The sequence below is a fragment of the Salvelinus namaycush genome, chromosome 32 (genome assembly GCF_016432855.1).
Source record: "Salvelinus namaycush isolate Seneca chromosome 32, SaNama_1.0, whole genome shotgun sequence".
Lineage (NCBI taxonomy): Eukaryota > Metazoa > Chordata > Actinopteri > Salmoniformes > Salmonidae > Salvelinus > Salvelinus namaycush.
In genome coordinates, this window is record NC_052338.1 from 24619979 (window position 1) to 24690843 (window position 70865).

The window sequence follows — 70865 nt, forward strand, 5'->3', positions numbered from 1 at the left end:
CATGGTTGGAGGCAGGTAGCACGGGAGGTTGCAGTATAACAGGGTTATAACATGGTTGGAGGCAGGTAGCAGGGGGTTGCAGTATAACAGGGTAATAACATGGTTGGCGGCAGGTAGCAGGGGGTTGCAGTGTAACAGGGTTATAACATGGTTGGAGGCAGGTAGCAGGGGGTTGCACTATAACAGGGTTATAACATGGTTGGAGGCAGGTAGCAGGGGGTTGCACTATAACAGGGTTATAACAGGGTTGGGTGGCAGGTAGCAGGGGGTTGCAGTATAACAGGGTTATAACATGGTTGGAGACAGGTAGCAGGGGGTTGCACTATAACAGGGTTATAACAGGGTTATAACAGGGTTGGAGGCAGGTAGCAGGGGGTTGCACTATAACAGGGTTATAACATGGTTGGAGGCAGGTAGCAGGGGGTTGCAGTATAACAGGGTTATAACATGGTTGGGTGGCAGGTAGCAGGGGGTTGCAGTATAACAGGGTTATAACATGGTTGGAGGCAGGTAGCAGGGGGTTGCAGTATAACAGGGTTATAACATGGTTGGAGGCAGGTAGCAGGGGGTTGCAGTATAACAGGGTTATAACAGGGTTGGAGGCAGGTAGCAGGGGGTTGCAGTATAACAGGGTTATAACATGGTTGGAGGCAGGTAGCAGGGGGTTGCAGTATAACAGGGTTATAACATGGTTGGGTGGCAGGTAGCAGGGGGTTGCAGTATAACAGGGTTATAACATGGTTGGAGGCAGGTAGCAGGGGGTTGCACTATAACAGGGTTATAACAGGGTTGGGTGGCAGGTAGCAGGGGGTTGCACTATAACAGGGTTATAACATGGTTGGAGGCAGGTAGCACGGGAGGTTGCAGTATAACAGGGTTATAACATGGTTGGAGGCAGGTAGCAGGGGGTTGCAGTATAACAGGGTTATAACAGGGTTGGGTGGCAGGTAGCAGGGGGTTGCACTATAACAGGGTTATAACAGGGTTGGAGGCAGGTAGCAGGGGGTTGCACTATAACAGGGTTATAACATGGTTGGAGGCAGGTAGCAGGGGGTTGCAGTATAACAGGGTTATAACATGGTTGGGTGGCAGGTAGAAGGGGGTTGCACTATAACAGGGTTATAACATGGTTGGAGGCAGGTAGCACGGGAGGTTGCAGTATAACAGGGTTATAACATGGTTGGTGGCAGGTAGCAGGGGGTTGCACTATAACAGGGTTATAACATGGTTGGAGGCAGGTAGCAGGGGGTTGCAGTATAACAGCCTTATAACATGGTTGGGTGGCAGGTAGCAGGGGGTTGCAGTATAACAGGGTTATAACATGGTTGGAGGCAGGTAGCAGGGGGTTGCAGTATAACAGGGTTATAACAGGGTTGGAGGCAGGTAGCAGGGGGTTGCACTATAACAGGGTTATAACATGGTTGGAGGCAGGTAGCAGGGGGTTGCAGTATAACAGGGTAATAACATGGTTGGAGGCAGGTAGCAGGGGGTTGCAGTATAACAGGGTTATAACATGGTTGGAGGCAGGTAGCACGGGAGGTTGCAGTATAACAGGGTAATAACATGGTTGGAGGCAGGTAGCAGGGGGTTGCAGTATAACAGGGTTATAACATGGTTGGAGGCAGGTAGCAGGGGGTTGCACTATAACAGGGTTATAACATGGTTGGAGGCAGGTAGCAGGGGGTTGCAGTATAACAGGGTTATAACAGGGTTATAACATGGTTGGAGGCAGGTAGCAGGGGGTTGCACTATAACAGGGTTATAACATGGTTGGAGGCAGGTAGCAGGGGGTTGCACTATAACAGGGTTATAACAGGGTTGGGTGGCAGGTAGCAGGGGGTTGCACTATAACAGGGTTATAACAGGGTTATAACATGGTTGGAGGCAGGTAGCAGGGGGTTGCACTATAACAGGGTTATAACATGGTTGGAGGCAGGTAGCAGGGGGTTGCACTATAACAGGGTTATAACAGGGTTGGAGGCAGGTAGCAGGGGGTTGCACTATAACAGGGTTATAACAGGGTTATAACATGGTTGGAGGCAGGTAGCAGGGGGTTGCACTATAACAGGGTTATAACAGGGTTGGGTGGCAGGTAGCAGGGGGTTGCAGTATAACAGGGTTATAACAGGGTTATAACAGGGTTATAACAGGGTTGGGTGGCAGGTAGCAGGGGGTTGCAGTATAACAGGGTTATAACAGGGTTGGGTGGCAGGTAGCAGGGGGTTGCACTATAACAGGGTTATAACAGGGTTATAACATGGTTGGCGGCAGGTAGCAGGGGGTTACAGTATAACAGGGTTATAACATGGTTGGGTGGCAGGTAGCAGGGGGTTGCACTATAACAGGGTTATAACAGGGTTATAACATGGTTGGCGGCAGGTAGCAGGGGGTTGCACTATAACAGGGTTATAACAGGGTTGGAGGCAGGTAGCAGGGGGTTGCAGTATAACAGGGTTATAACATGGTTGGAGGCAGGTAGCAGGGGGTTGCACTATAACAGGGTTATAACAGGGTTGGCGGCAGGTAGCAGGGGGTTGCAGTATAACAGGGTTATAACATGGTTGGCGGCAGGTAGCAGGGGGTTGCAGTATAACAGGGTTATAACAGGGTTGGGTGGCAGGTAGCAGGGGGTTGCACTATAACAGGGTTATAACATGGTTGGCGGCAGGTAGCAGGGGGTTGCAGTATAACAGGGTTATAACATGGTTGGAGGCAGGTAGCAGGGGGTTACAGTATAACAGGGTTATAACATGGTTGGAGGCAGGTAGCAGGGGGTTGCACTATAACAGGGTTATAACAGGGTTATAACAGGGTTGGCGGCAGGTAGCAGGGGGTTGCACTATAACAGGGTTATAACAGGGTTATAACAGGGTTGGCGGCAGGTAGCAGGGGGTTGCACTATAACAGGGTTATAACAGGGTTATAACAGGGTTGGGTGGCAGGTAGCAGGGGGTTGCAGTATAACAGCCTTATAACAGGGTTATAACAGGGTTATAACAGGGTTATAACAGGGTTTTTTGGCAGGTAGCAGGGGGTTGCACTATAACAGGGTTATAACAGGGTTGGGTGGCAGGTAGCAGGGGGTTGCACTATAACAGGGTTATAACAGGGTTGGGTGGCAGGTAGCAGGGGGTTGCACTATAACAGGGTTATAACAGGGTTATAACAGGGTTGGCGGCAGGTAAAAGGGGGTTGCAGTGTAACAGGGTTATAACAGGGTTATAACCGTGTTGGGCGGCAGATAGCAGGGAGTTGCAGTATAACAGGATTATAACAGGGTTATAACAGGGTTGTCTGCCGGTAGTAAGGGGATGCAGTATAACAGGTTGATAACAGTGTTGGGCGGCAGGTAGCAGAGGGTTGCAGTATAACGGTTATAACACGGTTATAACACGGTTATAACAGGGTTGGCGGCAGGCAGCAGGGGGTCAAACTATAACAGGGTTATAAAAGGGTTATAACAGGATTATAACAGGAATGGGCAACAGGTAGCAAAGGGTTGCAGTATAACAGGGTTTACATTTTGTGTACTAAATGACTAATGTACAATGAAAATGTAAACAGGCACCATATAGTTCATGTAGCTATACATATCCACAGGAGCATGATACATACAACTGCAAGGTAGAATGAATGGAGGGAGGCACTACTGTACTACAGTCCCACAATTAGACTGAAGAAGAGCAGTCTTCACCTGGCCTGCTATGGGGTTTCTCACCTGTGGAGCAGCGGCTCCAGCCAGCCCTCGTGACATTCACAGTGGCAGTCCAGGAAGGTCAGCACGTCACCCGTGGCAATGGAGGCCCCCAGGAGCCTGGCCCGCACCAGGCCCTCCCTCTTCCTGGCCCGGGTCAGACGCACCTTCTTCAAGCTGGAGATGTAGTTTTCCAACGGCTCCTTCAAATGAGCTGCGGTGGAACAAAAAGGGCTGTTGTTTACATTTCATGATTGATGGAAAGCAAGATTGTACATTTCCTCAACTGACAAAGAAATGTAGGTATGTGTTATGTTACCACAGAGTGGTTCAGCTAATAGGTGTGCCTGAACTTTGTGGTTAATTGGTAATTAATGAAATAATACAACCAACTGCTTGACAGAAATCTTATAAAATATTTCCAGTGAAATACATCGGTATTATGGCCAATACTACGTCATGAGAGGGTTAAATAGTGACCGATGAGCAAGGCTGCATGTTAACCAACTGGCATTCAAAATTATTGAAATGTATTCAATGGGATAGTTCACTCAAAAACTTAATTTTGTATTTTGTTTATTAGTCTACAGAAAACGTTGCATGTCAGAAGTCAAGTTTTCAAGAAAGAGCACTTTCTGTACAGAGCAAAAACTGTGCACTACACCTGTGACCTTAATTTAACATATTGAATGTCATATTCATCAGATATTGTCTCTCATTTGCTTTGGCAGGCAGAATGGCATATCATGTCTACTCTAGCCAAGCCTGTCTGTCCATCAGGGTCTCAGAGTAGGAGTGCTGATCTAGGATGTTGGCTTTTAAATCACAATTAACACAAATTGCATGGACAGGGGGGACCTGATCCTAGATCAGCACATGCAGGCCATGTATGTCTATGATTGTACCTCTGTCACTATAGTCGTCCACCAGCACCACCTCTCGTAGAAGTAAGTTAGGTGATGTCTCCAGGACACTGTGAACAGTGCGTAGCAGCGTGGACCACGCCTCGTTGTAGAAGGCGATCACCACTGAGGTAGATGGCAATGACCTGTAGTCATACTTCAGGTCCTTACAACTGGAGAAGAGAGAAACATATCACTTGTTATAGATCTGTAGCCTGATCCCAGACCCGTTTGTGCCATCATGCCACTCATTGGCACTTAATGGTTGAGAATGGCGCTGGAGGGGATGGCTGCCGTTTTACGGGCTCCCAACCAACTGTGCTATGGTAGTAACCCACCTCTACCATCCGTTCTACTGGCCAACTTGTAATCACTGGAAAATAAACTGGATTATCTCCGTTCGAGAATATCCTACCAACGGGGCATTAAAAACTGTTATATCTTATGTTTCACCGAATTGCGGCTGAACAACGACATGGATAATATACAGTTGGCTGGGTTTTCGTTAATCAGCAGGACAGAACAGCTACGTCTGGTAAGACGAGGCATGGGATATGTTTCTTTGTCAATAACAGCTGGTGCACGAAGTCTAATAGTAAGGAAGTCTCGAGGTATTGCTCGCCTAAGGTAGAGTACCTCATGATAAGCTGTAGACCACACTATCTACAAAGAGGGTGTTCATTTATATTTTTCGTAGCCGTCTATTTACCATCACAAACCAATGCTGGCACTAAGACCGCACTCAACAAGTTGTATAAGGCCATAAGCAAACAAGAAAATGCTCATCCAGAAGTGGCGCTTCTAGTGGCCGGGGACTTTAATACAGGCAAACTTAAATCCGTTTTACCTAATTTCTACCAGCATGCCACGTGCGCAACCAAAAGGGAAAAACTCTAGACCACCTTTACTCCACACACAGAGACACATACAAAGCTCGCCCTCCATTTAGCAAATCTGACCATAATTCTATCCTCCTGATTCCTGCTTACAAGTGGAAAAAAACTACTAAAGCAGGAAGTACCAGTGACTCGCTCAATACGGAAGTGGTCAGATGACGGAGATGCTACGCTACAGGACTGTTTTGCTAGCACAGACTGGAATATGTTCCAGGATTCATCCAATGGCATTGAGGAGTATACCACATCAGTCACTGGCTTTATCAATAAGAGCATCGATGACGTCGTCCCACAGTGACCGTACGTACATATCTCAACCAGAAGCCATGGATTACATGCAACATCCGCACCAAGCTAAAGGCTAGAGCTGCCGCTTTCAAGGAGTCGGACACTAATCCGGACGCTTACAAGAAATCCCGCTATGCCCTCAGACGAACCATCAAACAGGCAAAGCTTCAATACAGGACTAAGATTGAATCCTACAGATTACAGATTACCAGGACGTGTACTCAGAGCATGCGCGGACCAACTGGGAAGTGTCTTCAACCTCTCCCTGACCAAGTCTGTAATACCTACATGTTTCAAGCAGACCACCATAGTCCCTGTGCCCAAGAAAGCGAGTAACCTGCCTAAATGACTACCGCCCCGTTGCCCTCACATTGGTTGCCATGAAGTGCTTTGAAAGGCTGGTCATGGCTCACATCAACACCATCATGCTGGAAACCCTAGACCCACTCCAATTCACATACCGCCCCAACAGATCCACAGATGACGCAATCTCAATCGCACTCCACACTGCCCTTTCCCACCTGGACAAAAGGAACACCTATGTGAGAATGCTGTTCATTGACTACAGCTCAGTGTTCAACACCATAGTGCCCACAAAGCTCATCACTACGTTAAGGACCCTGGGACTAAACACCTCCCCCTGCAACTGGATCCTAGACTTCCTGACGGGCCACCCCAGGCACTAAGGGTAGGCAACAACACATCTGCAACGCTGATCCTCAACACGGGGGCCCCTCGGGGGTGCGTGCTTAGTCCCTTCCAGTTTTCCCTGTTCACCCACGACTGCGTGGCCAAGCACGACTCCAACACCATTATTAAGTTTGCTGATGACACAAAAGTGGTAGGCTTGATCACCGACAACGATGAGACAGCCTATAGGGAAAACGTCAGAGACCTGGCAGTGTGGTGCCAGGACAACAACCTTTCCCTCAACGTGAGCAAGACAAAGGAGCTGATCGTGGACTACAAGAAAAGGAGGGCCGAACAGCCCCCATTCACATCGACGAGGCTGTAGTGGAGTGGGTCGAAAGTTTCAAGTTCCTTGGTATCCACATAACTAACAAACTATCATGGTCCAAACACTCCAAGACAGTCGTGAAGAGGTCACGACAACATCTTTTCCCCCTCAGGAGACTGAAAAGATTTAGCATGGGTCCCCAGATCCTCAAAAAGTTATACAGCCTAACCATTGAGGGCATACTGACCGGTTGCATCACCGCCTGGTATGGCAACTGCGGCAACTGCTAGGCATCCGACCGTAAGGTGCTATAGAGGTTAGTGTGTACGGCTCAGTACAACACTGGGCCCAAGCTTCCTGCCATGCAGGACCTATATACTAGGCAGTGTCAGAGGAAGGCCCAAAGAATTGTCAAAGACACCAGTCACCCAAGTCATAGACTGTTCTCTCTGCTACCGCACGGCAAGCGGTACTGGAGCGCCAAGTCTAGGTCGCTGTTTATTATCTATGCATAGTCACTTTAGCCCTACCTACATGTACAAATTACCTAGACTAACCTGTACCCCCGCACATTGACTCTGTACCGGTACTCCTTGTATTCAGCCTCGTTATTGTTATTTTATTGTGTTACTTTTTATTAAATTATTTACTTTAATTTATTTAGTAAACATTCTCTTAACTCTATTTCTTGAACTGCATTGTTGGTTAAGGGCTCGTAAGTAAGCATTTCACAGTAAGGTCTACACCTGTTGTATTCGGCGCATGTGACAAATACAATTTGATTTGATTGTCATTGGCATGACAAGGAGTGGAATTAGAGCACAAACAGGGCTGGTACCAAAGTTAATAGATCTGGGCCAGTATTCAACGTGTTTAAGGCTGCATTTAGACAGGCAACTCAATTCTGATCTTTTCACACATTTTGTTACTTTACAGCCATATTCTAAAATGTATTAAATAGATTTTTTTCCTCAACAACCTACACACAATACCCGATAATGACAAAGCCAAAACAGGTTTTAACAAATTGTTGCAGATTTCTGTCAGGACCCAGTGTGAGAAACAGTCACTTAGTAAACTGAGTCACTAATAGTCGGCAGAACCCAGAAGATGAGGCAGACACAGCAGTACTTGAGACGGTGATTTAATAAAGAAAAAAGGAAAAGAACTTCAGGCAAAAATATAAATCCACAACGTCAAAAGTAAATCCAAGAGAAAAAATGTATATCCTCCAAGACACAAGGAAAATCCAAAAAGTGGTAAGAGCAGCAGGGAAAAAACAAACCTCAAAAGAATAAACAAAAAATAAACAAGAACAAAACCAGAGTACCTCAAGAAAATCCAACTGGAGAAACAAATGTTCACAGCATGGCTGGGGCAGGGTGCTAACATACAAACACAGAGCAAAGAACTGAGGAACACTAAGGGTTTAAATACATTCAAGGGAAATGAGGCACAGGTGCAAATAATAACTAGAACAAGGGAAAAACAAAAGGGTCAAAAAAGCATAATGGGGGCATCTAGTGACCAAAATCTGAACAATCCTGGCCAAATCCTGACAATTTAAAAATTTCTTTAAACTGAAATATCACATTTACATAATTATTCAGACCATTTACTCAGTACTTTGTTAAAGCACCTTAGGCAGCGATTACAGCTTCGAGTCTTCTTGGGTATGACGCTACAAGCTTGGCACACCTGTATTTGGGGAGTTTCTCCCATTCTTCTCTGCAAATACTCTCAAGCTCAGTCAGGTTGGATGGGGAGCGTCGCTGCACAGCTATTTCCGGGTCTCTGCAGAGATGTTTGATTGGGTTCAAGTTCGGGCTCTGGCTGGGCCACTCAAGGACATTCAGACTTGTCCCGAAGCCACTCCTGCATTGTCTTGGCGGTGTGCTTAGGGTCGTTGTCCTATTGGAAGGTGAACCTTCGCTCCAGTCTGAGGTTCTGAGTGCTCTGGAGCAGGCTTTCATCAAGGCTCTCTCTGTACTTTGCTCCGTTCATCTCTCCCTCGATCCTGACTAATCTCCCAGTCTGCCACTGATAAATATCCCCACTTCATGATGCTGCCACCACCATGCTTCACCGTAGGGATGGTGCCAGGTTTCCTCCAGACGTGACGCTTGGCATTCAGGCCAAAGAGTTTAATCTTGGACTCATCAGACGAGAGAATCTTGTTTCTCATGGTCTGAGAGTCTTTAGGTGCCTTTTGGCAACTCCATGAGGGCTGTCATATGCCTTTTACTGAGGAGTGGCTTCAGTCTGGCCACTCTACCATAAAGGCCTGATTGGTGGAGTGCTTCAGAGGTCGTTGTCCTTCTGGAAGGTTCTCCCATCTCCACAGAAGAACTCTGGATCTCTGTCAGTGACCATCGGGTTCTTGGTCACCTCCCTGACTAAGTCCCTTCTCCCCCGATTGCTGAGTTTGGCCGGGCGACCAGCTCTAGACCTGTTTCCGCTTTGTCATTATGGGGTATTGTGTGTAAATTGACGAGGGGACATTTTTTTAAATCCATTTTAGAATAAGGCCGTAACATAACAAAATGTGGAACAAGTCAAGGGGTCTGAATACTTTCCGAATGCACTGTAGGCCCAGGTCCTTACAACTGGAGAAGAAGAAAGAAAATCAGTTATTTGTTGTTGGTTACTGTTGTTGGTTACTGTTGTTGGTTACCATTGTGCTTGGATGTCTCAGATATGGCGGCAGAACTTTATTGTTTGTGCATGGCTAAAATGGCACTAAGTCATTTGAGACTTAATTTCCTGCCCTATAGGATACTCAAAAGGAACAGCTTTACAAGCTTTGTTAGTGACTTTATCCAACATGACAAAATAAAGCTTTATCTTGTCTGATTTTGGCATTTAGAACTAGGCAAAGGGGCATAAAATCATCTTGAGCTGTTTCAATGTGGCATAAAATCAACAAATCATCTTGAGCTGAGGAGTGAAGCGTTAGCCACTATGGGTTAATGGAGTGTAGGCAGAGGCGTCATGCCCATAGGAGTCACATGCCCCCTCAGATTTGTCCAGTTAAAAAAAAATGTTGGGGGGGGGAGTTGGCTTTAGCTTGCCAAGATATTTTCCCAATCTCCCAACCTCCTAACTAGCTACCAGGAAGCCATTTCAGGCTATACATCTGTAATGGATACACTGGGAATCGGGAAGCAGGTGCAGAAGGTGAGTTTTATAATAAAACAAGGCAGATAAACAAAACAGGAGAAGCGTACTGCACATGGACACAAACCATCACTGCCTGATGACAGAGGGCTAAATAAAGGGAGAGCAATCAAGGTGATGAAAGGGCTGGGGGGTGCGGTACTGCTGCCAGACCCTGAGCTCACCTGAATTAATTGTTTGTTTCTAGTTATATCGTTCAATTTTGTTTTGTTTTGTCTAAATCCAAGTACGTCGCAAGTTTGAAAGTGGATTGTATGTACCATGTGTAACGACCTTAATCCTAATCGCTGTAATATGCAGAAAACTGTACAATCACTACCGGAGGTTGTATGGATTTAGTGAGTAAATCAACCACCATCACCTACTCCCGTGAGTTTCTGCTCTCTTTCTGAGATAAAGCTCACACTATCCAAAACAACATTGCCTTGCCTGATGGTTGTTCTACAAAGTCAAAAAGGGAAACTAAGAAGAAGCGAGGCTCAAGAGGTGGTGTCAGGAACAGACTACGGAAGCCGTCACCCGCAAATGTGCGGTCATTAAATAACAAACTGGGAGAGTTAATGGCAAGGGCTACATTTGAAGAGGACTTTATAGGAAAAGTAATTGAATCTGCTTTACAGAAATGTGGCTCAAGCAGGACAATGTTGATGTGAACATTGATGGATACACTGTCATTAGAGCAGATGGAAACAAAACAACGTCACATAAATCAATAGGCGGGGGGCTATGTATCTTTGTAGATAATACTTGGGCCACGCAGTGTAATGTGATTGAACAAGTGTTTACAAGAGACTATGAGATTCTCGTTGTATCATTCAGGCCATTCTATCTACCACACGAGTTTGGACAAATTACCATTATTCTGGTCTATGTGCCTGGACCTAACAATAAGGAAGCTGCTGACAGGATTACACACTGTTTCAATGCTGTGCTTTCACGATCAACTGACCAGCCAGTATTTGTGCTTGGGGATTTTAATACACTCTCCCTTTCGCACATCTCCCCACTCTGCAACAGTATGTCACCTGACCAACTCGCTCAACTCTCATCCTGGACCAGTGTTATGGCAACGTAGAGGACGCATACAAGGCAGTGTGCACAGTACCCATCGGGAAATCAGACCATAACGTTATCCATCTCCTACCGAGATACAGGCAGCAGGTGAAATGCAAAAAACCTGATAAGAAATCCATTCAGGTATGGACAGAGGAGAGTAGGGAGGAGATCAAGGATTGTGTTCTTTGACTCGTGCAGGGATCCCCTTGAGTTGACATACAGTATTACATCATGCATCCAGTTCTGTGAGGATACTGTCATTAACACAAAAACTGTCAGAGTATTTTCCAACAACAAGCACTGGGTTCTAAGGACTTGAAAATGTGCCTCAATGAAAGGAAGTTTGCATTCCTGAAAGGGGATACTGATGCTGTAAAGGAGAAAGAAAATGGATTCAGGTCAAAAATATGGAAACCAAAAAGGACTTCAAGGATAAAGTGGAGCAGAGGTTCTGTACAGGCAATCCAAGACAAGTATTAAAGACAAATGTAAACAAATATGTGAGAGCATCCCCAAATCCTCTCCTGTCCAGATAACAAAGAACGAGGGGGCCTATTGCTTGTCAAATATTAAGCCACACAAACACCGGGCCCAAGAGGACTACGGGGCAAAGTACTGAAGGTCTGCGCCGACCAACTCAAGGGAGTTTTCACACGACTGTTTCAACTCCTGCTGAGCACCTGGACAGTGTCAAACTCCTGGAAGGTGTCGACCATTGTACCAGTGCCTAAGAAGTCAGGGGCCAAATCACCAAATTACTTTTGACCTGTGGCCCTCACGCCCCTTTTGACCAAATGCATGGAAAGGGTTGTTAGTAAGCACCTTACCCTGTCCATAGCAGATCAACTGGTCCCATTACAGTTTGCCTCTAAGGCACAGAGGGGGACTGAGGACGCTACACTGACCTTGGTGAACATGGTGGCAAGTCACCTTCAACATGCAAAATCATATGCACACATTTTATTTATTTATTTTAGTTCAGCTTTAAAGACAATGCAAATACACACACTGCTGAAACGACTACTGGACCTGAATGTCAACGGAGGCCTTGCAGGTTGGATCAAGGACTTCATGAATGGGGCCCTCTCTGATGAACTGACCCTGAACACAGGGGCGCCCCAGGGGTGTGTCCTTTCACCGTTGTTGTTCGCTATCTACACTAATGAAATGAAGTTCCAAGGAAACAATGTGAGCCTTTTCAAGTACGCGGATGACATTGCTCTGGTAGGACTATTTTTTTAAGATGCTACGTCAGATGGGGACAGCTATTTTAAACAGACCAACAACCTTCAAGAATGGTGCCGGTCAAGTGCCCTCCACATCAATGTGAAAAAGACAAAGGAGCTGATCATCAATAGCAAGAACTTATCAATATCCCAACCACTCTCTCTGAACGACCAACCAGAGGAGGTGGTTGACTGTTTAAAATACATAGGGACACAAATTGATAACAAGCTGAGTTTACAGACTGTATTTTTTAAAAGCAAGCCAGCGCCTATTTTTTAATCAGGAAATAGAAGGGGTTTGGGGTCAGCCAGGATGTTCTGGAGAGGGTGTACAGCAGCTTGGTGGAGAGCATCCTCACGTTCAATATGACAGTCTGGTATGGTAATCTGAGCTGGTAGAGAGCATCCTCACTTTCAATGTGACAGTCTGGTATGGTAATCTGAGCTGGTAGAGAGCATCCTCACGTTCAATATGACAGTCTGGTATGGTAATCTGAGTGTGAGGAGCAAAAGCAAACTGACCAGAATAGTAAACACAGCCAGCAAAGTAATTGTTCGACCATAGGCACATTTGAGCATTCTATTCCACAAGGCAACCAAAAAGAAGGCACTGGCTGTCGTTGGCGACCCCTCCCACCCTCAGTTCGAGGCTTCCCTCTGGCCGGCGCTTCAGAATGTCCATGGTCAAGCAGAACGCGTTCAAACGTTCATTCGTTCCTTGTGCTGGTGGACTACTAAATGCAAAGTAAATTGTATCGGTATATGTACTTATCTATCCAGTGCAGTTGGGACAGTTGTGAGTGAATGTATTAATGTCCTCTGTTAGTGGATGCAACATGATGGACTGACTGGTTTAAATGTGTCTGATGTGAGAATGTATGTGTTTGTGATCCTTTTAATGGAATGTGATGCCAAAGAAACATTTCCACCCTGGATGGACAATAAAGTTGTATTCTATTGTATTTTATTCTATTCTATGATGAGGTCCAGTTGTGCGTAACGATGGGGAGCAGGTGTGCGTAATGATGATTGTCGGGGGGGCGGTGATTAGTAGACCGGCGACGTTGAGCACCGGAACGTTACATTACCTACAGCATGGTCAAGCAAGTTAATGTTTCCAACATTTTTGGACTACTAAACAACTATTGATTTAGAACCACGGAGAGTTACCGCAAGTCACAAAGAAAACAGAAGCTGCCTCCACTCTTCCAGCACCATTTCAACATCTAATCACCTATGCTTAGTCTAATACAATGACAACTAAAAGGTATTAAAAAAACAATTTAGTCCAATCAATGTAAACTAAATATGATGTGGCTGTCCATGGTTCTAATTTCTGTGTGTGCGCATGCGTACAACAGGAAGAAAAAACATGTTGACTCACACTACTAGTAGAGAAACGACAATGACATCCTCCTCTTTCATGTTGACGAAACAGTCTATGACTCTTGTCATACAGTACGCGCTTAAAAAAAATTTGTCCTAGGCTATCTGGCTAAAATGCTTGCTTGCTAGAATAACTTCCTTTCATGGACAACTTTAGTTAGTTAACATTAGCCTTCTACATCTAGCTAGATATTGAACTTCCATCCTCTCAGTCCAGGGGCACAATGTATGAATTTATGTTTGGATCAGAATCGCTGTTATTATCATTGGCCAGTACGGAGAACTAAGTAAAACTACAAGTCCAAATCCCTATCTCCATCCATGGCTAATTTAGGAAAAGGACGATTTTAGCTAACTAGCTAGCCAACGGAGGACATCAACACAACGAAATGCAACAATTCAAGTTGTTTCTGTCAATTATGTATTTATCTTGATGCGATGTGATAGGAGTGAAGCCAAATCCAAACTGGCTTCCCTTTACACTTTTTTTTGGTGCGCCAAGACCATTCACAGATGAGCTCACTCAGTTTAGCTCAACGCTGATTAGCTATTATTAAATTATATTTTTTTACATGGGAGGCCAAATGTTTGCTGGCTTCCCTTGCATTCAATGCTATGAATTGAAGGAAAATTATGAAAAGACGAAAGATAAATAATTGTATATGTTTTTTTGGTGGGGGGGGCCTAGCTTCCCTTGGCATCCATGAATGCACGCCACTGACAGCTCAAAAGGTATGCTTAGATATGTTTCACATAGATTTAACGACAATGATTATGTCTCTAGATTGCTGAAAAAATCTGTTTCAGGTGTTTGATAAATGAAAATTCTAGCTTCCCTCCAGACCGCCCCCCTCAGATTTTTCCCCTCAGATTTTTGGGATGCATGTTGCCCCTGAGTGTAGGCCTGTACAACACTTATTTAGTCAGTCATATTTTTTGAAAAGCTTTAGAACACTCTTACATCACAAGACGAATGCAGGAAAATTATCATAAACAACACACTGAAACTCACTGTCAATTTACAGAGGATTCCATCTTTCAGGTAGGCTGCGGTGGAGAGATATCAGATCACTCACATAGGTATTAATCTGGTGCTTCTTAATACTTTCCTCTTCGTTTTTCTTCTCCTCTCCGACGAGGTTCAATTTGACAGCTCTGCCCAGTTCTCCTAAGGCATTTAAATCCAACGGCGGTTTGTCATAAACAGGCTTTTTAAGCAATTCATTTCCAATATCTTGCTCAGTGGGAACTTCTTTTATGCTTGTTCCACCTATGTCACCTGGATTATTATGCCTGATAAAAATATAATATCCCACTATAGAAGCCCCGAACAGGCAAACTATCAACTCTGACCGATTCCTTCCCCTGCAAAGTGCCATCGTGTCTCCCTTCCTCACGGGATGTTTTCATGCCCCGTGGGCTACAACAGCACAATGCAAGTGCATGACCAAACCAGGGGTGTAAATATTAGTCCACAAAAATGCGTTTTGCAACAAAAACGATAGTTTCTATTGGACAAATTAATGTTTGTCCCGCCCCTTTATGTTCCTTTTGCTTCCGTTTGTGAAACGTTTTGCAACACAATCGTCGTAATGAATATGCCACAGATCAACGAAACAAAAAATAATAAAACCACACAAAATGTGGTGCTGATAACTTTGCTCATTGTAAGAGTCCTCCTAATATTTTGATTGAATCAACTGTTTGTATCAAACACGCTAGGCTACTTAAAGTTGATCAACTGTGTTGACCGAATTTGAATAATCAAACAAGTGTCAAATTTCCCAACGCTCTTTTCCGTTATCCAGGGATCCAGCACTTGGCTTCCTTGGTCAAGGTTAGTTGAAACAACTCTTATCCATTAACCTACGTGATGTTAAAGAAGGATTTGCCCGATTAGATTAGCTATCTTGATGGATCAGCAGTAGCACCTAGAGAAAAAAATCCAGGTCAAATCAAAGAGCCTTATCCAGCGCCAGCAGCCTACTATTCCAAATCCACTTTGCGCTCCCTCCTCTATTCACACCAGTCGCATTAGACACACTGTTATCACATTGTTATAGCTTTACCTGCAACATCCACACACATCAGTGGAGGCTGGTGGCTATAGGAGGGTGGGCTCATTGTTCCTTTTAATTCCATTCCAGCCATTACAGAGTCAAACATGTGGTTTCCATATGTTTGATGGGTTTGATACTGTTACATTTATTCCATTCCAACCATTACAATGAGCCCGTCCTCCTATAGCTCATCCCACCAGCCTCCACTGACAACTGAGATTCCGATCAAGCTGCACACAATTATTCAAGTCGATATAGTCACTGTAATCTTTCTCAAGTGTCATGAGTTGTACAGAACTGCAAAATAAACTTTTTTTTCAGTGTAACAATCTTACAACAGTTTCGTTTCCCCTTACATAATTATACAAATGAAAGAAAAATCTGTTTGAAGTTGTAATGTTATGTGCACAAGTACAGTAAACCCAACAATGAGGTCATCAATATGTAGTACGAAAAACAACATCAGCTAGAACAAAATCATGAGAAAGAAGCTATATACAGGGTCAGTTCCAATAAGATATCTACAATGTGCGGATACTAGACTGATAGAGGTAGATATGTTTAGTTGTAAAGTGACTAGGCATCAGGATATATGATGAACAGAGTAGCAGCAGCATAAATTAAGATTTTATGTTTGTGTGTGTAGAGTCAGTATAAATGTGTGTGCGTGTTATTTTTGTGTTGGAGTGTCAGTGTGTAGAGTCCTGTGAGTGTGCATAGAAAGTGCAACAAAAAAATACAAGGGTCAACTCAGATTTTGTTAGCTATTTAGCAGTCTTATGGCTTGGGGATAGAAGCTGTTCAGGGGCCTGTTGGTGTCAGACTTGATACACCGGTACTGCTTGCCATGCAGAAGCAGAGAGAACAGTTTATGGCTTGGGCCTTCCTTTCACACCGCCTGATATAGAGGTCCTGGATGGCAGGGTGCTTGGCCCCAGTGATGTATGCGATTGAGGGCAGTGCTGTTGCCATACCAAGCAATGATGCAGCCAGTCAAGATGCTCTCAGTGGTGCAGCTGTATAACTTTTTGAGTATTTGAGGTCCCATGCCAAACTTTTTCAACCTTGTGAGGGGGAAGAGGCACAACTGTGAGTGTGAACCATTTTAAGTCTTTAGTGATTTGGACCCCAAGGAACTTGAAGCTCTTGACCCGCTCCACTAAAACTGTACAATATCACGTGCCTGTAGTTTATACCATGGCACGTAGTCTAGTGGTTAGAGCGTTGGGCCAGTAACCAAAATGTTGCTAGATCGAATCCCCGAGCTGACAAGGTAAAAATCTGTCTTTCTGCCCCTGAACAAGGCAGATAACCCACTGTTCCGAGACCGTCATTGTAAATAATAATTTGTTCTTAACTGACTTGCCTGGTTAAATAAAAAACTGTAGTTTTCAGGGACACTCTTTTCACACCACTTTCATACAAAGTATTTTTGTAGCAGGTTAGGAGAGCATTTTCACTAACCCTAACTCTAATCCTTTTCCTATCATTAACCTCAGTATCCTAACCTGCTACGAAAAAATTTACTTCCGTGTCAAGATGGTGTCTAAAGAGTTTCCTGTAGTTTTCATGCACTGATGTCAAAGAGACTATTGCTGTTCTGTGTTCTTGCATGAGTAGGGCTTGTGTTATTAAAAATAGTAACTTAACATTTACTTGTTGTCGTTCAACATTTACGGGTGCAACAAAGTTATCTTCATTATTGACAAATATTCTTACATTATTTCTCTTAGCACTGTCATATGTAAAACATTTCAAGTTTGAAGCAAACATCTTTAAGCAAATGAAAATGATTAATAATTGAGTTAACTGTTCAGAGTGAGAAGGTAATTTGAGTGCCATACTGTTTGATTGAATACTGTTATTGTGAAAACAACAAGGCAACTGGAGTGTTGTAATATACCACGGTACACTGACCTGTCTTTCTACTATCACTGGGAGAAAACATATATTAGGCCACATTTTATGCAAGAGGACATTTTCATACAAGACATAGTCAACACTCGTTGTAGCACAACAGGTAAATGTATTCTCTCTTCACCTATTAACTAAGAAAATATGTAAAACCGAGATACTGTTCATGCAAATTAAATTGTCCATACACTCTTTTCTCAGACGGTGGCTCGTGTGGCATTATTCTCAAACGGCCAATAAATATGTCACTGCATCAACCCACAGCTAATTGGCTTCATTTCCAAGGTGCTTATGATGCAATACCCCAGGATGCTGTCCAGAGTAATGCACATGCTACAGCATTTTACAAGTGTAATGTACATAATTTATGGAAAGCAAAATTATTTTAGGTTTACACTTCACTGAGCCTAGATTACACAGGCAGCCTAATTCTGATATTTTTTCCACCGTTTTTTTTTTTTCAGATCTGATTGATCAAGACTAATTAGTGAAAAAAATATCAGAATTGGGCTGCCTGTGTAAATGCAGCCAATTTCACAAAAAGTAATGGAGTAATTGACTGGAGTAGTGAACACTGGAGCCGTTGGTGTACCCATGTCATGTAATGAACTCAAGAATGTTTAAAATCCTGATTGTTTTATTACTTACGGTAAGGTAAAAAATAACACCTACCAATATTTATTGAACCACAAACAGCGTCAATTTCCCCATTTGACATTCAGGTTGGTTCCTTCCATGGCCACCAGATGGTGCTAAATCAGCATATTTGGAAATACCTATAGTGAAAAAAACAGTGAAGTAAATATTTATTACTTGCCAGTCAATCTTCAATGGAGTCTTGTGTCAGTGCTAAGCAAGAAGAAACACAAAATCAACACCTTTGGATTCTTGGTTTTAATAGTCATTGGTCAGTGAGTTAAAAAGGCATTGATTGATCTACAGCAGTCCTCAAACTCCAACTTTATTTAAACCCTTTCATGCTTCACTGGTACAAACAATCACCACCGTCTCTTATGCTTATTAATCAGTACAGTAGTTCAAATAAGCCCCATCCCATTCAGGTCCCTTTATACCAAAAAGTATAATTTACAAAGGAAATAAAAAAAGAGAATTCATAGAATCATATAAAATCTTTGAAAGATCAACCATTCAGTACAAATATTTGATTTAAAAAAGGCCCTAGTGCAAAGCACCACAAAAATACTCTGCATTAGGAAGAGCAGTCTTCGGCAGTACAGCTGATTTCAATAATAAGCACTTCAATGGCAACACACACGATTATTAATCTCCATTGGTCGTAGAATCCCAATCAAGTGAACCAGAAAAGTTATTTTAGGAAAAGTTTAGGTTGAGTAGAGTGAGCAGAGTGCTGGTGCTGTTGAAGTTTCAAGTACTGATACAAACGCTGCATTGATGTAAGTCTGGGGAAGGGAAAACTAGCTGTTATTGGCCGAGAGGTTTGGAACTCTTTGTTTTTGATCTATTAACTAATTTACCACCTGGTGATGTCACCAGGCAGTCAAAACTCCATCCATGCAAGACCTGCTGTTTAGAAAGTCCTGTGTAGATTTTATTTTCAATCAGCAACTATCAGGAACCAACACTGATCAAATTTTCTAGCTTTTACAGTGTTCGTTTCATCAGCAGTTGTACAATATGATACAAAACACAGGAAAAAAAAGAAGTTTGACTGCACTGGGCTTTTAAGAGAATCAAGCCCTTGAGAGATCAACAATTGCTGAAAGCTACAGTAAGCAATGCCATGCCATGTGCTAGCTGAAATGGTGAGGCTATGGAAGAGAGCAGACAACATGCTGCAGACAAACACCCATATGAGAATAATGCTACTATGAAAGTGAAATTAACATGTTTATGCTTTTATGTTAGGCACAGTAGATTTTAGTTTTTTAGGCACATTGTAGACACAGTAAATCAGCCTGTGTAAAGAATGTTTTTTGCACAGCACAGTGAAGACTACCAAACAACCATGTCAAATGTCCCACCACCCTCAGGCAATGGTGACATTGTACTTAGTGCACGCTTAACAGTGTTTCAACAGCCCAATCTGATCCTACCTTGAACACAGTCTTCAAACAGAGTCAGAAGCTGATGAGTAGAACACAAGTAGCCTACTAGTGTGACAGAGTCCACTTCATTCACTCACACAAGATGGGGCTTGTATAGTAAGTCTCATATGATACCAAGCTTTTTGACTTATTTAGCTATCTCAAAGTGTTAACTTTGAGTAACAAACCCCAGATTAACAACACCTAGGAAAGACTAATCCTTTAGACCCTTAAATTAATCATATTTGTTAAGCAAACATTTTAGTTTTTCATTTCAAACCCCAGAAAACACCCTTAGATGACTTGTGGTTAACCTGTAAAAAAAAAATAAAAAAAAAATAACACTAAAATATTTAAAAAACATTGTGCAACGCAAGAGTATTTGTTAGCATCTATGCTTATCCCACTGAATTAAAAAAAACGGAATTCTCATGACGACATTGTTCCTCTTTCAAATCAGTCTTTAAGAACTGACACCACATGTTCAAGCTTTCTTATTGTTTTTCAGCCCTCACAGTGAGAGGAGGTCAACTGTAAAGGAGGAATTTCAACAGAAATATTGTCACCTCAGGTGTGGACCCCATTTGGTTTGCAAAGGCACTTTAAATTAGGACATTTGTCAAGTCTTCAGTAGTGTGCAGAGAGAGTCTCTCCCTCTAAAGGTCACTTAGGGTGAGGTTAGTCCCTCCCATTCTCAAACTTCCAGCGCTGTTGCTTGTCCCCGGGCGTGCACATTTTCATCTGGACGTCCGTGCGTCCCTCGGCTGTGCGGTAGGTGGTGAGACACATGTCTGAGTGAGGGTGGTAGATCGTCCCGTCCTGAAGTGGTAAGAGACATCAGGTCATAGGCTGTGTGTGAGTTTCAAGCTAATTTTCACGATAAAAATGCACCTTTATAATAAACCATTCCATGCATCATCGTATTTGCAGACTTATGCAAGATATCCTACTATTCCTAACATGATGATTACATTGGAGAGTCATAATTTAGGCTAATAATAGAACTCAATCATTGTTCGCAAAAAAAGACGGCCTTTTATAATTACGACACTTTATATGACTGAAGACATCAGCAGAATCTTTTTGAATACGATAAAAACTCTGCTGACACTGACAAACAGATCAATCAAAACACTGTTGTCTGATCCATATAATACAACTACAAAAAAGGGGAGACAAATACAATATGACATGATCGTCCAAAAACAAATGTGGCACTGACCCAATGATAAAGAGTGAACAATATTCATAACATATATGCACACTCACCGGTAATATGGCCGATGCTCTCCGCTAGTGCCGATAAGATAGGCTATGACGTTCAATCAATTAAGTTGAGAACGAAAAGACAGATTATAGTATTTTCTATTGTTTTCTCTTTACAGCAATAGCCACTTGCTTTCCAAACTATGTTTTCTCGCAATTGTATTTTTGAATATTGCGATATGCTTGACTGGGCCTCTACTTGTCACTGGGTCGCAACTAAACAATGATCTATTTGGTATATGCCCCGCGTGCAGGCCTTTCTGACTGCAGGCAATGCGATTTAAAACAATCCACAGGTTATTATTCATTTTTTAAGCTCATGATCTTCTATGGCCAAACCATGATTTCTGTTGCAGTAGCCTATTTTGAATGATTGTATTTATGTCTGTATAGACTGGAGTAGGCTAATTACAGTATATAATTTTGGCAATTCAATTTACTTTAGGGGAAGCTTAGCTTCTCCTAGCCATATGCGCGCGCCACCAATGATCCAGGTATAAGGCATTATAGCAAACTGAAAACTAAATGTAGTATGAAGACCACTAATAATACATGGGACTTATATAGCGGTTTTCAAGGACCCAAAGTCGCTTTACAACTGTAGAAATGAAACCCAAAAAACTGTAATGTCTTTTCAAATTCGATCAGCCCAGTTGTCCATACTCAATACTATAAATGCTTTGTTTTTCTGTGAGTGAGTGTGTGTATGTACGAGCATTCCTCTGTTTACATGAATCTTTATGCTTGCGTCTGCATCACTCACCTCTCTGAACTCCCAGATGATGGTGGGGGGTGTAGGGGTTCTGTCGTGGGGGCAGTGTGTCATCCCAATGTAAATCTGTCCCTCGGGGACCTCGGCACACAGCTCCGTCGCAGAGTTATAGCGGATCTCCTTATGGGTCGTATACTCAAAGTACTGGGGGGAAGGAGAGAGAGGCATTTACATGCATGCTTTCTGAATTATAGTAAATCACTGTCATCCTGGGGAATGGATCAATGTGTCCTCGCTGTGCTTCTGCTTATCAAATCAGCAGCTCTGAACATTAGCGTTCCACAGCTATAAGAGATTTCACCATAATAATCTCTTCCCTTTGAGAGATTTAGGACTGGATTTAGGTCAAATTAATGTCTGTTGACCAAACATTTGTGTGCACCTCTCTCCCCGCTCTCTTTTTCTCCCCTCTCTCCCTCTGAGAAATGGCTGCTGGATGGATCTCCATTGAGCCAGATTTTAGTGTGTCAGTGGGGTTCATCATGCTAATAAGAAGGCTACCAACCATTTCAATCACCCAGATATAAACACTGAGTTTGTGTGCATCCCAAATGGCACCCTATTCCCTATATAGTGCACTACTTTTGACCACAACCCATAGGTCTCTGGTCAAAAGTAGTGCACTATTTACACAATAGAGTGCAATTTGGGACATAAACTAGGCTGATTCTCCACGGGTGTCATTTCCAAACCCAAGCCTCAGAGAGACAATCAGACAAAGCATCTTGGGTGCCCATTAAACAGACCGAGGGTAAATCAATCTTCAATGGTACGATCATTTGCTTCATTCTCCTCACATCCTATGTATCTTTCAGACGGGGTAAGTGTGATTTCTATTAAAAGAAAGAGTTCTCCCTCCTGTCTTGAAAAAACATATTTATCCAGTCTAGGCCACTGTCTGTGGCTGGGGGTCTCATGTATCTTTTAAATGGAACTATGGGGGACCTCTAAAGAGAAGGTAGAGGTTCCTGTTTGTTTCAGAGCAGGTTGTGGAAACAGATTTTCAGTCACACACATGTTGCTTTTAGAAGCGGTGTACACCTGATGCAATGCATCAATGAGTAATCAGAGATATATAGCTGGTGGAGATTGCCTGAATGCCTGAGGCCTCCACTACACCCTGTTAATGACTGGACATTAAATATACATCCATACAGCCCAGCAAGTCTTCTTGGCTATTAACTTTCTATAAACTAACTTGGCTAGAAAAGTTATACAACTTAGTTGAGTGTTTAAGATATCTGTAGATTTAGGATTAAAATATTATTTAGGACAATGTCTGGTAATACTAAAACAAAGTTTAAGATGTCTTCGTATCTCGCTTTGAATCTAGATGAGGTGGATATTCTCCCATGGTCACCGGATATCGTTGATATTCAGAAAAACCACTCCGTCTGTCCATCAGGGAGACAGACGTGGGTCAGGGAGGGTTGAGAGACAAAATATACAGACGTGAAATTTTAAAAATCACCTGGTTGCCGCCCTGCCCATGGCAACCGAAGAGGGAGACGTGCGCCCCCGTGGGACTGTGTTCCGGAGAGTTGTAGTCCAGGCACTCTGAATGGATCCCAGAGCTACGCAACTGTGATGAGGAGAATGATCTGGATTAGCATCATGAGATCTGCCATCCATGTCTCTGCATTGCTTTCTCTTTGGGGGTTTAGGCTGGGTTTCTGTAAAGCACTTTGTGACAACTGCTGATGTAAAAAGGTCTTTATAAAATACATTTGATTGATTGATTGAAACAATTGCCTGGGGTGAAGTCAACACCTCGAGTCCACACCTAGATACTGTTATTGATGCCACCTATATACACATTTGAAAGAACAAAGTGCTGGATTATGCTGCCTGTCTTTACATTTTTTCAAGTGGTACTCAAGATTTTCAATTGTATTTATTACATACGAGGGGGAAAATTTACTTGATTATGACATGGAGACAGAGACAAACTGACAGAAACAGACAGTGACAGACAGACAAACAGAGACTCACCGCCCCGTGCCAGCCCTCCCGGTCCTCTGGTACATGCAGGTCAGGGTAGATGTTGTTCAGGTACCAGTCAAAGCTGTTACACTTCAGTCTCTCTCGAAGGACCACCCTCTCTGAGATGTCCCCATATGTCTCCTGTGGAAAAATAACACACTTATTTAGCTAGCGCCAATTTCCACACACAATTCTAAAGCTACAGCAGAATAATAGGCTAAATCTCCCTGCAATGCTAAATGCAGCTCAGGTCAAAGTTGACAATCCTAGGAGTGGTTTGATATGACACACCATGTCATGACTGTACAAATACACTACATGGCCAAACGTATGTGGACACCTGCTCGTTGAACATCTGGTCCCCCTTTTGCTGCAATAACAGCCTTTGCGGTGGGGACTTGCTTCCATTCAGCCACAAGAGCATTAGTGAGGTCGGGCACTGATTTTGGGCGATTAGGCCTGGCTCGAAGTGGAAATTCCAATTCATCCCAACAGTGTTCGATGGGGTTGAGGTCAGAGCTCTGTGCAGGCCAGTCAAGCTCTTCCACACCGATCTTGACAAACCGTTTCTTTATGGACCTCGCTTTGTGCACGGGGGCATTTTCATGCTGAAACAGGAAAGGCCCTTCCGCAAACTGTTGCCAAAGTTGTAAGCACAGAATGGTCTAGAATATGCTGTAGCGTTAATATTCCCCTTAACTGGAATTAAGTGGCCTAGCCTGACGCATGAAAAACAGCCCCAGACCATTATTCCTCCTCCACCAAACTTAACAATTCAGGCAGGTAGCGTTCTCCTGACATCCGCCAAACCCAGATTTGTCCGTCAGACTGCCAGATGGTGAAGCGTGATTCTTCACTCCAGGAGAACGAGTTTCTACTGCTCCAGAGTCCAATGGCAGCAAGCTTTACACCACTCCAGCCGACGCTTGGCATTGCTTGTGTGCGGCTGCTCAGCCATGGAAACACATTACATGAAGCTCCCGACGAACAGTTATTGTGCTGACGTTGCTTCCAGAGGCAGTTTAGAACTCGGTAGTGAGTGTTGCAACTAAGGACAGATGATTTTTACGCGCTTGGCGGTCCGTTCTGTGAGCTTGTGTGGCCTACCACTTCGGAGCTGAGCCGTTGTTGCTCCTAGATGTTTCCACTTCACAATTACAGCACTTTCAGTTGACCGGTATAGCTCTAGCACTGACTTGTTGGAAAGGTGGCATCCAGTCACAGTGTCATGTTGAATGTCACTGTGCTCTTCAGTATGGGCCATTCTACTGCCAATGTTTGTCTATGGAGATTGCATGGCTGTGTGCTCAATGTTACACACCTGTCAGCAACGGGTGTGGCTGAAATAGCCTAATCCACTCATTTGAAGGCGTGTCCACATACTTTTGTCTATGTAGTGTACGTAGCTACATCCTGGGTCGTTATCTTGAATATGTTTGAATCCTGGTTGGGGAATTGCTGTTGTGTTCTTAAGAAAAGGATTTAACATATGATAGGTGTGAGAGATTGTTTAAGGAGGAAACGTTTGCCAAGGTGGCGAGTGATACCTGTTGTACTAATGGGAGCAGTGGAACTCCCCACCTTGAACAAACCAAAGGGAGGGAATTCAAACACACGTCAGATTGTGTGACACTAAAGTTGGATTATGTGGTCCCTGATCAACCAGGGGTGTATGCATTTGTTATTGGACAGATTCAGGTAGGTCGTACTCCCTCCCGGTTTTGGCCCATTTGCTTCCGATTGGTTCTTCAGTTTGATTGGACAAAAACTACTTTGGTGGTTTAAACCAAAACCACTGTGACCACATTTCTCTTCAAACAAACAACCTTGATAAAGGCCTATATGTAAATGACGCCCAAGTGAATTCAAACCTGCCAGTTCCCACTATCACCTGGTCTCCATCTCCCTTTGGTAAGGTAATGTTTTGTTTGATCAAAGATCCCTGGCATTAATAATGTAATTCATTTCAGAGTGGTGAAACCAAGAAACATGAAACCTTGATGTCAGCCAACACAAAAAAAAAAAAGAGGGACACACAGATGATTCCTCTCACACCCAGACAGCACCTCATCAACACTGCTGACACCTAGACAGGTGAAGCAACACCTCCAACCAAGTTAATCCATTACAATATATAGCCAAGTCTAAGGTGTTCCTTCCTTGGTATAGCCTAACCATCACAGCTTTAACTAGAGCATGCCTACTTCTTAACACCTGCTGGAATTATGCACTTTACAATAAGTTACTTTGTCGCTTTATTACAATACATCAAGTTTGTTTATTGCTTTATTACATTACAATAAGTTAGTTAATCACTTTACAATAAGTTAAGATAGCATTTTATTGTAAAGTGTACTACAGTACTTTACCCTTCTGGCCGGTGGGTTTCTGTTGTAGAAGTGCTGTTTATAGGTGTCCATCCACACCTCTGCAGCACGGACCGTGTTCTGGAGGAACTTGGGCCTGGCATAGGGTGCTTTCTTAGGGAAAACGTGTCCCACGTGGGAGCAGGGGTGGATCTCCAGAGAACCTCCACACTGCCACACCTGTGGAGCAGGAGAACCGATGATTAAAACATAGAAAATGACATGATATATCATTGTAGAGTATCCCTCCACCTAATTGTTCTGGCAAAAATCCAGACAAGATGCATGGGACTCAAACTTTCCCATAAGATTTGTGGAGAAGTTTTCCTTTCCACACAAGTCAAATTAGTGCCTCAAATGTTCTCCAGACTCTGGAAAAGGATCCAAATTGGGATGTAAGTGGTGTGATAATGCGGGCAGAAACCACGATGGACATTGTCTATGAATAATCAGCAACACTACCACTCTTCTTCTCTGTTCTCTCTCGGCTATTATACAAATGACAGAGTCAAAAAACTGTTTGTTGGGGAACATTTTTAAATTGTATCTATTTCCTGCAGAACATTTTATTTATAGTATGAACTTGCATCTTATAAATTGCTTGTTTTCCACTACGGCCAAGAAAACAGCTTGGGGGAAATGACACGTAGCTACGCTACCTCGCTATTTGCTAACTACATTTAGCGACGTCCTTGAGTTATGCCCCAATTACCAGACAGATTCTCTCAGTGTAATGGATACTTAGCTATACCTCGTAGAACCCTATTCATTCTCATCAAAACATTTAATTCCTGTGTAATATTTATTTCTTTGTAGTCCCAAAAAACTGTTCATCAACTGTTCAAACATCAATTATGAATGGGGATTCGCAGAGGCATTTTATTTCTACTTACATAAAACATCACTTAAGGTGATACCCCATCCACCTTTAGTTTAACACACAAAGAATATCAGCGTATATGCATTTTCCTTAAATAAAACGTTTAAACCTTTTTATGCACCATTTTATAGTTTCTTCTCCCCAATTGGTAGTTATGACCTTGTCTCATTTCTGCAACTCCCCAACGGGATCGGGAGAGGCAAAGGTCGAGACGTCCCCCGAAACATGACCCGCCAAGCCGCGCTGCTCACTAACCCGGAAGTCAGCCGTATCAATGTGTCGGAGGAAACCGTTAGACTGACGACCAGTCAGTTTGCAGGCGCCCGGTTCGCCCGCCCCTGCCACAAGGAGTCACTAGATGCGCGATAAGGCAAGGAACGCCCTCCGGCCAAACCCTCCCCTACACGGACGGCACTGGGCCAATTGTGCGCCTGGGATCGAACCTCAGGCTGTAGTGGCACCTCAGCATTGCGACGCAGTGCCTTAAGACAGCTGCGCCATTCGGGAGGCCGATAGACTTTTAGTAAACCTTTTTGCGAGCATAGATCAGAACGCAAGTAAGTGTCCATTCTATTTTTAACCAAGGACCTGAGAGGTAATAAACTCTGCAAAAAAAATAAACAATCTCACTGTCAAACTTAACATGTGCAAATATTTGTATGAACATAACAATATTCAACAACTGAAACATAAACTGAACAAGTTCCACAGACATGTAACTAACAGAAATGAAATAATGTGTCCCTGAACAAAGGGGGGGGGGGGGTGAAAATCAAAAGTAACAATCAGTATCTGGTGTGGCCACCAGCTGCATTAAGTACTGCAGTGCATCTCCTCCTCATGGACTGAACCAGTTTTGCCACTTCTTGCTGTGAGATGTTACCCCACTCTTCCACCAGCAATTTCCCAGACATTTCTGGGGGGGAATGGCCCTAGCCCTCACCCTCCGATCCAACAGGTCCCAGACGTGCGCAATGGGGTTGAGATCCGGGCTCTTCGCTGGCCATGGCAGAACACTGACATTCCTGACTTGCAGGAAATCACGCACAGAACGAGCAGTATGGCTGGTGGCATTGTCATGCTGGAGGGTCATGTCAGGATGAGCCTGCAGGAAGGGTACCACATGAGGGAGGAGGATGTCTTCCCTGTAACACACAGCGTTAAGATTGCATGCAATGACAACAAGCTCAGTCCGATGATGCTGTGACACACCGCCCCAGACCATGCCGGACCCTCCACCTCCAAATCGATCCTGCTCCAGAGTACAGGCCTCGGTGTAACGCTTATTCCTTTGAAGATAAACGCGAATCCGACCATCCCCCCCTGCTGAGACAAAACCGCGACTCGTGAGTGAAGAGCACTTTTTGCCAGTCCTGTCTGGTCCAGCTACGTTGGGTTTGTGCCCATAGGCGACGTTGTTGCCGGTGATGTCCAGCCTCTCTCAGCCTATTGCAGGCAGTCTGAGCACTGATGGAGGGATTGTGCATTCCTGGTGTAACTCGAGCAGTTGTTGTTGCCATCCTGTACCTGTCCCGCAGGTGTGATGTTCAGATGTACCGATTCTGTGCAGGTGTTAAACGTGGCCTGCCACTGTGAGGACGATCAGCTGTCCGTCCTGTCTCCCTGTAGCGCTGTCTTAAGCGTCTCACAGTATGAACATTGCAATTTATTGCCCTGGCCACATCTGCAGTCCAGATGTCCAGATCTGCAGTCTACACACAGATGAGCAGGACCCTGGGAATCTTTCTTTTGGTGATTTTCAGAGTCAGTAGAAAGGCCTCTTTAGTGTCCTACGTTTTCATAACTGTGACCTTAATTGCCTACCGTCTGTAAGCTGTTAGTGTCTTAACGACCGTGCCACACAGGTGCATGTTCATTAATTGTTTATGGTTCATTGAACAAGCATGGGAAACAGTGTTTAAACGCTTTACAATGAAGATCTGTGAAGTTATTTGGATTTTAACGAATTATCTTAGAAAGACAGGGTACTGAAAAAGGGCCATTTATTTTTTTGCTGAGTTTAGATGAACAGCAAACGCCACAGGCACTGAGAAGTTGATGCCATATTGAAAGACTGTGTCCAGGCACTGAGATGCTGATGCCATATTAAATAGACTGTGTCCAGCCACTGAGATACTGATGCCATATTAAATAGACTGTGTCCAGGCACTGAGAAGTTGATGCCATATTAAATAGACTGTGTCCAGGCACTGAGATGCTGATGCCATATTAAATAGACTGTGTCCAGGCACTGAGAAGTTGATGCCATATTAAATAGACTGTGTCCAGGCACTGAGAAGTTGATGCCATATTAAATAGACTGTGTCCAGGCACTGAGAAGTTGATGCCATATTAAATAGACTGTGTCCAGGCACTGAGAAGTTGATGCCATATTAAATAGACTGTGTCCAGGCACTGAGATGCTGATGCCATAGTGTCAGTGACAGTGTCCAGTACTCACCCTAAAGGACAGTTCTAGGTTCTCTCCTCCCCACACATCCATGCCCATGTCATATGTGCCCAGGTGCTCAAAGTACGCCTTGCTCACTGCAAACAGCCCACCAGCCATAGTAGGAGACCTGAGAGAGAGAGAGCATAGTGGAACATGGAGTTGAGCCCCATCAACAGTCACAGAGAGACTTGAAGACTTTTAAAATGACCTGTCACCTGGCCAAGAGGGCAGCTAAAGTAAAAGCAATGTTTTGGTCTAGTTGCATCACCAATCAAACTAGATGACTGATTAACTCAAGGATTGGAGGAGAGAAGGAAAGATGCATTTCAAAACATTTCAAACAAGGCCGGAGAGTATTTGAGTTGGGATTATAACTTTTAGTCAGAGCATTAGGGTCCTGGTCAAAAGTAGTGCACTATATAGGGAAAAGCTTGCCATTTTGGACACATACAGAGATTTAATATTGTAAACAAACTGATGACCAGACAGTACCGACCTGATAGGTTCGATGCGGGACTTGCGTTTCTTGCGTTCGACCTCAGGGATAGCGTGCCACTGGAAGGTCAGCCTCCAGTCGAAGCCTCCGATCATGGGCTCATCTGTCTGCATGTAGAACTCAAACGAGTTCCAGTCGATGGTGTCGATCACCGGACACACGATGGTGCTCTCATTCTCACCAATCCTGGAGAGAGGAGAAGATACACATAAAACTAACACACATGTAACTGTAATCACATTGTCAATATGGTGGCTATGTAACACACACACACACACCTCTCCAGCAGCGGCTCGATCCAGCCGGGGACACACTCGCAATGACAGTCCAGGAAGGTCAGTACGTCACCCGTGGCGTAGGTGGCGCCGATGAGCCTCGCCCTGACCAGCCCCTCCCTCTTGTTGGTGCGGATGAGGCGGACACGCTCCCAGTTACTGATGTAGTGCTCCAGCTGAGACTTCAGATAGACTGGGTTTCACACAGAGATAGATGGTCAAGGCTTCACTCTTTCTCCCTCCCCTTCCCTCGCTCACACACTACCCTGTTCTCTCTCCCTCTCACGCACTACCCTCTCTCTCACTCATGCACTACCCTCGCCCTCTCACGCACTACCCCCTTATGCCTTCCCTTTTCTTCCCCCCAAAATTCTTAAAATCAGGCAAAGCCAGTTTCATGCCCTGTCTCACCTCGGTCACTAAAGTCATCTATGAGGATGATCTCCCTCAGGAGGACAGCGGGTGTGCTCTCCAGAACACTGTGGATGGTCCTGAGCAGGGTGGACCAGGCCTCGTTGTAGAATGCGATGATCACTGACGTGGTCGGCAGACGACGGTAGTCAAACTTCTTAGCTCTGCATCTGTACTCAAATGAGAGTTGTTGTTAGGAAAATCAGGTTATAAACTGACTGCAAGACTGACCACACAATCAGTGGCTCATTGGAGTTGTTTGAGAGTTGCTTTGGTCAGTGCAGGAGGTGCATTTGGTGTCATTCCTGTCAGGAGCTGTGGAAACAGCAAGAGGCAGAAATGTGAAGGGAAAGAAATCCCACATGCCTGAGCAGTTCTCATGTAGAGACGAAAGAAAGAAAGAAAAGAAAAGCCAGTCAGGGAAGTAGGCTACTCTCTGTAAAGTAATGGACACAGACAGCTCGAATGCCTTAAAAAAAGATCTTGGCCTCACTCCAAGCTGACCGCAAGCCCAGACAGATTCAGTGTTTATTGGAAGCTGAAAGTGAGCCCAGACAGATTCAGTGTTTATTGGAAGCTGACAGTGAGCCCAGACAGATTCAGTGTTTATTGGAAGCTGACAGTGAGCCCAGACAGATTCAGTGTTTATTGGAAGCTGACAGTGAGCCCAGACAGATTCAGTGTTTATTGGAAGCTGACAGTGAGCCCAGACAGATTCAGTGTTTATTGGAAGCTGACAGTGAGCCCAGACAGATTCAGTGTTTATTGGAAGCTGACAGTGAGCCCAGACAGATTCAGTGTTTATTGGAAGCTGACAGTGAGCCCAGACAGATTCAGTGTTTATTGGAAGCTGACAGTGAGCCCAGACAGATTCAGTGTTTATTGGAAGCTGACTGTGAGCCCAGACAGATTCAGTGTTTATTGGAAGCTGACTGTATGCCAACAGTATGTTTCTGCAATCAGTACAATAACAGATGGTTACTGGTCCAGATGAATGACATTTTAGTAGACACTCTTATCAAAAGTTACAGGAGCAATTAGGGTTAATTGCCTTGATCAAGGACATCAGATTTGTCACCTAATCGGCTCGGGACTGAAACTAGCGCCCGTTCGGTTACTGGCCCAACTCTCTTAACCGCTAGGCTACCTGATTGTACTGCCGGGAGGGGCGGGGCTCTCTATGCCCTGTGTGGAGATGAAGATCATTTGGCTACTCACTCTTTCATCCTGCTGTCCTGGATGTGTCGGTGCAGGGAGATCTTATCACTGACAAAGATATTAATAGCGTATCTCTCCACGCTGTCCTCTTCCTGCTTCCTCTCCTCCGGGCTGAGGTTCAGGCTGGTGGCCTTGCCCCACTCCCCGTGCGCGTTGGCGTCCGCTGGCGCCTTCACGTACACGGGCCTGGCCAGCTGCTCACCTCCCTGCTCCTCCACGGGGGAGAAGTGCCTGACCAGCAGGTTGTGGCCCCCTCCGTCCTCCCCTCCATCGGCCCCTGTGGAGGAGGCGGTGGAGCGGGCTAGGAGCATGTAGCCCAGCCATAGCACCCACAGCAGGAAGAGGGTCTTTGCTAGGAAGCCCAGCTTCCGGGACCAACGCACCCTCATCGCCCCCCAGCAACCAGTCACGTGGAGTCTCACCAGCTGCCACTCAAGAGTGCCCAGGCCACACAGCTCTGTGGAAAACACAACAAACAGCAAGGAGGGCTGAGAAAAGGTTGAGGTTCAGTTTGAAGTTTGGCCTACGATGAAACTATTAGACACCTTGAGCTGAGTTATAAGTGGATCCATGACAGCCTTGAACCATGACAGTGAACCATTAGACATACACCACTTAAAACAGGCTGTAATAGGAACTACCAGGTGAACAAAAAGGAGAGCAGTCATAGTTAATTTTAAAAATCCATCCGGTTTATTACAAGTTGCAACAGGGAGACACCTCCAGCACAGAAGCAGAGAAATGTCTAACTGGCCTCTTGGAGACTGGACCTTTACATCCTATTAAGACCACACCAAATGCTGTGTAAACACTAGCCTGAGAGGCTTGTAGGAAGACAAAACTAAAAGGCAGTGATTTTGTCAGCTGCTACAGAATCAGCGTTCATAGAATGTCATCAATAGGACAGTGAATAATCAGCGTGTCCTCGGTCCATGTACCTCCAGTCTGGCGTCAACCACTATCAACAGATATGAAAATAATCCAGAACAAATCTGGCGACCATCAACCTGCACCTTGAGTGTTACAAATAGAACACTGGAAATGCTGTATTACAGAAAGTCCAACACTGTGTTGATTACTCTAAATGATCATCTTAAATATTTCCATTACAACAGCTGAAAAATACTGATTATAACAAGTTATGCATAACTGTGATAGAAATCATTATGACAGTGGAGGTTGGGGACAGGCCTATCTGTTGATTAAAAATATGTTGATTAATTAAAATTCTCACTCAGAGCATTCCACATGACAACAAGATTTGATTAAACACAAAACGCTTAAAGGCTAATGATTTGATGCTAATTTCATTCCACTCCGCGGCAGCGCTAATGCTCGACAGAGACGTCTGTTTACTGCTAAATGAGAAAACACTGCTAATGATGCCGCACAAATTGACTAAACTGAGGACAATCATCATCATCCAATATCAAGAATGACAAATTCAGGGCTAAATGGGAGCTGAAATTAAATAGAAATAGCAAAGATAGATCACTGGTGGAATTATAGGCTGCTACGCTGTGGTGTTGATGCTTCAACATGTAACTTTTTGGGCGACCTGACCAAATTCACATAGAAATGCGAGTTGTATCTGTAATTCTCATTGAAAGCAAGTCTAAGAAGACGTAGATCTGTTCTATTGCTATGCTTCCCGTTCTTCAGTTGTTTTTTCATTTTAGTTTTGTACACCAGCTTCAAACAGCTGTGAAATATATTTTCCATAACAAAAAAATATTGTATTTTCAGTGGTTTAGTTGGTACAATGATTCTCTACACTGTTTTGTCACAAACTGAAATGAGGCAAACAATTTGACTTTTAGCAACCAGGAAATGGCGGAGCGATTTCTGTACATTGCATCTTTAATCAAATCCAACATTTTATACAGGAGGCAACACATATTGTACACCCTAGAAAGTTTTGAAACAAATGGTTCCAAAAGGGTTCTTTGGCTGTCCCGATGTGAGAACCCTTTGCAGAACCCTTTCCACAGAGGGTTCTTCATGGAACCCAAAAAGGTTCTTCAAAGGGTTCTCCCATGGGGACAGCCAGAGAACCCTTTCGGAACCATTTTTTCAAAGCGTACTATATAGCCAAGGTTCTCTGAGGTGATAGGGTTAGGCAACAGTCTAAGCCTAATGTTATTTTAGTAGTGACAACATGTAGGCTTAGATAGTCAGATAGCTCACCTCAAAAGACAGGCAGACCAGAGGCAAATCAAAGAGGGCAGATACTGCTAAACCCATCTCCAGCATCACTGTCATTGAGTGTAATCACAGCATTAATATTTCAGCAGGGATACTCAGTACAGCAGCAGTGACAGACTGAGGCTTTAGACAGTAACTTCGACACGCTTTTATCCACTCTGTGCCTTTCCACTCCGAAAATAGCCTACATGTGATGTGTTCCATTCACACACACACACACACACTCCAGCTTCCTACTCTACCATTGAGATTTTTTCCATTATCAAGACTAGACTGCTTTACTATAACGTTGTACATTTAACTCTGGAAAATATTAAATCTTTGATCTTGACAGGGAAATTCTGATAGGATGGCAACGATGTTACCCCCTAAATATATTTTTATATGATAGGCCTAAGCCAAGACACCCTTAGAACATTGTCAGATTCAGTTCTTTCACAAACTGAGGAGAGTATTTGCTTGATGTGCGCTGCAGCATTGTTGAGTCACTAAGCATGAGTCTCCATTTCAGTTTTTCGAGGCGTTACCAGGCCCATGCCTCTTTCACACTCAAAGCTCTGGTCACTGGCCAAGGGACTCCGAGGCCTGGGGTTACAAAATAGAGAACGCCACTAAACAAAACCTCCTTTATATTAGCAGTCCATCACAACTTCCTTCCACTGAATCTGATATCCCTCCCTCCCCAGCCCCACCAAGGGCTTTGGACCAGCAGCCTAACAGAAGGCTTAGGGAGAATCTCTGCCTCCTCTTTGGAGTAAGACTGTGGGAGTTCTGCAGAATCCAAAACAAGTAGGACTAAGCCACCAGCTCCAGGAGGCTTTGGGTCCGCCATCGCTGGCTGGCTACACAGCCCCGTTGCTACACTAACAATAATCTAGATACCACCATCTAGCATCTTCTGTCAGAGGGGATTTTAAAAAGGGAGTCTGGACAGCCCTAGCTGTGTTTAATCTTATGAAGGTCTGACTGATCACAGCGCAGATGGATGGTTTGCTGCTGTTAAGAGTATAGGGACTATAGAGTTGAGTGTACAGTAGGCTATAGAGACTATAGAGTAGTGTACAGTAGGCTATAGAGACTATAGAGTAGTGTACAGTAGGCTATAGAGACGATAGTAAAGTGTACAGTAGGCTATAGAGACGATAGTAAAGTGTACAGTAGGCTATAGAGACGATAGTAAAGTGTACAGTAGGCTGTAGAGACGATAGTAAAGTGTACAGTAGGCTATAGAGTTGTGTACAGTAGGCTATAGAGTTGTGTACAGTAGGCTATAGAGACTATAGTAAAGTGTACAGTAGACTATAGTAAAGTGTACAGTAGGCTATAGAGACTATAGTAAGGTGTACAGTAGGCTATAGTAAAGTGTACAGTAGGCTATAGAGACTATAGTAAGGTGCACAGTAGGCTATAGAGACGATAGTAAAGTGTACAGTAGACTATGGTAAAGTGTACAGTAGGTTATACAGTTGTGTACAGTAGGCTATAGAGACTATAGTAAAGTGTACAGTAGGCTATACAGTTGTGTACAGTAGGCTATAGAGACTATAGTAAAGTGTACAGTAGACTATTGAGACTATAGTAAAGTGTACAGTAGGCTATAGAGACGATAGTAAAGTGTACAGTAGGCTATAGTAAAGTGTACAGTAGGTTATACAGTTGTGTACAGTAGGCTATAGAGACTATAGTAAAGTCTACAGTAGGCTATTGAGACTATAGTAAAGTGTACAGTAGGCTATAGAGACTATAGTAAAGTGTACAGTAGCCTATAGAGTTGTGTACAGTAGGCCATTGACTATAGAGTTGTGAACAGTAGACTAGAGACTATAGAGTAGTGTACAGTAGGCTATAGAGTAGTGTACAGTAGGCTGTAGAGTTTAGTGTACAGTAGGCTATAGAGACTATAGAGTTTAGTGTAGACTAAAGCCATCTGGAGAAGGACTTTCATCCAGCCATAATCCTGTATTCATTTGTGTGGTGGAATGAATTCTGCTGCTATGCACAAACCAGTTGGGCTAGAACCAGTTGGGCTAGCCTAGCCCTAGAATAATGTTCCAACATAATTATCATCAGCCTCTTCTTCTCTACTAGCACACCACTAGGAATGGATTTGGCATGCATTATTAAAGTTATGCTAGTATGGACATTGGAATGTAGCCAATGTCTTCATCTGCAACAGCTAAGGAGAAGAAACATCCCTCTGACATTGACAGAGAGCTAGAGTAATCTACAAGGATGTTAAAGTACAAGCACGGAACAGGGCTGCGCTTTTGCTGTGACACCCATCTCAGAGACCAGTCAAACAAGTTGCACTGACAACAGTAACTGCAAGTTAGAAAATAGGTGTCAGTACATTCCTACACACTACTGTGTGATTGTATCTGTGTCACTGAATGGTACAGTGATTGGATTGGTACACTGCAGATGAACAGCTAGACAACCTGAAACATGAGGGCCAATATGTGAGAGTTTACTCGCTGTTAACTTATTTCCACAATGGAAATAAGTCTGACTTGTTTGTGATATCCCTGTCACGTTTTTAAAATGTATATACTGTGTGTGTTTTTTCAACCAGCAAATAAAATCAATCAATCAACCTTCAGCACTGAAAAACCTCTGACAAAATAGGTACTAGTACATTCTGTATTTTACCATGATGTTATCAGTGTCACGGAATGGTCTAGGTTAAAGTTGCCCCCCCCAACGTTGATCTTGGGTCAGTTTTGCATTTACCCCCCTAATGGTTAGAATTGGGGGAGGGGATGCTGATCCTAGATGTGTACCTAGGACAGTGACACTCCGGGGGGGAGGTACACCAGAGAGGAACAGCTGGCCAGCTTCAACTACGAGTGTTGGCTTATGTGAGCATTTACTCAGTGTAAACATCCCTCAATGACACAAACGACTCCTCAATGATTACACTAGACCTAAACACTATAGTAAGACCGACGGCTGGCCGTATCAGTAGGTTGATAAGTGTTATATAAAATGTATTTCACAGACCTCCATCACACTGACGCAAATAGACTATAGCCTACAGGGAAAGCTTGTAGTTCAGCTTCAGCCTACTTTCCCTTTAATAGACGTGATGCATTTTGCATGCTGTTGACCCAAACTGTAAAATGATAACTGATGTCTTCTTGTATGTTGGCAGGTTAAGTTTAGTTATTGTTTTCCCAGATGTTTAGGTTGTGGTCTGAGTGCAGGGAGTGAGCAAAAGATCCATCTTCAGCAATCAGCATGACTACCTTTTGTACCAACAGACTACATAGCTAGTTCAAGGAACTTGACAGGCACCAATTATAGGCAATACAGAATCACTTATCACCGTAATGCAAATATGCTGAGAATGTTAAAACTGCAGAGAATCTAGATCCTCTTCAATTCAGATTAGACGAGGTTTACAGTGAGCTATAATAACTCGCTCAAAACTGGGACTGGGAAGGGTTTAAAAGCATTAATATGAACACCAGTATCCATGTGAAATCAGGGAATAGAAAGCACACTTGCTAAATCAATCCTGTTGTTACAAAGGGTTTGAGGGTTTTTACAAAATAGCATTAGTAAAAGTGATTTACATGGATATGGGTTAGGTTAGCCTAGTTCAGCAGTCAAGACAGAAGTGCCTACGTTAACAAAGTAGCTAAATTAACTAGCTATCAGATCTGAGAGATTAGTTATCTAAATCAAAGAAACTCAATGTTAGATAGCTTGTTATACACCTAACGTTCGCTAGCGTATTACTCACTTGGAGCTGGATGCCCAGTCAGTAATTTTCGAGAAGAAGAGACTTAAACATCAACTAACGTTAGCCACGTTTAGCAAAACGTCCTGTAGCAAAAGAGAAAGCTATCTGCTAGCCAGCTGACGGACCTCCTTGATAGTTAGCTCTGGTCCAGGGCGACCATTGGTGCTAGCTAAATTACCTTGCTAGATAGATTACACCTGATTAGCCAAGTGTGCAAGTTAATATAATTCTTACCTTGTCATTCCACTACATTCCGTGTTCTTGGAAACTGCTCAGCATTTTCTCTAGTTTGCATCTGTCTTCTAGCTCTGACTACAGCTGTCAGTCAGCACAAGGCACAACCACGTCCTCTCCACGTTGATGAGCGCTGGCTAGCTGGGGATGTCACTTTTACGTTCTGGAATTTAGGTAGCCAGCTCTTGTTTTCACTCGATTTCAATGGAAGCTTCTTCAAGCTGTGTAATCAATTAGATACCAGACTAAATGTAGGCGTACTGGAAAATATGTTTTACATTAAAACCGCTTGTTATTCCAGAAATTCAGGTTTGCTGACTGAGCAAGTGTAGTTGGTTGGTCACCAGGAAGTTAGAGCTAAACATAAAATGTTTTTAAAAAAACACGTGAGCATAGCATTGCGGGGGAAAATAATATTTGATAATTTTATAAAACGTGATGTCCACTTGTAACACTTTTTCTGTCGTAAATAATACAATAAATATATATACACACTACTGTTCAAAAGTTTGGGGTCACTTAGAAATGTCCTTGTTTTTAAATTAAAGCAAATTTAAGACTGGTGTTTGCAAGACTGGTGTTTTGCATGTACTATTTAATGAAGCTGCCAGTTGAGGACTTGTGAGGCGTCTGTTTCTCAAACTAGACACTAATGTTCTTGTCCTCTTGCTCAGTTGTGCACCGAGGCCTCCCACTCCTCTTTCTATTCTGGTTAGAGCCAGTTTGCCCTGTTCTGTGAAGGGAGTAGTACACAGCGTTGTACCGTCACTCTGAGTTGGACCGCAGAGTGAAGGAAAAGCAGCCAACAAGTAATCAGTGTAACAGTATAACTTTAAACCGTCCCCTCGCCCCGACACGGGCACGAACCAGGGACCCTCTGCACACATCAACAACTGACACCCACGAAGCGTCGTTACCCATCGCTCCACAAAAGCCACGGCCCTTGCAGAGCAAGGGGCAACACTACTTGTAGGTTTCAGAGCAAGTGACGTAACTGATTGAAACGCTAGTAGCGCATACCCGCTAACTAGCTAGCCATTTCACATCCGTTACACTCACCCCCCTTTCAACCTCCTCCTTTTCCGCAGCAACCAGTGATCCGGGTCAACAGCATCAATGTAACAGTATAACTTTAAACCGTCCCCTCGCCCCGACACGGGCGCGAACCAGGGACCCTCTGCACACATCAACAACTGACACCCACGAAGCGTCGTTACCCATCGCTCCACAAAAGCCACGGCCCTTGCAGAGCAAGGGGCAACACTACTTGTAGGTTTCAGAGCAAGTGACGTAACTGATTGAAACGCTAGTAGCGCGTACCCGCTAACTAGCTAGCCATTTCACATCCGTTACATCAGCATATGTCGGAACTCATTCAAGACTGTTGGAAAAGCATTCCAGTTGAAGCTGGTTGAAAGAATGCCAAGAGTGTGCAAAGCTATCATCAAGGCTGTCACGTCTACTCCTGCTCCTCCTCTCTGGTGCTCGTTCTCGCCAGGTTACTCATTACTGTCACGCCCTGGCCATAGAGGCTTTTATTCTCTATTTTGGTTAGGCCAGGGTGTGACTAGGGTGGGCATTCTAGTTTCTTTATTTCTATGTTTTCTATTTCTTTGTGTTTGGCCGGGTGTGGTTCTCAATCAGAGGCAGCTGTCTATCGTTGTCTCTGATTGAGAACCATACTTAGGTATCCCTTTTTTCCACCTGTCTTTGTGGGAGGGTGACTTTGTTTAGGGCACATAGCCTTTAGCGTCACAGTTTGTTTTTGTAGTGTTTATTGTTTTGTTCAGCGTCATTTTTATTAATAAAAGAAAATGTACGCTGACCACGCTGCACCGTGGTCCTCTTCTTTTAACAGCCGTGACAATTACGCACACCTGTCACCATTGTTACGTGCCTGCGCTTCATGAGACTCACCTGGACTCCATTGCCTTGCTGATTTCCTCCCCTATATCTGTCACTCCCTTTGGTTCTTTCCCCAGGTGTTATTGATTCTGTTCCAATGTTTTATGTCTGTACGCTACTCTTGTTTTGTTCCATTATTTATTAAATTCACTCCCTGTACTTGCTTCCCGATTCTTAGCGTACACGCTGCAAAAGTTGGCTACTTTAAAGAATATAAAATATATTTGGATTTGTTTAGAACTTTTTTGGTTACTACATGATTCCATTTGTGTTATTTCATAGTTTTACAATGTAGAAATAGTCAACATAAAGAAATACCTTAGAATGAGTAGGTGTGTCCAAATTGTTGACTGGTACTGTATATGTGTATATATATTCTATCCATGGTTGAGACTCAAATAGGTGTGGCTTACAGGTTAGAGCATGCATATATTAATGAGATGTTCATGTGCCCCAGTCTGAACTCTCAATATGTCTATGTAAGTGTGCATGCTTTTGAACATTAACATTATTTTTGACAACTTCTTAAAATTGACAAATAAAAAAACAATTGTTGAATACTTGTGGGAATAAACAAAAGGCACATATATGCATAAATGCGAAAGGATGTGAAACACCCCCTTAAATGTGCTTGGGAATGGAGGAGTTAACAGCATCAAACCTTTGGACCATAACTGTTTGGCTTTGACTTTCTTGTGGTCAGTATTTCACAACTGTTGGTTAAAGGAAGCCTTTCTTTCACGCCCTACAGACCATTGTTGTACCCAGCCTTTATTACCTGGTAAATATCTATCTACTGTCTACATCCCTGTGTTTCAAAGCCTGAAGTAGCCTAGATAAACTGGACTTCAACTCCACTGACTTTATTGCAAAGGGCAGCCCCGGTGTGGCATATTTCAACAGTATAAAATAGGTTAGGCCTACTCTGTGTAATTGACTACATTTGGCATTGCAATGTCAACAAATGTATGGCATGAGAACAAGTTTCTTTAACCAGAGAGCTGTCAGTCAGTTCAAGCTTATTTGCCAAATAAAAACTTTGGAAATGTGACCTTCAGTAAAAGGAGAGGAACTATATGAATGTGGCTTGAGAACACTTGTGGCCACGTGTCAGTTCAAGTCTATAGCTATTGCGGACTATCGAGGATGGATCACTCAAACACTGAAAAAAATGAAATTCCAATAGATAAAATTCACAGACAGCTATCAGGAAAAGTGTTCTGTGTGAATAATTTATTTGCCTTCTCATTTCACAGCGTCAAGACAATGTTGCTTATGTTAGATCAATACCAACACATGGTTTATGGTTTCATAACTTAAAACAGGGTTTAGGTTTGAATCTGATATCACAGGCTGTAGAACAAGTTATGGCTGAAGTTCAATACACAGACTGGCACTGATAAGAATATAAATGCAATACTGAAATATACATGAGGTTGGTGGCACCTTAATTGGGGAGGACGAGCTCGTGGCAATGGCTGGAGCAGAATGAGTGGAATGGTATCAAATACATCGAACACATGGTTTTGAAGTGTTTGATGCCATTTCATTTGATCCGTTCCAGACATTATTATGAGCCGTCCTCTTCTCAGCAGCCTCCACTGCTGGAATGTTGTCGATATTTGATGCAAATGCTAAGGATATTCAATGAACCCAGTTATGATTTTTGTAAATAACTCAAGTTCACAATCATTCTCACAAGACTGTGAATCGTGTGTCACACTGTAATAACATAATTTTAACAGGGAAAGAGTATAGGCTACACCTGTTATCTTTTACGGTAAATGAACAAATGACAGCTACAAATTACATTTACATGTACATTTTTTTTACATTTTAGTCATTTAGCAGACGCTCTTATCCAGAGCGACTTACAGTAGAGTGCATACATTTTATTACATTTTTTTTTTTTTACATACTGAGACAAGGATATCCCTACCGGCCAAACCCTCCCTAACCCGGACGACGCTATGCCAATTGTGCGTCGCCCCACGGACCTCCCGGTTGCGGCCGGCTGCGACAGAGCCTGGGCGCGAACCCAGAGACTCTGGTGGCGCAGCTAGCACTGCGATGCAGTGCCCTAGACCACTGCGCCACCCCCCCCCCAAAATTATTTATTAACTGTTTAGCATCCTGGCCTGTCGTGGTAAAGCTATGCATAGTTACACACAACTCCCTTCCCTCTCAACATGTTTTACTTTACTTATAATCCCCTATAAGGATTGGTTTGGTGTCTTTTCCTCTAGGGGTCCTGTTCATACCGGACCAGGCCTGGCTGGGCAGCAGTGTGCCAGGCTGCCAACCACCATTGTACTGGCCCATTGTTCGGCAGACACCTGTGACTATTGGTAGCCTGCCAGGGAACTTTTCTTTCATCTTCCATCTCTTTCTTTCTTCCTAATTTTCTCTTTCTCCTTCCCTCTCTTTCTCCTTCTCTCTTTCTCCTGTTGAAACCAATTGACACTTCTTTCTCTCCCAGGAGCCCCCAGGCGGAACCAGAGGGGTCCCGTTTCCCTGATATCATCTGAGATCTCAAGCGACTAAACAAGAGGGACTCTTGTATAGTCTTACGTTTCAACCTTTCCTGAATCCAAAAGCTTAATTAGTTGCAGCCTCTGAATTGTACAAGTTCGCTTACCCATGTGTTCCTAAAAAAATTTAAATGTTCATTCAATTCATTGTTTAGAATTAAACATTCTACTAAACATACAATGTGTTGACAGCTATGGTATCAATGTGAGATCACATGACATGACAGTGGTAGGCCTATATACAAAGACTAACAATTTGTGCTTGTTCTATGGACAGTGATAAAGGACCAATGAAGTTGACTCAGATCATAATCTGTCAAATATATTCCAATAATGAATTGTTTCTTAAACAACATTAAAGTTGTAAACTGTGTTTAAACAGGCCAGAAGGGCTTTTTTTCGGATTCTTAATCCCATAGATTAAGTCAATTAGAACATGGTCTGACTATAGCATCTTATTGTTCCCTGGAGGGTCGTTTCAGGTCAAACACAGTTCAAGTTGAACACGTTTCTCATCTTGGGACCTTATTAACCATACAGTTATGTTGAATGGATTTCGAGTGCTGAATATCAAGTAGTCATTAGAGAAGTTGAAATGCAATGCTCAGTGGGAAAACAATTATCAAAGTGTGCATCGACATCTAGTGGCTTTGTTAGATAGTACATCATATTACAGCTATTCCAGTGGCACAATAATCAGATCTGCCAGGACAGGTCACACAGTCGTGAACTCATCTGAAATGCTGATCAACTGCCTTCTTAATACTCTTCACCATCCTCAGACGTTTGGTGTGTGCCATAGATTCCACAGAGGAACTATACCGGAGCAGGCCAAGGACATCTAATCAAATCCCATCCATAAACATGTGAACTTCTTCCACCATATCTGCAGTCTGTAGAGCACTGTTCAAAGATATGCCATTTATGCAAAGGAGAGAGAGCTGATCGAAAACCGAACGTACGCCCCACAAACATGGAGTGTCCCTGTTGCATTTCCAACACCATCGCCAATATCTACATTTTCAAGTGTGATATAATTACTCCAGTGTCCCCACACACTGCAATTGTTTTTCATTTGGTTCGGCCATGCAATAAATCACAGTGAATAGAGGTCTATTGGAAGGTCCCGGCTCCTTAATTGAGATGGATTCTGGCCCACATTCCATGTCTGGGTTCAAATGCTATTTGAAATCTTTCAAATACTTTGAGCGTTTGCTTTCGCCTGCCTGTAGTGCCAGATGGGTTTGCTCATTTGCGACTATTCTATTGATTCCATTTAGCCAGGTGAGCTCAATCAAGTCAAACTAAAGTATGTGAAATGATTTGAAATAGTATTTAAACCCAGGTCTGCCGTATTCTGACTTCTGTCCTTATGAAGTTCAGCCATTAGAAAGGAATAGTAAGGGTGACCTTCAGCGAACAGGCCTGGCGAGGCTAGTCAATTAGTGAAAGCACTAATGGGGCTTTTGACCTTTTTATTACCTTGGTTGACCCAGTGAGTGACTCATAATTACCTCAGTCTACCCTCAGACCCTCGCTCTCCCAAATGGATGTGTCAGAGTATATTTCCATCAATTACAGATGATGTTCTACTACGCAACCGTGAGGGAGGGAGGGGGGAGGGAGGGAGTCAGTGAGTGAGGGACGGGGTGAGAGAGTGAGTGAGTGAGTGAGTGAGTGAGTGAGTGAATGAGTGAGTGAGTGAGTGAGTGAGTGAGTGAGTGAGTGAGTGAGTGAGTGAGTGAGTGAGTGAGTGAGTGAGTGAGTGAGTGAGTGAGTGAGTGAGTGAGTGAGTGAGTGAGTGAGTGAGTGAGTGAGTGAGTGAGTGAGTGAGTGAGTGAGTGAGTGAGGGAGGGAGGGAGGGAGGGAGGGAGTGAGGGAGGTAGGGAAATATAGACAATGACAGCGAGTGTTGTTTGAGTTTGCTGTGCTGTCATTGGGGGAGGTAGAGAGGTCACAATAAGGACGTGTCTCTCACCCTCCAGACTGACTCTGTGCCAGTGGCTGCTGCTACAGTGTGCTGTGGTGGTGAGTGACCGTGCCAAGGTTGCAAGAGGCAGGGTGCCATGAGCTGTTTATGCAGCCAAAGCAGACCTGAGCCAGAACCTGAATCCTCTAAGTGATACTGTGTGAGCGAGAAGGGATTATTCCCATTCTAGCCACGGGTCCGCTGGGAGCCTCTGTAAAACAAAGCTCCTCCATGGCATGCAAACACACCACCCCATATCCTTATACCTCCAAAACTCCCATCTCACACACACAAACTCTCCAAAAACTCCCTCCCCTCACCTGCACCAAACTCCCCAAGGCTCTCATCCCATTGTCCTGGCAACACATTGAAGTCTGTGAGCTGTTTGTGTCATTTATAAGAAACACAAAGGGGGTAGGAGGAGAGAAGGAGGTGTGAAGCTTGTGGGCAAGCTGTTTAGGAAGACTGTGCCTCAAAGAAAGTTGTACAGTAAGTAAGAATCCTTTGGAAGAAAGGCAGGCAAATGGCCAGCTGTTAACAGTGAAGAGGCGACTCCGGGATGCTGGCCTTCTAGGCAGAGTTCCTCTGTACAGTGTCTGTGTTCTTTTTCCCATCTTAATCTTTTCTTTTTATTGGCCAGTCTGAGATATGGCATTTTCTTTGCAACTCTGCCTGGAAGGCCAGCATCCTGGAGTCACCTCTTCACTGTTGACCTTGAGTCTGGTGTTTTGCAGGTACTATCTAATGAAGCTGCCAGTTGAGGACTACCCAGTTAAATAAAGGTGAAATTAAAAAATATATATATTTTTTTTTTCTTGAATCAATTATCAAGGTACGGACTTCGGTGTCCTTATATGTGGTTACGGCCCTGAGTACTAGAGGAACATTCGATCCGGAGTCAAGTGTCGTTTCTCTCCCCCGACCTAGCACACTGGGGAGCTCATCATCGTCAATGCCAACTGGATGAGTCACGGCCCGGTGGCGGTGACGCGGGAACAGGGAAGCGTGCGCCCTCTGATGTCTTACCCCTTTGGAGCCGGAGATTCTGACTCCTTCTGTTTGCACCTGAACACTGCTGGAAATGTTCCTACCGCTTCCATTCCTCGTCACATCTATCAAAACACAGGGACAATAAAATAGTTCAGAGCAAGCTCTCACTGAAATGCTTTAATTGCCTCATCCCACTAGCAAATATCAATCGGATGCGCTGCGAGTTTTACTCCCTCGAACAGGTAACTGAACTGTCTGCCAGTGCATGACTGAAACGCTTTTTTCATATTTCACTTTTCCAGTCTGATAATCCTAACCCAGTTGAAACAGCACAACCCACTGTAGAATAAGATTTGACAGTGGCCTACCTCTAAATGTTGCCAGTAGGCTATGAGTTATAATCGGTGGTGACCCGTCATTCAGGGCAGATTCTGAGCCCCACATTTTTAGCAAAAATAATAATAATAATATATATATATATTACAATTGAAGTCTGAAGTTTACATACACTTAGGTTGGAGTCATTAAAAACTCGTTTTTCAACCACTCCACACATTTCTTGTTAACAAACTATAGTTTTGGCAAGTCGGTTAGGACATCTACTTTGTGCATGACACAAGTCATGTTTCCAACAATTTTTTACAGACAGATTATTTCATTTATAATTCACTGTATCACAATTCCAGTGGGTCAGAAATTTACATACACTAAATTGATTGTGCCTTTAAACAACTTTGAAAATTCCAGAAAATGTAATTATGTAATGGCTTTAGAAGCTTCTGATAGGCTAATTGACATCATTTGAGTCAATTGGAGGTGTACCTGTGGATGTATTTCAAGGCCTACCTTCAAACTCGGTGCCTCTTTGCTTGACATCGTGGGAAAATCAAAAGAAATCAGCCAAGACCTCAGAAAAATAATTGTAGACTTCATCAAGTCTGATTCATCCTTGGGAGCAATTTCCAAACGCCTGAAGGTACCACGTTCATCTGTACAAACAATAGTACGCAAGTATAAACACCATGGGACCACGCAGCCGTCATAATGCTCAGGAAGGAGACGTGTTCCGTCTCCTAGAGATGAACGTACTTTGGTGTGAAAAGTGCAATCAATCTCAGAACAACAGCAAAGGACCTTGTGAAAATGCTGGAGGAAACAGGTACAAAAGTATCTATATCCACAGTAAAACAAGCGCTATATCGACATAACCTGAAAGGCTGCTCAGCAAGGAAGAAGCCACTGCTCCATAACCGTCATAAGAAACCCAGACTACGGTTTGCAACTGAACATGGGGACAAAGATCGTACATTTTGGAGAATTGTTCTCTGGTCTGATGAAACAAAAATATAACTGTTTGGCCATAATGACCATCATTATGTTTGGAGGAAAAAGGGGGAGGCTTGCAATCCGAAGAACACCATCCCAACTGTGAAGCACGGGGGTGGCAGCATCATGTTGTGGGGGTGCTTTGTGTGGATATATTGAAGCAACATCTGAAGACATCAGTCAGGAAATTAAAGCTTGGTCGCAAATGGGTCTTCCAAATGGACAATGACCCCAAGCCTACTTCCAAAGTTGTGGCAAAATGGCTTACGGACAACAAAGTCAAGGTATTGGAGTGGCCATCACAAAGCCCTAACCTCAATCCCATAGAAAATGTGTGGGCAGAACTGAAAAAGCGTGTGCGAGCAAGGAGGCATACAAACCTGACTCAGTTACACCACCTCTGTCAGGAGGAATGGGCCAAAATTCACCCAACTTATTGTGGGAAGCTTGTGGAAGGCTACCCAAAACGTTTGACATAAGTTAAACAATTTAAAGGCAATGCTACCAAAATACTAATTGAGTGTATGTAAACTTCTGACCCACTGGGAATGTGATGAAAGAAATAAAAGCTGAAATTAATCATTCTCTACTATTATTCTGACATTTCACATTCCTAAAATAAAGTGGTGATCCTAACTGACCTAATACAGGCAATTTTTACTTGGATTAAATGTCAGGAAATGTGAACAACTGAGTTTAAATGTATTTGGCTAAGTTGTATGTAAACTTCCGACTTCAACTGTATGTCACATTTCAGTTTGCAAACAATGTAAAATAAAAGTCTGTCATTGAGTTAATAATACTGCGTACAAACATTGTTTTCTTGAGTAAGGCACCTCCAAAATGCAGGTGTTTCATCCTAGCTCAGTGCTTTCTGTGGTGGTGGGGCAAGGCAGCAGAAAATAAGGAGCTTTGCGACGTGATTAGCTCAGTGTTCTGTCACTTATGAGGACACTACGTCACTGCCAAGTCTAAGAGGAGAGCTAGAAACTCTATGGGTGCTGCCATAGAGTTACATTAGATGTGCCCATCCAAGAAGGCTCAAGGTCATTGTCCACAGATAAAATGATGTCAAATCACGTTATATGTACAGTAGCTTTGATTGGACTGATCATGTCAAGATCATACTTTCAAAATCTTAGCTAGCAATCAACATCAGGAATCAAGTCGACAATCTACTGTGTGAGGGACATTTTCTGTTAAACCCTGCTAATGCTTGTGTACTAAAATATCCTTCTTTAACCCTATGCATTGGGCTTGAGATAGTTAAATTAACTAACTCATATAAGATAAGAAAAGTGTGTGTGTGCATTAAGAGAGGCCTGTTCTAACTGTTCTGTGTGTGTATAATGACCCATGATATCTGGGCACTCAGCTAAGAACATGACAGAAACTGACTGGTTCCTCTTGTTCCTAGACAGGGCAAAGTGTTAAATTCTGCACACCAGTGATAGAGCTATTGTTCTGTTTCTGGGCGAACGGTTCATGTTTTTGTGTGTGCGTGTGACCAGTACGACCATGCATCATATGGGCCGACAGTCAAAGGAACTTGGGTGAACCGTTGAGCTACTGTTAGAGGAAGTATGTCTGGAGTGACTTCCTGTCATTCTGGCGCCTGTTGTCCTCACTCAGTTGCGACAGACTGAGGCAACCTTTTCCCCCAGTTGTTCCCCCCTCACACACACACATACGCATACAATAGGGTGACGTGTTTTGCAGATGCTTGCATGGGGTAGCTTGACTATATAAATGCTCCTGTACTCTGTTTTTAGGCTCTCACTCCACTTCACATGCGGGGGTGGGGCGACAAGCCTCCTTATTATAATACGTTTTTAATAAAAGTAATACCTTGATTTATTATTGACTTTGCCTCTCCTCGTTATTAGTTAAAGGTAGAATTTCCACCACAACTGGCAAATCTTTTTGAATCCTTGTCATATGAAGAGAAATAGTGAAAGGAAATTATAGATAAAACGTATCGGTGCTCATCGGCCATTAGACATAAACATTACACAACAGTTGGAAATCCCAAATTCAAAAATGAGTAGTTTGAAAGGAATCAGTGACAGTGGCTAACGTTAACTTCATGCATTGCAAAGCAATCACTTGCCTACTATTCAGTGGAGTGGCTGTGTGGTCCCAAATCTGGGATTAACTTCTTATGGTTGGGGGCAGTATTTAGTAGCTTGGATGAATAAGGTGCCCAGAGGTGCCCAGAGTAAACGGCCTGCTACTCAGTCCCAGTTGCTAATATATGCATATTATTATTATATTTGGATAGAAAACACTCTGAAGTTTCTAAAACTGTTTGAATGATGTCTGTGAGTATAACATAACTCATATGGCAGGCAAAAACCTGAGAAAAAATCCAACCAGGAAGTGGGAAATCTGAGGTTGGTCGTTTTTTCAACTCATTCCCTATTGAAGATACAGTGGGATATTGGTCACGTTGCACTTCCTAAGGCTTCCACTAGATGTCAACATTCTTTAGAAACTTGTTTGAGGCTTCTACTGTAAAGGATGGGCTCATAAGGGCTCTTTGAGTCAGTGGTCTGGCAGAGTGCCACAGGCTCGTGGCGCTCGTTCACGTGAGAGGTAGCTCGCATTCCATTGCTTTTCTACAGAAAAAGGAATTGTCCGGTTGGAACATTATTGAAGATTTATGTTAAAAACATCCTAAAGATTGATTCTATACATCGTTTGACATGTTTCTACGGACTGTAACAGAACTTTTTGACATTTCGTCTGCTCCTAGTGAACGCGCTTCGTGACTTTGGATTTGTTTACAAAACGCGGTAACAAAAGTAGCTATTTGGACATAAATGATGGACATTATCGAACAAATTCCTGGGAGTGCATTCTGATGAAGATCATCAAAGGTAAGTGAATATTTATCATGTTATTCCTGACTTCTGTTGACTGCACAATATGGCGGATATCTTTTTGGCTGGTTTGGGCTCTGAGCGCTGTACTCAGATTATTGCATGGTTTGCTTTTTCCATAAAGCTTTTTTGAAATCTGACACAGCGGTTGCATTAAGGAGAAGTGGATCTAAAATTACATGTATAACACTTGTATCTTTGATCAACGTTTATTATGAGTATTTCTGGAAATTGATGTGGCTCTCTGCAAAATCACCGGATGTTTTTGGAACTACTGAACATAACGCGCCAATGTATACTGAGATTATTTTATATAAATATGAACTTTACCGAACAAAACATACATGTATTGTGTAACATGAAGTCCTATGAGTGTCATCTGATGAAGATTATCAAAGGTTAGTGATTCATTTTATCTCTATTTCTGCTTTTTGTGACTCCTGTCTTTGGCTGGAAAAATGGCTGTGTTTTTCTGTGACTTGGCGGTGACCTAACATAATCGTTTGTGGTGCTTTCACTGTAAAGTCTTTTTGAAATCGGACACTGTGGTGGGATTAACAACAAGATTACCTTTAAAATGGTATAAGATAATTGTATGTTTGAGGAATTTTAATTATGAGATTTCTGTTGTTTGAATTTGGCGCCCTGCACTTTCACTGGCCGTTAACGGGATCTCAGCCATAAGAAGTTTTAAGGGGCTCTTTTCCAAATTTTAAATGATAAACATTCAACATTGGCCGTGCTGTCAATGAAGCATGATTTGTGCCGCGCTCTAAAGAACTGTTAACTCGGAACTGGGACTTGACTTCAGTGAGTTCATGACAACTGGGAAGTCAGGAATAAACGAGCTCCGACTGGGAAAATACGTTTTGAACGGTCATCCAACTCGGAATTGTAAATCTGTCCTCTTTCTAGAACTACAACCTGAAGATCAATGACGTCATCATGATTCAACCTTGTTTTTTTTCAGAGTTCCCAGTTGTTTTGAAAGCACCATAAATCCAGAGAATGCCATACTTTGATGACAAAATTTGCCCAAGAAAGACTGCCGTGCCATCTTCCTGTTCAAGTGAGCACAGCACAACAAGGTGAGTCCAAAAATGTATTGAATGCTGCATAAATGATGTAATATGCCAGGGAGATATGTATACTGTAGCTAAGAAAGTAATATTAAGTGTATGTTGTGTAGTAAGATGTTAGTAGCCCATGTGCCTCACCCTAATAATTTGGTATATTTACCCCTCTTAATTTCGCCTACTGTTCTGAGTTGGTGGTGCACATGTAGCCTTTAACCTGTTTAATAAAAATGTAATCATTGAATATTGTAAGAGCTTTCATTGTCTGCTTATATGCCCCCTTTATTTATCCTACGTTTCTGACTTGGTGTACAGGGAGAACACTGTAAGAACGGCCCATGCTCTAAATTCTGTCGCTGTACATTTCAAAAGTGCTCAACAATTAGTTATATTGACTATGTCCATCCTTGCTCGCTCATAGAGTAGAAATTACAGATTGCCTCTTATCCACTTGTCTTCCCCTTATGCCATAGTTTGTACATCTCAATTGTCATTAGAAACCACATTTGTTTAAGCAAGTCAGCCATATCAGCTATGTTTTTTTTTTATGCAGTAAATGAGGCTGAATGAACTGTTTCGCTGCCAGACAAGGCTCAGCTGATAGCCAGGAGTAGCAGTGGTAAGATGTTGGGACTGCTGTTGGGACAGCTTTATGTAGGCCGTTTGTGGGCACCGTTTGTCAGGTTATAGTGCAATTAATGTATTGTTTAGTGTTGTTTTGTGCAGTGGCTTTGCTGGCATGCATCCCACTTCTTTTTTTCACCAAGATTTACATGCTAAAATCGCCACTGGTTATAATTTCCCCCTCATTTGTGAAGCAAGCTGTCAATCATTTGGTTACAGTTGGACAATACAAATCCTTGCTGCTGAATATTATGATCCTCTCATTTGGTTCCTGACAGATGGGCGCATGGCTTCATTGAAGAAACAATGCAAAACCAAACTGCCAGTATCTTGACAGTGTGTCTTAGTTTGTCTCTAAATATAGTATTTTTCCTCTCCACAAGAAAAACAACACATTCATTTCACAATTTACTGATGTAGTGACTTGACACCATTTTATCTTCCTCTTCATAGTGAAAGAAGCCTTACGGACAATAGCCTGCATTACCCTGGGCATTTGGCAACGTTAGTGTTTCAGGATCTTCTCCTCCCCTCCAGGCTGTCAGTCAACATTTCTGTGTTACCTGCCTGAAGGTCATGTCCAAAATTGCACCCTATTCCCTATGTAGTGTACTAGTTTTTTACCAGGGCTCATAGGGAATAAAGTGCCTTTTTGGGATGCTGCCAAAGATGAATAAACCATGAAAGTGAATATACCTGTCACAGTCAGCAGTACTGTCTGCAGTGTTGCAGAAGCAGCCATCACAAAGGGTCACCTTGTGTCTTAGCGATCTGTCCCCATAACTCAGCACTCAGCTCAAATCCTCCGTTGGAGGAGGGAGGCTGAGCTCAAGGAGGGAGGCTGAGGGGCCACTGTCATCCCCTCCCATACTTTCTCCCTTGGGCCCCTCCACCGGAAAAGTGGAAGTAATTGGAAGTGAAACCTTGTAGGAGATAGTGAGGGGCCACAGTATCCGCTGGGAGATGAGTAAGGACATTTATTTGGATTCTAGTGGTAGTGGTTTTCCTCTCTGTTAAGAGATTATGACAGTTGTTCAAACATTTTGTCTGTGCAATATCAAACATGTGTTGTATCCCCCTCAAAATACCAAAATAGGTTTGCTCTTTGCCCTATTGAAAACCAGTTTTATCATTCCACCTTGTGTTATCATTTTTCAAAGCATTTTGCATTTCATTATTACCTTTAATGATGTAAAATAGATTTGAGGTCTATCCTAAAGGTATATCACTGTACCTCATGATGGCAGGAGGTTTCATTCAAATCTTGGAGCATAATTTCCCCAAACTGCAGACATCAACTTCATGGAGTGTAGCACATGGTGACGTATACATGATCGAAGTCACATTCCTAAACTCCACGAAGATGGACTGTTTCCAGGGGGCGTGGCAGAACTGTCTGTCTGTCTGCTTGTTTCCAGACATGGCAGTTTCTCAGGAGCTCTGCGACTCTTTCACATCAACACCTTGCCTGCGTCCCAAATGGCATTATAAACGGGGTAGGGTGCCGTTTGGGATGCCAGCCTGTAGTCTTTCAAGGCCAGTCACATCCTAGTAGGTCCCTCATACATTTTATTCAATACTTTTCTACTTAATATTTGTAGGCATTTTTTCCCCCTATCGGAATAATCTGTCCAACCCCACACGGTTGGTCTTAAACACTGTGACAAGTCACAGCTGTCCCTGAAGCACATGCCTGCTTGAGCTCAATTTGAATAAAGCATCTCTTTAGACAGACAGCTGTCTCTCTTTCTCTCTCTGTCTCCTCTCTCCCTTTTCTCTTGTCTCTGAGAGTTTCTGTAACGTCTGGAGAGTGATGGGTGTGGAGTCAGACGCAGAGAGCAGAAGGTGGACGGGAAAAACGCTTTTAATGTCCTTTCGTCAAGTAACCAGTTACAAACACGGGTGAAGCCCAAAACACAGGTGCAACAAACCCAAAACCATAGTTACTAAAAATACCGGACAGCGAAAACCCAAAAGAACACAAACACCACATACGTCAAATAACAACAAGCCCGCACAAACACCAGCGGGCTAAACGAACTTAAATAACACCCATCCCAAAACCCCAACAAGGAACAGGTGAAAACAATTAGACAAAAATAAACGAAAAGGAAAAAGGGATCGGTGGCAGCTAGTAGACCGGTGACGACGACCGCCGAGCGCCACCCGAACAGGAAGGGGAGCCACCTTCGGTGGTATTTGTGACAGTTTCTCTAAAAGACCCACTCTCTCTGGGCACAGACATCATTTCAACGTCTAGTTTTGATTTTATCTTGGTTGAGTTGTCAACTAACGTGAATTCAACTTAAAATACAAATAGAAATGTCACCATGCCTTTGGATTTAGGGTAAAAGTTGGGTGAAAAAAATTAAGAAATGTCCTTACATTGATGACTTATTGCAAATCCAATCAGTTTTCCACAGTGATTCAAAATCATCACATACATTTTTGAAGTTGGAAATGACATGGAAACAATGTTTATTTAATTACTTCTTGCCCAGTGGGCTGTTTTCTCAGGAGAGAGTTGGGAAGTATCGATCCTGCATTTAAAAGCTGAGAGTTCTTGGATGGTGCCACTTTTCCTCTCTGGAGAGAGTTAAGGAGTATCGATCCTGCATTTAAACCCTGAGAGTTCTTGGATGGTGCCACTTTTCCTCTCGGGAGAGAGTTGAGGTATATTAAGGCTGCATTTAAAACCTGAGACTCCTTTAAATACATGAAACGAACACAGGCTTGAATGGCTGTAGACGTACTGTAGCTCACTCCAATCTGTAAGTGCACACTGCAGATGAAGGCAAGTGCACTGGCATGGAAAACTCGTAAAAGATTCAGCACTGTCAGGAGATGAGCAATCTGCCAGATCTGCCTTAGCAGCTCCATCTCCCAGATATCCTTGATGACTTTTCTTAAAGTGGAACTGCCTTAGGTTATTCAAGTCTAATTGTTATCATGTACACAGCGACAAAGGGAAATGACCTCAATTAATCACAGCATAGATTCACATGGGGTTGGTGAATGGGCAATTTTGTGTTCATTTTCTAAACATAGTAGGGGGGAGATAGATACCAGTGACCATAGTACCTAGGGATGCAATCACAATCTCTTTCTTCAGACAACAAACAAAAAAAATCAGCCCTATGAATACTGAGTGTTTTCAAGGATCTCATGACATGCCATAAAGTGTTTCTGAAAAGTCAACGTGGAAAACTGATTGGATTTGCAAAAAGTCATCAACGTAAGCCATTTCATTTTTTTTTTTACTAAACTTTTAACCTTACTCGAACGGCATGGGGAATTTTTTGGTTTATTTCACGTTGAATTCACATTAGTGGACATCTTAACCAAAATCGAAACTAGACGTTTAACTGACGTCTGAGCGCAGTGGAAATACTCTCCTAGCATCACTGGTGTTGAGAAAAAAACACACAGCTGCCAGAGACCAATATATAATAGTCATCCTGCTGCATTCACTGCACAGCCTCTTTACAATCCCTGCTTTGACACAACACAATTCAAAACCCTAGATTGAAAACAGCGATGAACCGCCCCCTGGATTTGCATTCCAATCAGGTGACACCCCTGTCAAAAAAATACTTTCTTCCTCAAGTTTAAATTATGCCCCCTTCTCCCCCATCATTCCGTGGTCATCAGACAAGGCTCAGTCAGGCACGGGGCAGAGTGAGAACATGAGCTGAATATTTACACCGGTGTGCCCCTCCCCACCCTCTCCTCTCTCTCTCCCCGCCCCTGTTTGCTGGGAGCAAAGGCAATATCGTGCCTCTTCCTCTTGTGCTGTTCATCTGTAACCTTGGGGGAGATAAAGGATCATTAACACCATCCCAGACAGCCAGGCACCGCATGCCAGGCAGCTCACCTCTCCCCAGAGGTGCATCATTTTTCATTTAACCTTTATTTAACTAGACAAGCCAGTAAAGAACCAATTCTTATTTACAATGACAGCCTAGGAACAGTGGGTTAACTGCCTTTCTCAGGGGCAGAACGACAGATTTTTACCTTGTCAGCTTTGGGGATTCAATCTAGCAACCTTTCGGTTACTGGCCCAACGCTCTAACCACTAGGCTACCTGCCGCCCCATTGTTGACCTTATTTAATTCTATTGCCTCCCAATCGTGTTTGCCTTATTGCTGGCAGAAAGAGAGAGAGAGCTGTTTCATCATCTGACTCTGAAGGTGCCCCCCAAATCATTAAAACTTCCTCCCTTCTCCCGTTTAAACAGCTCCCTCAAAAAAAAACATCAAAAGGGCTTTTACTTTAAAAGTCAATGTGACATATTGTTCAGCAGAGGCAATTTTTTTCACTCCCAAACCTGACACACATGGCTTATCTTAAAACTGACGGTATTGAACATACAAAACAAGAGAAAGGACCCGGTGTTGCTTGGTAACAACTCGTTGGAGAGAGGAGCGGAGAGAATACCAGAGGTGTCCATGGCTGACTTGATACATGGTCTCTTAGGCGTCTCTTCGTGGTGTTAAGCAGTGCAACTGTTCCACTGGCTGCAACACAAGACACGAGCAGGATTTGCAGCTAGCTCCCATGTCCTGTGTTGCAGCCCCTGGCCCAGCCACAGGTTACATGCCACAGGCCTTCAGATACACCCCTTCAACTGCTGCTACACTGGAGAGAAAAAAAGAGAGAGAGAGAGAGGTGGAATACATAGGGAAGGTAAGGAAAGGGAACGAGAAGGAGAGAGAATGTGGGAAAAGAGTGAGAGAAAAGAAGAAACACTGTTCATTCATCACCTTGCATTGAAAATAGCTTGTTTCTGCTCTTAGCCCTACCACATTCACACTCAGACAGACAGACAAAATAGTATGTGGCCCAAATTGTTCAACTATTACTGATGACTGACTGTGCTAGTTTTTCACAGAGAATAATAATTTAAAAAACATAATGAGTATCACGTCTGACATGTACCAAGGCAGAATTGAAGCGTATCATTGGGAATAAAAATTATTATCGTTCAATTATATTTATACTTTTCAGGAAATAACAACTCCTTTTTTCCAGCCTCGCAGGTTATCAAGGAGGAAATAAGCAGTGTTCTCTGAGAGAGAGAGAGAGAGAGAGAGAGAAAGAGAGAGAGAGAGACAGCCGTGTAGTGCATTTTAAAAGGTCACAGTAGTGTGAAAGATCTCTAAATGTCAGGCCTTCATTAAACAATACCAATTAAGCATCCGTTTACTGCAATATCTTCCAATTCTTACATCATATTCTGCTCCTTCTTTCAGAACAAAACAGTCCTCTAGTTCCACCACACCTTCCCCAGTGTAATCCTCCCACGTACAGCAAGGGAATTTCTCTCTCTCAGCTCCCCGTGTGGAAATGGGTCCAACCTAGTTTTGTGAGGCTGCAAGGATATGAGCTCACTGAGGACAGTGAGCCGACATACGAACAAGAAGTTTCAAGGAGAAAGTTTCAAGGAAATTCAATGTCCACCTTTCTATTGAGACAAAACGAGTCGAGACCAGACAAAATTTAAAAAAGAGGTAATGAGGAAATTAATGATTCAGAATTCTGAATGTGGCCAGAATTTGTTTGATTGGGTGCAGGTGAAAGGAACAACTGTCGCAGAGGATCAAACAGATATTTTGTCAGGAGATAGAGAGGTTCCAAAGGGTTTGAATGGTTCTGTGAAGTCTCTCGGCCAGCCTGGAATTGAAATGAGTTTCACACCCGAGATACACCACATGCAATCAATAAGACTGGTAATTCAAGTATTGATGTACATGAATAAGTACCACTTATTTCCCACAATCACCACAACAATAGCACAGAGTGGAAGGGATACCTGCCAAGCATATCTTTACTCAAAATGTTATCACATAACAACAAAAACGTTCCCTTTTTCACTGAATTAATATAAGAGACTTACAATGGTATATTGTGCATGGTATGACAATGGATTGGCTCGACTGGGAAGCATCTGTTACCAAAAGTGTTTCCAAAATGGCACCCTATTCCTTATATAGTGCACTACTTTGACCAGAGCCCTATGGGACCTGGTATAAAGTAGTGCACTACATAAGCAATAGGGTACCATTTGGCACACATCCCATGTCTAGGAAGAATGTAGACATTAGACAGCCTACCCATGGGGAGGTATGATAAGAAGACAACACAATATATAAACCAAGATACAAAGTGTGGCTTAAGGCTTATGACAGACATGTTATAAAGCCTGATTGTGCTAAGAACCCCACGTTTCTATTGTTGCACACTTAGAATCCGTTCCAAATTACACCATATTCCCTATATAGTGCACCCTGGTCAAAAGTAGTGCACTATAAATGGAATAGGGTGCCATTATGGAAACAGACTTAGTTCTGCCCAACACAGAACAATGACACTCCAGTATTCTAGGTTCCTATCCAGCCTGCTCCCTTCTTGCTTCAGTTCCAGCTCCTCCCATTTCCTCTCTATGGTACCAGGGTGTGGGCATCAATCCTACAGGATGCTGCTAGCGTCAATAACAAGATGTGTGTGTCAGTTATATCAGCCTAAACGGAGACACTTTGCCACAAAAAATGAGTTAGCTGTCGATGCTTTGACTTAAGGGAAGAGTCAACGCCTTAGTCTGTTTCCCAAATGACACCCTAAGCCCTATGTAGCACACTACTTTGGACCAGAGTTGTATCGGGAATAGGGAATATGGTGTCAATTGGGACACATCCTTAGCTGGGCTGGCAACCACCTCTGGTGTGAACCAATTCATCTGGACTAGTTGGTGGAGCTGCAAACAAACAACACATCTTTACAAAGGATGGTGATGACTTCAGCGGGGCTTGACAGCGTAGCAGACTTCATCTTTACAAAGGATAGTGATGACTTCAGCGGGGCTTGACAGCGTAGCAGACTTCATCTTTACAAAGGATGGTGATGACTTCAGCGGGGCTTGACAGCGTAGCACACTTCATCTTTACAAAGGATGGTGATGACTTCAGCGGGGCTTGACAGCGTAGCAGACTTCATCTTTACAAAGGATGGTGATGACTTCAGCGGGGCTTGACAGCATAGCACACTTCATCTTTACAAAGGATGGTGATGACTTCAGCGGGGCTTGACAGCATAGCACACTTCATCTTTAAAAAGGATGGTGATGACTTCAGCGGGGCTTGACAGCATAGCACACTTCATCTTTACAAAGGATGGTGATGACTTCAGTGGGGCTTGACAGCATAGCACACTTCATCTTTACAAAGGATGGTGATGACTTCAGCGGGGCTTGACAGCGTAGCACACTTCATCTTTACAAAGGATGGTGATGACTTCAGCGGGGCTTGACAGCGTAGCAGACTTCATCTTTACAAAGGATGGTGATGAATTCAGCGGGGCTTGACAGCGTAGCACACTTCATCTTTACAAAGGATGGTGATGACTTCAGCGGGGCTTGACAGCGTAGCACACTTCATCTTTACAAAGGATGGTGATGAATTCAGCGGGGCTTGACAGCGTAGCACACTTCATCTTTACAAAGGATGGTGATGACTTCAGCGGGGCTTGACAGCGTAGCACACTTCATCTTTACAGATGGAATGGAACGAGAGCCCTGGGACAGGGGATAAAATGCAAATCTGCACAATTATCATATTACAGGATGTCCTATATCTGTAAAAGGCTTGTCTCTAAATTAACATCTGACTACGGCTGAATCCTACGATGACACCCTATTGCCTACATGGCTCTGCTCAAAAGTAGTGCACTGTATATAGTAGGGAATAGGATGCCATTTGGAATGCAAACTATGATATTTGCATGACCAAATAGATACACATGGGGTGAACAAGACAGTCCATCAACAGTCATTATGAGGATGACAATCACCTACCACCTAATCCCAGATAGTCATATTCTAATAATTAAAGCAGAGTTTTACACACATAATACAAGAGGAATAAAACGACCCTCTGTCACTATACAAGGAAAAATAACCCCTTGAAGGGTTTAAAGCGGGGCTTTCTTATCATCGCCTGGTTGGTAGGCTACACACTGAAACAGCCTGGTTGGTAGACTACACACTGAAACAGCCTGGTTGGTAGACTACACACTGACACAGCCTGGTTGGTAGACTACACACTGACACAGACTGGTTGGTAGACTACACACTGAAACAGCCTGGTTGGTAGACTACACACTGAAACAGCCTGGTTGGTAGACTACACACTGAAACAGCCTGGTTGGTAGGCTACACACTGAAACAGCCTGGTTGGTAGGCTACACACTGAAACAGACTGGTTGGTAGACTACACACTGAAACAGCCTGGTTGGTAGACTACACACTGAAACAGCCTGGTTGGTAGGCTACACACTGAAACAGCCTGGTTGGTAGACTACACACTGAAACAGCCTGGTTGGTAGACTACACACTGAAACAGCCTGGTTGGTAGGCTACACACTGAAACAGCCTGGTTGGTAGGCTACACACTGAAACAGCCTGGTTGGTAGACTACACACTGAAACAGCCTGGTTGGTAGACTACACACTGAAACAGCCTGGTTGGTAGGCTACACACTGAAACAGCCTGGTTGGTAGACTACACACTGAAACAGCCTGGTTGGTAGACTACACACTGAAACAGCCTGGTTGGTAGTCTACACACTGAAACAGCCTGGTTGGTAGTCTACACACTGAAACAGCCTGGTTGGTAGGCTACACTGAAACAGACTGGTTGGTAGGCTACACTGAAACAGACTGGTTGGTAGGCTACACACTGAAACAGCCTGGTTGGTAGTCTACACACTGAAACAGCCTGGTTGGTAGGCTGCACACTGAAACAGCCTGGTTGGTAGGCTACACACTGAAACAGCCTGGTTAGTAGACTACATACTGAAACAGCCTGGTTAGTAGCATGCACACTGAAAGAGCCTGTGAAACAGCCTGGTTTGTAGGCTACACAATGAAACAGTCTGGTTTGTAGGCTACACACTGAAGCAGCCTGGTTGGTAGCATGCACACTGAAAGAGCCTGTGAAACAGCCTGGTTTGTAGGCTACACACTGAAACAGTCTGGTTTGTAGGCTACACACTGAAGCAGCCTGGTTGGTAGGCTACACACTGAAACAGACTGGTTGGTAGGCTACACACTGAAACAGCCTGGTTGGTAGTCTACACACTGAAACAGCCTGGTTGGTAAGCTACACACTGAAACAGCCTGGTTGGTAGGCTACACACTGAAACAGCCTGGTTGGTAGGCTACACACTGAAACAGCCTGGTTGGTAGGCTACACACTGAAACAGCCTGGTTGGTAGGCTACACACTGAAACAGCCTGGTTGGTAGGCTACACACTGAAACAGCCTGGTTAGTAGACTACACACTGAAACAGCCTGGTTGGTAGACTACACACTGAAACAGCCTGGTTGGTAGGCTACACACTGAAACAGCCTGGTTGGTAGGCTACACACTGAAACAGCCTGGTTAGTAGCATGCACACTGAAAGAGCCTGTGAAACAGCCTGGTTTGTAGGCTACACACTGAAACAGTCTGGTTTGTAGGCTACACACTGAAGCAGCCTGGTTGGTAGCATGCACACTGAAAGAGCCTGTGAAACAGCCTGGTTTGTAGGCTACACACTGAAACAGTCTGGTTTGTAGGCTACACACTGAAGCAGCCTGGTTGGTAGGCTACACACTGAAAGAGCCTGTGAAACAGCCTGATTTGTAGGCTACACACTGAAACAGCCTGTGAAACAGCCTGGCTGGTAGGCTGCACACTGGAACAGCCTGGTGTGTAGGCTACACACTGAAACAGCCTGGCTGGTAGGCTATACACTGAAAGAGCCTGTGTTCTGCTGGGTACTGAACCAAACAATCACCGTTTGTAAAGCTGGGAATCTTTGTTCTCTTAAACCTGATTATGCATGGCAAGGTACTAGGGTATTCTGCACCAGAGCTTCTCTCTCTCTCTCTTTCTCTGAAAAATGCTGGCCCGCACACGCACACACACAGGGAAGGATGATGCTGGTGTTTTAAAAGGATTGTTGTAAACAGCCGGTGCAATAAACAGAACATTCTGGAACATATTTCAGACAGAGAGATAGATAGGGATGGAATAAACTTATATGTGGTCCCGTGTGGCTCAGTTGGTAGAGCATGGCGCTTGCAACGCCAGGGTTGTGGGTTCATTCCCCACGGGGGGACCAGGATGAATATGTATGAACTTTCCAATTTGTAAGTCGCTCTGGATAAGAGCGTCTGCTAAATGTAATAATGAATGTAGGCAGGCCTGGAGTTTTCAGGTGTCCTCTATTAGGATATGCGGACCTAAATTAAACGCTTGGGAAGGAAGTTTTATTGTTTGTAGTCCCTCTGCATCCCAACTGGCACCCTAATACCTATATAGTGCACTGCTTTTGACCAGGGCCCATAGGGGGACACATTTGGGACACACACTCTCTATTTTTCCAGTCTCTCCAGGTATATGCTAGACAAAAAACAGTCTCAAGAGACTGAGAGACCATGCTGAAAATGTCTAGACTGGCTATGTTTACAAATGTTTTTTTACCTCATTTCAATAGTACGGCCACTCTGTATTCATACTGGATAATCAAACGTGGTTTAAAGATTTAAACAGAGCACACACAAATTGTCTTTGAAATAGTATGTCCCGACAGGCCCTTAGTCACACAGGGTATCAGACTGGTAGTGCTGATCTAGGATCCATTTTGTATTTTAGATCATAAGGAATTGTGGTTGGTCACATGGGCCATTCAAATGGCCATAGAGGACCTGATCATAGATCAGCACTCCTACTCTGAGACCCTTTGTGAATGGCCCATGTGACCAACCACAATCCACACACTACACCCTGTTAACAGCCAAATGAAGCTGACTGAATTCTCAAAGCAGGGCCACGTTGTGAAATGTTGTAGGTAGACATTGCTTGAATAGAGCTGATGGGACTTCTAATTACCTGCCAGAGGCAAGTTTGTTTTAATCTATATAATACATTCCTACCTGAATGTTGGCCAATGTTGCCATGCTGAACGTGACCCATGTTTGGCATTGGTTACTGTTTTCATTTTGATGTTCAGTCTTGAAAATATAAAATAACTACTGCTAGCCTTAATTCAAAAAGGATGACTATGGTGAATGCATCCCTGCAAGTAGGGGAGGAGTAAATACCTGACTTGCTTTCTAACTAATGCATTGAACAGATAAATGTATTCCACAGCCCTAAGAGGTACGTCGGCAGGAGTCAGGAAAAGCACATACACACTCCAAATCAAGATGGAGTGGCTGCCTGGCAAGAAGCTGAAATGGGCAATGTGTCTTTTCGTAATGGTATTAGGATAAAACATGTGTAGTGCTCCAATAGCAAGACAGGCACCACTGAGAGGAAATGATTGGTCGAACGATGGAATAAATGAAGTGGACTTGGCTTTAGAGATGCTCATTGAGCGTCGTCATTGCGGTTTACTGTTGACTAAAGGTGACCAATTACAAGACCATTACACTGCTCTAGTCTATTCAGCTGTGCCAGCATCAGGGTTCAGGCCAGTGGTGGAAAAACTACCCAATTATCATACTTGAGTAAAACTAAAGGTACCTTTTAATGGAAAATGACTCAAGGAAAAGTGAAAGTCACCCAATTAAATACGACTTGAGTAAAAGTCCAAAAGTATTTGGTTATTAAATATACTTAACTATCAAAGGTAAATATAATTCCTAAAATATAATTGTTTCAAAAGTAAAGTATAAATATTTTCACATTCATTATATTAAGCAAAACAAACGGCACAATTTTTTAATTTTTTTAAAAATTACGTATAGCCAGGGGCACACTCCAACACTCAGACATAATTTACAAACAAAGCATTTGTGTTTACTGAGTGGGCCAGATCAGAGACAGTATGGATGACCGGGGATGTTCTCTTGATAAGTGTGTGAATTGGACCATTTTCCTGTCCTGCTAAGCATTCGAAACAAAAGGAGTGCTTTTGGGTGTCAGGGAAAATGTATGGGGTAAAACATACATTATTTCCTAGTAAAGTACAGATACCCCAAATACTACTTAAGTAGTACTTTAAAGTATGTTTTACTTAAGTACTTTACACCAGTGGTTAATGCCAGGGTAATTTTACTTAATTCAGAAAGAATCAAACTATAATCATGAACTGAGGCTTTCTTTATATGATTAGCAAGTCAAATTATTCATTGATTAAAGTATTAAGTTGTATTTTCTGAATGAACACTGAGTTTGAACTGGTGTGATGTCCTCACCACATCTCTCCATATCGTTCTTCAAGTAGCCTAAGCTCTTTCTTGATTTCCTTGTCTCAGTCAGCACTATCAGAGTTGGTGATGTGTTACGACGCTGATAGCCTAGCTGGCTATTTGGTTTGCCTTTCCTTTCCTCTTCATGCTGACAGAACACTTCGGGTGTCTCCTCTCTCCTCTCCTGTAAGGTCCTTTAGAGAGAGGAAAGGCAGAACTCTTGGCAACGTGTGTGTCCATAGAGGCCTGAGAAAGGTGGCAGCAGGTATTTTTTCATCTCTTCAAATTGCTGGCTCAGAGGACTCACGCCATTATCTCCACATGCGCACGTCAGGTGTATGCATCAGTTTGATAGGGTGCAATACCTCTACTTATCCTTCATCCAGTTCCATTATATACAGCACATTTCTAGAAGTTAGTTTTAATCAAAGTAGGCCTGCAGTAGCCCTTTACATTCATACCCGTATGAAGGTTGGAAATCGTATCTAAATTGGAACAAAGTGGCTGAACAGTAACATGCTATACAGTACATGACGTCAGAGCTCAGGGTCTCTGCTTCACAGATCTGTATGGGTTTTGACCAATGATGTACTGTATATAAACCCTGGATTGCTGATGCTATGTATTGGCCATTGAAGGCTTTGAAGCCACCGGTCGGCAATATTGGCTCCCCATTAGAAGCAGTCCTCCATAGGAATGAATGGAATTCTACAGTATTTCAATTCAATGTTCAAAGGACAAAATTACAGGTATTGAAGTATTTTTGTTGTTTTAGTGTGGACAGTAACATTAGTACTCTGTAATATAATAAGTGAAAATGTACATGAATTTAAATAAAGTTAAATGTTAAATAAAAATCTTAATTAAAAAAAGTATATAGGTTCCAAAATCTGATACAGTGTCAATGTTTATGATCACTATCTTTGAGTTACAAGATGGCATGGCGTCATACACTGGGTTGTTCTGAACAGAAAGAGCCTATGTTTGTTTTATTGTGAAGAGAATTTGCTGCCGACGACACATCTGAATGCCCTCATGACTCCATTCTATGTGCACTACAATTATTATCTGCTTCTCTGAATTGCCTTGTAAAAGCCTAACACTGTGATAGTTTAGCAAGTTATGTTGACAATAGAACAAGCTTTCAAATGATGTTCACCTGACCCAGATTCTGATTTATAATGGACTGTTTTTGGATTGCGTAAACAACAGTAATTATGTGATGGCAGGGATGCAGGGCTGTGTTCCAAACAAAACAACTACAAGTGTGCTTGCTCTAGCTCCTCAACGGCACAGCTAGGAGAGCTCAAAAAAGCACCTTATAGTTGAAGACTGTTCTTTGAGTCATAAAAGTGCTTTGGAATTACTTAGGAACTGTGCACACTTTAGAGAGGTGTGGATCCACTTGGAGACACCAGTTAGTCCTCTCACTCAAGGCTTTGTAATTGTTTTGTCTTATGTTGCACCTAACCCACATTACCCCAGGAATGTTCTTGTCATGGTACTGAATGTATCCAGAGTATTTTCAGATTTTGTTATCAATAAATGCAGGGAAAAGTACAATAAATGTAAAATTCACAAAGTCAACAGTGTAAGGTTTGGATTCAGTGTCAGGTGAACTGTTATCTCCCCTTTACTCCAATACATTTCCCATAATCTTCATAACGTGAAAGTCTCTATCATTCATTCAAGAGCACATTCAGTCCTTCGTTATCAGTAGGTGAATGATTGGTGAGACTCTGACTCGAATATTTTGTGATGTTTAGTAAATAAAATAACATTTTCGGATATGCAATGGTGCTCTCTCTCACACATACACTCACACAACATTGTCTAAACGAAATAGAACTCTGCAATCCAATTTAACATTTCAAGTGAGGGAAAGCCAGGGAAGGCTACGGTCTATTTGGTCAGCCGTAACACATAACTGCTGTACTGGGATATTTCAATCTATCCACGCATGTCTGACAGCATTTGATTAAGTGGAAGATTTACCGTCCCACAAAGTGAGAGGCCATCACTTACACTTTAGACTGCTCCATGCATTCATTACCTTCGGATCACTGTCACATTCACATAGGCTAGCCTCCATGGTGCCTTTAAGCCATAACTATGACTACAAAAAGTAGACGCAAACACAATAGTTATATTGTTAGCTGTCATTCATTGTGCGTACGCCCTCCACAACAGTTTTAGGCTACCGTTATAAATAATAAACTAATGGGATAACAATGATAGCATAGTGATCGTTTTGGAGACAGCATCATGTTATATCCGACGATTTTAACCCGCCCGAACCAAAAAATGTAATCCATATTATAATAAACAATGTGTAATAATATGCACATCATTACCAGTAATCTGATCGGATCGATAAATCCCTGTTGTCCGTGAGAAGATGCGCGACAAAAAGGATCTCTCTATTCATGCTGATCAAGGACACAGTCTGAAGGTGTCTCACTTCAGGCGCTCGGGACGGGGGTAAGTCTCTCTAGCCTACCTCATCTTGTCCCATAGAATTTCATTCGTGTTTAACAATGCCACACTAACTTATTCTGTCCACTCACGTATCTGCGCCCCACGGGTGACGGGTTACGTAGCCTATTCTAGCCGGTCCGTTGCAAAGACGGTGTTGCTTGCTTCCTCTGATATCCGCTGCACCCCGCTCATCTCTGAGAGCGCGCCCTGTTCCCCAGTCGCTTTAAAATATACCGTTTTATAGCCACTGCTCCTGGGGAATTTTTCTGCTGGAGTCATTGTGATAATTTCCCAGCATCCATCAATTGTTTGGCTTGTAGACTAGTTAGACCAGGGAGGTATGTCCTTGTGTAGCCTCAAATGGTCGAGAGGGTATAATTGATCATGGCTTGAAGGGTTACAGTTTATGTCAAATTGATGTCAAATGTAGATTGTTGCTCATTTTAGCATTTTAACCCCTTTCCTAACGTTAACCCAATTCTCCAAACCTGCTATGTTAATTAACCTAACATGCTGGGTAAGTGTCCTTACCTGCTACAAAAGGTCGATTCTGGTCAATTCTGACAAACTGTAGCCTATTCTCTTCTCGCCAAAACCTATATAATTTCAACCCAACAGTGCCAGTAATTGCGCTTAAAACTCTTTTCCTCATTTCGCTGGGCAGTGTTAAACTTTCACCCTTCAGTTCGGCTACTTCTAATGGCAGTAAAGATGCCTCATCTTTCATCTGTATTTGTTTCAATGAGAGCAATCACTTTAATTTGATCAAGTGTTGTACGGTAGTTGACCATGGATAGCCTATGAACAAGCCTAAATGAGCTCCTTTAAAAAAAAAAAATGTCAACCAAATTCAAGAGCGGGAATCAGGCAAGGCATCATTCTAACCAGGGTGTAACTTTCACAGGGGATGGGGGGAACATGACCCAGCGGTGGGGTAGGTTGTTTGGAGTGTTTATCCAACTGCATAAAAAAATATACATTATGTCTCCCCCACTTCTAAAACCAAAGTTGTGCCCCTGATTCTAACTAACAACAGTGATACCCTAACAACCAAACCACTAGGCCTACTTAGACTCATTGTGCACTGGATGTTGTGATGGCTCTGATTTAAATTATTCTAGCCTCAAGTCATGGCTATATTCTAACTGACCGATTAGGCTATAGCCTAGAGACCAAATTGTTGACAAGGCTACAGTAGTGGTGCATGGGTAAAATCACAGGGGAAGCCAAGCCCAAAAAAAAGCCATATTACAACCTAGGTTGTGATAATTGCATTGTTTGCTTTATAACCGGTTAGTTCATATGCCTTGTGACCGTGATATATAGGCCCAACACCAAGATAAGCCACAGTAGCAGAATAAATTCAACCACACCTTTGTTTAATCTCAAAACCGGAGAGCAACCTCTGTCCAGCATTTAACAAACAGTTACATTTCCTACAGCAGGGTCAAGCAAGTTAAACAACTATTGATTTAAAACCACGGAGAGTTATCGCAAGTCACAAGGAAACGAGGAGCTGCCTCCATTATTCCAGCACCATTTCAACATCCTCAAATCACCTATGCTTAGTCTAAAGTGACAACTAAAATATACCAAGAACAATTTAGTCCAATCAACATCAGCTAAATATGATGTGGCTGTCCACGGTTCTGGTTTCTGGTTTCTGCATGCGTGCGTGCGTAGAAAAACCATGTTGATTCACCCTACTTGTAGAGAAATGCCAATTTATTTATTTTATTTAACTAGGCAAGTGTCACACCCTGATCAGTTTCACCTGTCCTCGTTATTGTCTCCGCCCCCTCCAGGTGTCGCTTGTTTTCCCCAGTGTATTTATCCCTGTATTTCCTGTCTCTCTGGGCAAGTGTATTTATCCCTGTGTTTCCTGTCTCTCTGGGCAAGTGTATTTATCCCTGTGTTTCCTGTCTCTCTGTGCCAGTGTATTTATCCCTGTGTTTCCTGTCTCTGTGTGCCAGTTTGTCTTATATGTTAGTCAAGTCAACCAGAGTGGTTTTCACATACTCCTTTTGCTATTCTCTTTTTGATAGTCCTCACAGTTTTGACCCCTGCCTGACTCTGGACTTCTTTGCCGCCTGCCTGATCATCCTGTCTGGCCTGACCTTCGGTACCTTTTGGACTCTGAACTGGTTTTGATCCTTTTGCCTGTCCACGACCATTCTCTTGCCTTCCCCTATTGGATTAATACAATATTAATATTGTAAGACTCCAACCATCTCCCTCCTGTCTGCATCTGGGTCTTGCCTTGTGTCATGATAGCAAGTCAGTTAAGAACAAATTCTTATTTACAATGACGGCCTACCCAGGCCAAACCCTAACCTGGACAATGCTCTGCCAATTGTGCGCCGCCATATAGGACTCCCAATCACGGCTGGTTGTGATACAGCCTGGAATCTAACCACGGTCTGTAGTGAAGCCTCTAGCACTGAGATGCAGTGCCTTAGACTGCTGCGCCACTTGGGAGCCAATGTTGACGAAACAGTCTATGACTGTGTTGTACAGTACTTTTTTTATTTTGTCCTAGGCTACCTGGCTAAAATGCTTGCTCACTAGCCTAACTTCCTTTCATGAGCAACGTTAGCTAGTTAACATTAGCCTTCCACATATTGAACGTCCATCCTCTCAGGCCAGGGGCACAATGTATGCGTTTATGGTTAGATCAGAATCTCTGTTATAATCATTGGCCAGTACAGAAAATTAAGTAAAATCCATATCTCCATCCATGGCTAATTTAGGAAAGGGACAATTTTAGCTAGCTAGCCACTGGAGGACAACACAAAGATATGCATCAATTCAAGTTCTCTGTCAATGACGTATGCTCCCGATGTCATGTGACATAAAAAATTGACACTTTTTGGTGTGCGAAAACCATCCCCAGTTGAGCTCACTCAGTTTAGCTCAATGCTGATTGATTATTTTATACTTTTTTTTCTATCAAGGGAGGCTAAATGCTCTCTGGCTTCCCTTGCATTCAATGTTACAGCGGCAACAATGTCATCCTCTTTATGACCAGAGGAGCAACAAATAGATGGCCTACACATACAGAGCCAGTGGGGCTCTGTTTTGCTCGCTCAGATGCTTTCTCCGGTGAGATACATTCAGCCTCCTGCAAATTGAAGGAAAATTATGAAACAGTGATGAAACATAAATTATTTTATGTTTTCTTTTTTGCTTGGTCAGTTATTTTGGGAAGCATATTTTCCCTTGGCATCCACGAATACACCTCACTGCTAGGCTACTAATTAGAGGTTGCCATAAAGAAATAGCATTAAGCAATTCCTCAATGTTTTAAGACATCTTCATCTGATTTTCAGTTTTTCATAATGAGTTTCCTAGGCTATTTTGCATGGAAGTGAATCATCATGATAGGACGATACAACGAATACATTGAACTACAACCAGCGGCATGCGGCACAGTGGCGTATTCATTACGCTGATTCTGTTGCAAAACGTTTCTTAAACAGAGGCAAACGGAACGAAACAGGGAAGGACTTACTTGAATTTGCCTAATAGATACTCAAATTTTTCTATATTTGCTTCTGTTTGGATCTTAAAGATGTACTATGCGGAAATCGCGCTGTCATTTCCTTGTTGCTAAAATTTGCCTAATTTCAGTTTGTGACAAAACAAGCAAGTATAGTTTAGAATCATTGTACCATCTAAACCGCTGTGAAATATATTTTCCATAATCAAAAATATTGTATTTTCAGTATTGTTGTTTGAAACTGGTGTACAAAACCAAAAGGAAAAGATCCAAAGCGAAACTTTAGAATGGGAAGCATAGAAATAGTGCACATAGAATATGTCACGACTTCTGCCGAAGTCGTTGCCTCTCCTTGTTCGGGCGGTGTTCGGCGGTCGACGTCACCGGTCTTCTAGCCATCATCGATCCATTTTTAATTTTCCATTGGTTTTGTCTTGTCTTCCCACACACCTGTTTTCAATCCCATCCATTACCTCTTGTGTATTTAACCCTCTGTTTCCCTTCATGTCTTTGTCAGAGATTGTTTCTTGTTAGTATTGTTTTTTATGTGTATAGGTGTGCGACGGGTCTTCGTACCCATATTTTGTTTGTTCGTTTCTTATTAGTGTTATGGAGTATGTATTTGGACTTTCATTAAAAGACTCCATTTTACACTCCGTTTGACTCTCCTGCGCCTGACTTCCCTGCCACCTATACACACGACTCTGACAGAATAGATCTACTATGTCTTATACTTACTTTCAATGAGAATGACAAATCTATAACTCACATTTCTATGTTAATTTGGTCAGATCGACCAAAAAGTTACAAATAGCAGCTTTTAAACGGTTTCCGTAATGATTACACCCCAGGGATTGAAAGGATTCCTCATTACCCACACAATGCTTGAGCATAGTTCATGCTACCGGGAACCTTGATGTCCCTATGCTATTGAAGTTGACACTTAAAAGGGTTAAGGGTTAGGTAAGGGTTATGGGTACATTAGGGTAACAACTTTTCCGGCATTTTAGAAGCCTTGCATCCGTATCAATTGACATTGAAACAATGTACATTAGGCCTATCTAGTACAAGAGACCAAGGAGATAATTTGACGATGGTGCTGGGGGGTTTGGTTTGGGACAAGATGGTGGGTATGCCCGAATGGTTGTTGGACTTGGAGATGGAGTCAGGGGAACCCAGTGAGGTCGGTAAGAAGGTGAGCAGGGAAAAAGGAAGAAAGTTAACCATAGAAGATTATGTTTACCCATTGGGAGAGATATTTTTTTGGAGAGAATGACTCCTTGTCTTCTGGCTGATCCATATGTCGTGTCAGGTTGGGTGGGGAAGATGTTGGGGAATGTTGGGGAAAGTTACTCGAAGTGGAATTGTGTAGAATATGCTCCACACCACGTGACTGGGGACAAGAACTGTGACTTGTGTTCCCCT

At 43.1% G+C, this 70865-nt stretch overlaps 2 protein-coding genes across 2 annotated transcripts; both read right to left on the minus strand.

Annotated features, from left to right (window-relative positions):
* Positions 1-3714: 3714 nt before the first annotated feature.
* On the minus strand, positions 3715-15707 carry LOC120027069 (polypeptide N-acetylgalactosaminyltransferase 12-like). Its single transcript, XM_038971913.1, has 4 exons — positions 15653-15707; positions 14607-14751; positions 4600-4769; positions 3715-3908 (listed from the first exon to the last, which is right to left on the minus strand). Exons 1-4 carry the CDS (start codon positions 15705-15707, stop codon positions 3715-3717), a joined length of 564 nt encoding a protein of 187 aa, XP_038827841.1.
* A 2784-nt stretch (positions 15708-18491) lies between these two features.
* On the minus strand, positions 18492-38205 carry LOC120027262 (polypeptide N-acetylgalactosaminyltransferase 4-like). Its single transcript, XM_038972173.1, has 11 exons — positions 37927-38205; positions 31743-32199; positions 30525-30694; positions 30117-30306; positions 29839-30024; positions 29352-29469; positions 26014-26190; positions 23654-23785; positions 23133-23243; positions 21653-21805; positions 18492-20442 (listed from the first exon to the last, which is right to left on the minus strand). The coding sequence occupies exons 2-11, from the start codon at positions 32129-32131 to the stop codon at positions 20302-20304; spliced, it is 1767 nt and encodes a 588-aa protein (XP_038828101.1). The 5' UTR covers positions 32132-32199; positions 37927-38205; the 3' UTR covers positions 18492-20301.
* Between the last annotated feature and the right edge of the window lie 32660 nt (positions 38206-70865).

What these genes read in the sequence shown, in the direction of transcription:
- LOC120027262 (XM_038972173.1), bottom strand. Translation starts at nt 32,131, where the DNA reads ATGAGGGTGCGTTGGTCCCGGAAGCTGGGCTTCCTAGCAAAGACCCTC. An exon ending in GAAACCCACCGGCCAGAAGG is followed by an intron (nt 23,786 to 26,013) that starts GTAAAGTACTGT and finishes ATTTTTCCACAG; the next exon opens with GAGACATATGGGGACATCTC. An exon ending in GGGAGGGCTGGCACGGGGCG is followed by an intron (nt 23,244 to 23,653) that starts GTGAGTCTCTGT and finishes TCCTCATCACAG; the next exon opens with TTGCGTAGCTCTGGGATCCA.
- LOC120027069 (XM_038971913.1), bottom strand. Translation starts at nt 15,707, where the DNA reads ATGAGCCCACCCTCCTATAGCCACCAGCCTCCACTGATGTGTGTGGAT. An exon ending in CCTGAAAGATGGAATCCTCT is followed by an intron (nt 4,770 to 14,606) that starts GTAAATTGACAG and finishes TCTCTTCTCCAG; the next exon opens with TTGTAAGGACCTGAAGTATG. An exon ending in GGACGACTATAGTGACAGAG is followed by an intron (nt 3,909 to 4,599) that starts GTACAATCATAG and finishes GTTCCACCGCAG; the next exon opens with CTCATTTGAAGGAGCCGTTG.